At 40.4% G+C, this 72,089-nt stretch overlaps 1 protein-coding gene across 3 annotated transcripts; it reads left to right on the top strand.

Annotated features, from left to right (window-relative positions):
• The first annotated feature begins 24,218 nt into the window (after window positions 1-24,218).
• On the top strand, window positions 24,219-39,154 carry LOC145086218 (putative cyclic nucleotide-gated ion channel 20, chloroplastic). Of its 3 annotated transcripts, none has more exons than XM_079023963.1 (13): window positions 24,219-24,491; window positions 25,308-25,720; window positions 26,508-26,699; window positions 27,199-27,297; window positions 34,065-34,202; window positions 34,286-34,528; window positions 35,371-35,637; window positions 36,131-36,276; window positions 36,387-36,464; window positions 36,767-36,896; window positions 37,319-37,565; window positions 37,911-38,073; window positions 38,704-39,154. In XM_079023963.1, exons 2-13 carry the CDS (start codon window positions 25,331-25,333, stop codon window positions 38,858-38,860), a joined length of 2,250 nt encoding a protein of 749 aa, XP_078880089.1. In that variant the 5' UTR covers window positions 24,219-24,491; window positions 25,308-25,330; the 3' UTR covers window positions 38,861-39,154. The 3 variants fall into 3 exon arrangements, with proteins under 3 accessions (XP_078880089.1, XP_078880091.1, XP_078880090.1); XM_079023964.1 differs by lacking the exon at window positions 24,219-24,491 and adding an exon at window positions 24,554-24,690; XM_079023965.1 differs by lacking the exons at window positions 34,065-34,202; window positions 34,286-34,528 and having other exon boundaries at window positions 24,220-24,491.
• Window positions 39,155-72,089: the final 32,935 nt, after the last annotated feature.

Raw genomic sequence — 72,089 nt, 5'->3', positions numbered from 1 at the left:
TAGATGTAAAAGTACAATTTGTAAAACTCGGTATGTAACTCGTAAGTGTATTGATTGAAAACCCTAGGAAAACCGATGTTTTCCTAATACTTTGCATCAAATGTTTTATATTTTGTTATTTCGTTGTGACGTGTGTATTCGTTGAGTCCCGGTGACATTGGATTAATTATAGATTGTGAATTGTTATAAACACACATTAATGAAAATGACTAGTTTACAACTATACAAACGATCCCTTAGGCGTTGTTCGCACTATTCACTTAATCCAATCACCCGGACTTCTCATAGCCCCACAACCGAGGAGGAAAAGAGGGTGCGAAGCCCACGATATTTCCATAAGTCGTTCAAGGCTATCGTGAATGCGAAGGGCCCTTAGCCCGACTCGCATTTGGTGCATTCTCGACTTTACTAGCAGCACCGGAGGACCCTTGGGGTCTAACAGCACAAAGCCTGTAAAAGTCCTTTTACACATAATTAGGTCATATAAGACCCAACTACATGTAAGCGAGTTTCCTTCGGGCCTACAGATCATGTCATTGGGCTAGCTAGGCCCAATAAGCACGATTTGAAACTTTCGGGCCCAAAGACGGTGTATCGACGTCTGGTGTATTCCCACGTGTGTATTGACTCCCCGAAATTTCCGCGTGTGTATTGAATTCCCGAGGTTTCCGCGTGTGTATTGAAGTATCGTCGTGTTAGTAATTTCGGATTCATTATTGATTCGAGACCGAATCAATTCGTTTGATAATGATTTTTGGTGTTGAAGGTGTATTATATTTCGCCGATAGTCGAGGTACTAGTATTTCATCATGTCGGATTTATTGTTTAAAATATTAGAATTTTACATTTTTGCAGCCCCTTTCTTTTGAATAAATTTACACTTTTGACCCTTTGTATAAAAGAATTTCTATTTTAGTCCTTAAACCATTTTTCTTGACACTTTAGTATCAAAACTTGTAGAAAAGGTATTTTTCAGCTCAAAGTTATTTGAAAAACAGTTTTAGTCCCTAAAAATGAAATTTTCTCGGCTGAAACCTTCATTTTCGCAGTTTTTACACTTTTGGCCCAAAATAGAAATTTTTTGCATCTTTGGTCCCTTTTAAATATGAAAAGCATTTTTAACCCTTGAAATGGACTTGGAGCACTAGTAGTCCCCTATTTTACAGAAAAATACAGTTTCAACCCCTCTAATTTGAAAATCTCGCAATTTGGGCTTTATTGGGCCGAAAAGTGCATTTTTGGCCCATTATACTTAAAATTTCACATTTAATCCTTCAAAAGAGAATATTTCCAGAAAAATACATTGTTGAAACTGTTTTGACTCATTTCATCCATCAGAATTTGTATTTTGTCATTTTGGGCCCTTTAACCTTATATTTTTAACATTTTGAGTCCAAAAATTGGATTTTTAGCCCAAGGAGTTCATATTAACCAACTTGGTTATTTTTCTATAAATGATTTGTGTGTAATAATATGTTTTATACTTGTTTCATACATCCTAATGCAAATCTCAGTTTTAAGGACTTTATGACTAGATTCAACACTATAATCACATAAGAACATGTAAATAAACATAGAAATCATACAAAGCATACATATACTCATAGATCTACACATTTGCTTGTATTCCCCCCCCCCCCCACAAAACTTATAAAAACCAAAAAATAGGGGGTATGAAGCTCACCTTTGGGTGTGGTTTCGGTTTTTGGAAGAAAATGAGAAGAAATTCGGCCTTAGCAACCTTCCTTGGAAGATTTCGAACTTGAATGCTTCTTAGGTGCTAGATCATGAGTTTGAATGAATTAAGAGGTGATTTTTGGATGAAATGAAGTAGCTAGTTTAAGGATCTAAGAGATTTCTTACCTTAGATGATGATTTTTGTGTAAAAATCCCCTTGATTCCTTCTTAGATCTCGAAATATGGATGAGTTATGAGAGAGTTTCCTTGAGAGAAAAGTGAGTGAAATGTGTATGTGTGTGTGCTTGAACTCGGCCGAGAATCAAGAAAAAAGGAGAGAAGAGAGAAGTGTGAAAGGATGGTGCATGGAAGTATGAGTCCTCTTGCATGGAAGTCCTTTGAATAATTGTGAGGTGGCACATACAAAGTCAACTCTTCCTTCCCTTAGGCTAGGGCCAAGAATGGGAGGGAAAGAGAAGATTTTTGGGCTTTTTGCCCTTAAGCCCATGTTATAGCTAGGTTGGATGATTTTTGGCCTAAAAAAAATATAAATATGATTTTTATGACCCATTAGGTTAGATTAGGTTAATTATGGTCCAAAATGGTTCATATAATTAATCTATCTCATTCTAGGCCCAATATGGCCCAAAATATTGAATTAAATGGAATTGGGTCCAATTAGAACCCATTTAAAGGTTCTAATCCCATGATAGTCAAATTGGAAGCTTATTGGTCCATTGAGTCCAATAAGGAAGTCCTAGTCCAAAATGGACCTAAACAAGAACTTCTAGGGTTTCTAATTGCTTGTTGACTATTTGTAGTACTTGTATGGTGTATTGGATTGAAATTTTTGTTGTCATAGAGTAAGCATCATATATGCTCTTAAGTTTTTGATTCTACATTTTACTTGAGTGTAGTGATTACAAGACACAAAATTTCTAGTTGTGACATCATCCCCCCGTTAGAGGGAATTTCGTCCCGAAATTCTGTTTGAAAGCTAGATTTGAGAATGCTAGAATAGGTGAGGGTACTTTTGCTTCATTTGGTCTTCGCGTTCCCACGTGAATTCTGGCCCACGCTTCGCGTTCCACCGTACTTTCACGATCGGGATGCGACTTTGCTTAGTACGCTTCACCTCCATGTCCATGATTTTAACCGGTTCTTCAACGAATAGGAGATTCTCGTTGATTTCGATCTCGTCAAGGGGAATGACGAGTGTTTCATCCGATAGACACTTCTTTAGATTAGAGACATGGAACACGGGGTGTACACTGTTTAGCTCTACGGGTAGTTGCAGTTTATACGCCACTGGACCTATTCAGGCGACGATCTCGAAAGGTCCAATGTATCGTGGGTTCAGTTTTCCCCATTTTCCAAAACGAATAACTCCTTTCCAGGGTGAGACTTTTAACAGTACTCGATCCCCGACCTGAAATTCTAAGGGCTTTCGCCGTTTATTGGCGTAGCTCTTTTGTCGGTCGCGCGATGCTTGTAATCGAGCTCTGATTTGAGCGATATTTTCCGTGGTTTCACGAATGATCTCCGGTCCCGTTAGCGCCTTGTCCGACGTATGTGCTTTTGCTAGTTGGGTATCACCCACCTCAGCCCAACATAACGGTGATCTACACTTACGCCCGTATAGTGCTTCGAAAGGAGCGACCTTGATGCTCGAACGGTAACTGTTGTTATACGAGAATTCGACTAAGGGTAAGTGGGTATCCCAAGACTTCCCAAAGTCGATCACACATGCGCGGAGCATGTCTTCGAGCGTTTGAATGGTTCGTTCACTTTCACCATCCGTTTGTGGATGATAGGCGGTGCTCATGTCGAGATGAGTTCCCAGTGCTTTCTGGAGTGATTGCCAAAAACGTGAAGTGAACCTACTGTCCCTATCCGAGATAATAGACACTGGTACTCTGTGGAGTCTCATGATTTCTCGAATGTATAAATGTGTCAATCTCTCCATCTTGTAGGATTCTTTTATTGGCAGGAAATGGGCAGATTTCGTCAGTCGATCGACTATTACCCATATGGTGTCTAGTCCATCCGACGTCTTGGGTAGCTTGGTCACGAAATCCATAGAAATCCCCTCCCATTTCCACTTAGGGATTACCGGTTGCTGTAATAACCCCGAGGGCTTCTGGTACTCCACCTTTACCTTGGCACACGTAAGGCACTTACTAACATAGGTGGCAATTTCCGCCTTCATGTTAGGCCACCAATAGTGTTGTTTAATATCCAAATACATCTTGTCTGAGCCGGGATGAATGGAGTATTGCGTCTTGTGGGCTTCCTTCATAACTACCTCCCTAAATCCTCTGAGTTTAGGGACCCAAATACGGTTCATGAAATAGTATACTCCATTCTCCTTTGCCTCTAGGTTCTTCTCCATTCCGCGCAATGCTTCGCTTGCTCTATTTTCCATCTTCATGGCCTCTGACTGGGCTACTGCAATTTGAGTGGCTAGGTGAGATTGAATGGTTATTGAGAGAGTTTTCATACGACGATTAGAGTACTCCTTCTGACTTAATGCGTCAGCTACCACGTTGGCCTTGCCTGGGTGGTACTTGATCTCACACACGTAATCGTTTAATAATTCAACCCATCTTCATTGCCTCATGTTCAACTCTTTATGGTTCAAGATGTGCTGGAGACTCTTGTGGTCCGTGAAGATGGTGCACTTCGTACCGTAAAGGTAATGCCTCCAAATTTTCAGGGCAAAGTCCATGGCTCCCAATTCTAGGTCATGGGTCGTATAATTCACATCGTGCGTCTTTAGTTGGCGGGATGCGTAAGCTATCACCCTTCCACGCTGCATGAGAACGCAACCTAAGCCCTGATTTGACGCGTCACAGTAGACCACGAAGTCTTCCATTCCCTCCGGTAGTGATAGTACCGAGGCACTACAGAGAGCTTGTTTCAGGGTTCGGAATGCGACTTCTTGTTTGTCCGTCCATTTGAATGGTACGCCCTTTTGTGTAAGCGAGGTAAGTGGCTTGGCGATCTTAGAGAAGTTTTGAATGAATCTCCTATAGTAGCCTGCTAGACCCAAGAATTGACGGATTTCCATAGGTGTTATCGGGACTGCCCATCCTTCAACAGCTTTGACCTTAGAGGGATCCACATGAATTCCATCTTGGCTAACTACATGACCTAGGAAGTTCACACTCCGGAGCCAGAACTCACACTTGGAGAGTTTTACGTATAGCTTTTCCGATCGCAGAGTTTCTAGGATTTGTCGGAGATGTTGGCCATCCTCTTCTTTGCTTCGGGAATAGACGAGAATGTCGTCGATGAAGACAATGACAAAGTTGTCGAGGAATGGTCGACAGATCCGGTTCATCAGATCCATAAATGCGGCAGGGGCATTTGTTAGACCGAAGGGCATTACGAAAAATTCATAATGTCCGTAACGGGTTCGGAAAGAGGTTTTTGGAATACCCTCTTCCCGGAATTTGAGTTGGTGGTATCCGAACCGTAGATCTATCTTAGAAAAATAACTAGCTCCTTGGAGCTGGTCGAATAGATCGTCGATTCGTGGGAGTGGGTAGCGATTTTTAACAGTGAGTTTATTTAACTCTCTGTAATCGATGCACATTCTAAAAGATCTGTCCTTCTTTTTGACAAAGAGAACTGGAGCTCCCCATGTCGAGTAACTAGGTCGGATGAATCCCTTGTCCAAGAGTTCACTGAGTTGGCTGGACAATTCCTGCATTTCAGCAGGGGCTAGCCGGTAGGGTGATTTAGCGAGAGGAGTTGCTCCTGGAACGAGGTCAATTCAAAACTCCACTTGTCTCTCTGGGGGTACTCCAGGAAGATCTTCAGGAAACACGTCTGGGAACTCACATGCTATGGGAATGTCTTGAACGTTAACCTCTTCCTTGGTTTTATCCACTATGTGAGCCAGGAACGCCAAATTGTTCTTTTGTAGATGTTTCCGTGCCTGGATGCACGAGATGAGGCGAAGGTTCATTCTAGGTTTGTCTCCGTAAATTACTAGGGTTTCGTGATTGGGAAGGTGAAGGCGAACGGCCTTCTCGTAACACATAATTTCAGCATGGTGGGGGCTTAACCAGTCCATGCCAATAATCACGTCGAAACTCATAATGGACACATGCATTAAATCTATTTGAAAGACGTGTTGGTTTAGGGTTAGGGTACATCCGATGTAGATTTCCCCGGTGGATTCGGTTTTCCCATTGGCCATTTCCACCGTAAAGGTTTCATTGAGCTTCTGGGGTTGTTGTTTTAATAAATGCTTAAATCTATTGCTCACGAAACTTCGCTCTGCTCCGGTGTCAAATAGGATGCATGCATAAGTGTGGTTTAAGAGAAACGTACCGGTAACAACAACGGGGTCCTGAATCGCCTCTCCCTAACCCATGGTCAGCATCCTTCCTGTTCCTCCATTTCTGGGATTGTTGTTGTTAGGGCAATCTCGGCGGAAATGCCCAGTCCTCCCACACCCATAGTAGGTGTAGCTAGGCCATGCATTCTTGCCGTCGGTGGTGATGTTGTTGTTGTTGCGATTGTTGTTGTTGTTGTTGCTGTTTCCTTGTTGTTGGTTCTGGGGAGGGTAGGTCCTGCAGTACCTCGTCGAGTGTCCCCTTCGATTACAACTGGTGCACTGCAACTCCTTGCATTCTCCGTTGTGATGGAAACCGCACTTTTTGCACTTGGGAAGATTACCAGAATAAGGTCTGGGAGCATTTGAAGCAGCTGAGGCTGGAGCATGTGGTGTGACTGGAACCGGTGCGGTGGCAGCATTAACTGCCACTGTCTGCTGCTTCTTAGAGGTCTCGGGGCCCTGACGCCCCTTCCTTTTGTTATTCTTCCCCTTCTTGCCATCACCTTCCTTCTTACCCTCATTCTCCACTGGCTTCTCACCCTTTTTGTTGTTATGGTCATACAGCTTTTTCGCCAATCTTTTTGCACTGTCAAATGTTTCAGGGTTTGCAGCTATCACATTTCCTTGGATTGGTGATGTTAGTCCCCAGATGAATCACTCAATCTTCTTTCCTTCCGAGGTGATCATACCCGGGCATAACAGAGATAGTTCACTAAATCTCGATATGTAGGCATCGATATTCGCATTTTGCACAGTGAGGTTCCACAGCTCTTGCTCCATTTTCTGAATCTCACCTCGTGGGTAGTATTCAGCCATCAACATTTCTTTCATTTCCGACCACGGCATGGAGTTGGCTACAGGGAGTGTCATGGCTTCCACGTGTCCGTTCCACCAAGTGAGCGCTTGATCAACAAAAGTGCAAGCTGCGAACTTCACTTTCATCTCCTCAGGACAATCGCATATCTCGAATACCGATTCCACCTTCTCGATCCATCGCTTCAGAGTGATCACTCCTCCAGTGTCGTTAAAAGTTCATGATTTGGCGTTTGTGAAGTCCTTGTAGGTACATGTTTTGGTGGGTCCTTGATTCATCCCGTTGTTCGAACTCCCGGCCCCTTGCCCGTTGCCTCCTCCGTTGTTCCCTTGGTGAATTTGTGCCATAGCTGCGGTGACAGCAGCAGACACGGCCGCCTGGAATGCAGTGGAGTCAACTTCGGGTGGGGTTGGTCCAGGGTTTCCGCGAGTAGGTCGGCGAGGCATCTTTCGCGATGAGCTGCGTCCGGAGGTGGTGCCGAGGATGTGGATGCTCCCTGAAGACAAGCCACCAGTCGTTCTGTGTCCTGGAGTCGAGACTCCCACCTTACCTGCCTCATATGGAATTCACGAAGGACGTCACGTGTCTCCTGTTCCGCACGCTCGACCCTAGTCCACAACTGGCGTACCTGATCAGCAGTGCCCTGAGCAAGATTGCCAGTGTTCCGTAATCGTCTCACCATGACCGGTAGGGCTCGGTCAGCCGGTCCTCCGTCCCTCAGGTCAAAGAACTCGCGCGACATACCGGACAGGGGTCGCTGTCCCTGCTGTCTGCTCCATCTGCAAAGATCAATACCCTAGGGAGGGGTAGGACCAGTGGGGCCCACACGGTAAGCAGGCACCCTGATCGGGTAAGGGGGGTTGATGACTTCGGACTCCGTGTCCGAATCACCCCCTTCACTGTCATCGGGTTCCTCCTCGAAGTTCCCTTCGTCTTCTTCTGGTTCGGCAGGCTCGCCCTCGACTCCTGCCTCTGGTTCCCCTCAGATTCCTCTTCGGGGTCTTCCTCAGGCTCTTCCTCTAACCATCCGTTATTCCCCTGATTAGGGAAATAAGGGTCTCCAGGGTGATGAAAACCAGCCATGCTGTCTGTGTGAGTATGTAAATATGCTAACATTATTCCTAGGATGCTACAGACTAAGTAGGCGTTCTCTTTTAGGTGATAAAGGGCTATAGTTTTAGGTTCCCTAGCTATCACGATCTCATCGGAACGTGTGTTAGTTATACTTTGGAGAGAATGTAGTTGATCAGGCTACATCCACTCCTTGGTACCACTAAGAACAGTCCTGAATTAACCGAGATACTAGCATTATCTTGTTTGGATCGGCGTTATGTTCCTTATTCCTAATGCAAGCAAAAGTATTTTATTGTTGTATTTTACTTGTTTTGTTCAGAGTTGTGTTAGTCCCTCTTTTGGTTTATAGTTTCATATCAATGTATGGTTAGATATGCTAGTTCACTATAAACAGAGCTCTGATACCAACCTGTTGATGGGTTTTAGCCATAAGAACTTTCCTATGTGCGCATGCAAAACCCTAATGCTTGGATCTAGGCTTTCTAATTAAACATGCTTTGAATCCAAGACTTCTAATGGCTAATTAGGTTAAATAACAACATTGAAACAGATCTAGAACCATACCTTTGAATTCCTTGTTGATCTTGTAGTCTTGGAACTTCTAGAGTCACAATTGTCACTCCTCTAATGGCTTACAAACACCAATAGCAAGGAAGATGATTTAGGAGAGAGGAGAGGGGAGGAAATTGGCCAGGGTTCTCTTACTTTAGGTGAGATGCCGATTTCCCTTAGCCATGGGGTCTATTTATACTTGTAGACTCCTTAAGGGTTACAATCTAAACCCTAATTGGATAATCTTCTCTTAAGGCTATCCAAATCATTTCCATATATAAGTCATGGACGATTTTGAAGCTATCCTAGCTTCTAGAATCCGTCCACTATATATCTATAAGGATTTATAGTCTAAAGCTTAACTATCAAACAATTGACAGTTTATACCCCTTTATTTAATTAACCTCTTTAAGTCACCAAATTAATTCTAATTAATTCTATGACTTATATTAATCAAATAACAATATATTATTCTTTATATTATTCTCTTAATATATTAATAATATTTACTCTCTGTTAATAAATCATCCTATCAAGTTGCTATGGTGAAGGCAACCCAAAAGGACCATGCACAACCGGGTCAAATACTTGCCTAATATAGTTGCAGCCTTAGACACTATTCCAACAGTCTCCCACTTGGATAAGTCTAGTAACTATATGCACAAGTACAATTCGGTTTGCAATCGTAGCTCTTCAAAAACGCTGGCAAACTCTGATCTAATCAATCTTGTCATTTAGATAAGGTATCGTACATTCCTCTGTTAGATATCATGCTGACAATCCTATGGAATGGTTAGTCAAGCATTTAGGTTTCTCGATCTCTGATTTATTTGACAAAGAACTTAATCGAACACATCAATTCAGTTCTGACCGGGCCCGGCACATAAGTCAAATCAAATCATCGAGCGGCCGAGATATCGCTTTTACCTTCTTAGATAAAAGTTACAGATAAACTTCGACTTATATGGATTTACTTATTCATTAACCAACTATACACAACAATGCGTTTTATAACACCGAGTTACTGATGCGTTTTCGCATTATCAATGTACAATCAATTAACAAATAACAAACCATATATCTAGGTTTTAAGACTATATGATATTATCATCTTGCGATCACCCTTTTATACCATATTCCATAAGGTGATTCCAGCAAGCGCGGGTTTGTTCCAATGCTCAAAACTAGTTCATAAGCACTCATGAACGTTGCAGCAACCCTTTGCTATGTCTAACACTATTTAGACAATCTACACACCAATTCATGACAATCTTCATTCATATCTACTCCCAACATATGAACGATTGTGGATAATTTGAATAATTCGATTATTCCTAATAAACTCAATTATTCTGGAAGTCAAAACTTGCAAAGTGAAACAATAGTTAAACAATTAACATAAGATAGTAACATTACTCATAAATAAAACTCCTTTATTTAATCATCAAATGTTAATTACATTTATCTATTACACGTTTCTAATACTATCTAATCTATGCTAATATCATCCTTCAGCCCAATACTCCTAGCATGCTGCAAGTGCTTAACCCTACTCAGTCCCTTCGTAAGTGAATCTGTTGGGTTATCTTCTGATGATATCCTCTTCACTACGAGTTGTCCTTCTTCTACACGATGTCTAATGAAGTGATATTTTCTGTCGATATGTCTTGATCTACCATGATCCCTCGGTTCCTTGGTCAAGGCAACCGCTCCTTCGTTATCACAGAAAATCTCCATGGGCTCCTTTATGGCGGGTACAACTCCAAGATCACCGATGAAGTTCTTTAGCCATATTGCCTCCTTCGACGCTTCGCTCGCTGCAATGTACTCTGATTCGCACGTTGAATCAGCTACGGTCTCCTGCTTGGAACTCTTCCATGTTACTGCTCCTCCATTTAGGGTAAAGACCCAGCCCGACTGCGAACGGTAGTTGTCCCTGTCGGTCTAAAAACTGGCGTCACTATACCCTCGCACCTTCAAGTCATCACTCCCTCCAAGGACTAAGAACCATTCCTTCGTCCTCCAAAGGTACTTAAGGATGTTCTTCACTGCAATCCAATGTGCTCTGCCAGGATTCCCTTGATATCTGCTAACCATGCTCAAAGCGAAGGCTACATCAGGGCGAGTACAAGTCATAGCATACATGATTGAGCCAACTGCGGAAGTGTATGGTACTCGGCTCATTTCGGCTATTTCGGCTTCGGTACTCGGACTTTGAGTCTTACTCAACTTGGCATTACTTTGTATCGGTAATTCTCCCTTCTTTGAGTTTTCCATACTAAAACGTTTTAGTACCTTCTCTAAGTAAGTATTCTGACTAAGTCCAATTAGTCTCTTACTTCTTTCTCTTACTATCCTTATTCCCAAAATGTAAGAAGCCTCTCTGAGGTCCTTCATAGAGAAGCACTTCCCGAGCCAGGACTTAACCTCCTGCAGAGTCGGGATGTCGTTTCCTATGAGTAATATGTCATCGACATATAGAACGAGGAAGCTTACTATACTCCTACTGGCTTTGACATATACACAAGATTCGTCTTCGCTTCGTACAAATCCAAACTCTTTGACTTTCTCATCGAAGCAAAGATTCCATCTGTGAGACGCTTGCTTAAGTCCATAAATGGACTTCTCAAGCTTACACACTCTATTCGGATGCTTCGGATCCACAAACCCCTCTGGCTTAGTCATGTAAACATCCTCAGCCAACTTTCCGTTAAGGAAAGCGGTCTTGACATCCATTTGCCAAATCTCATAATCATGAAATGCGGCAATTGCTAGCATCACTCTAATAGATTTAATCTTCGCAACTGGTGAGAAGGTCTCATCATAGTCAACTCCAGGAGTTTGAGTAAAGCCCTTCGCAACCAATCACGCTTTATATGTGTGCACGTTTCCATCCACGTCGGTCTTCTTCTTGAAGATCCATTTGCACCCAACGGTCTTACATCCGGGCACATAATCAACCAAATTCCAAACTTGGTTATCATACATGGATTGGATCTCGCTATCCATTGCCTCTTTCCATTTTGCAAACTCCGGGCCTGCCATGGCTTCCTTATAGTTATTAGGTTCATCAAAATTTACTATTGTACCATCACTAATATACGTGTCCCCTTTGGTAGTAATATGAAAACCATAAAACTGGGGATGAACTCTAACTCTATCGGAACGTCTAAGAGGTAAGGACTCGTCAATCGGTTCAACCGGAGTTTCCTCCTCGGGTTGAGTGCCAGCGGTAGAGGTTCCTTCATCTATCGACTCTTGAATTTCTTCAAGTTCGATTTGCCTCCCACTGTCTCCTTGGCTTATGAGTTCTCGCTCTCGGAAAACTCCTCTCCTCGCAACGAAGACAACATTGTCCTTCGGTCTATAGAAGAGATATCCAAAGGATGTCTTCGGGTAGCCGATGAAAATACATCGCTCACTTCGAGGTTCAAGCTTGTCGTGAGTATCTCGTCTTACGAAAGCCTCGCAACCCCAAACCTTGATATGTGCCAACGAGGGAGCTTTCCCTGTCCACATCTCATGAGGTGTTTTGGCAAGCTTCTTAGTAGGGACTCGGTTAAGAATATGGGCGGCAGTCTCTAAGGCATACCCCCAAAAAGAGATAGGTAGTGAAGCACGACTCATCATAGAGCGAACCATATCCAATAAGGTTCGATTATGCCTTTCTGCCACACCATTCAGCTGTGGTGTCCTAGGAGGCGTTAATTGTGAAACTATTCCACACTCCTTGAGATAATCGTGGAATTCAAGACTTAGGTACTCTCCTCCTCGATCGGATCGAAGCATCTTGATTTTCCTGCCCAATTGATTCTCCACTTCATTCTTGAACTCTTTGAACTTTTCAAAGGTTTCTGACTTTTGCTTGATCAAATAGATATTCCCATATCTACTATAATCATCGGTAAAAGTTACGTAGAAGCGGTTCCCATCCTTCGTGGTTGATCTAAACGGTCCACATACATCGGTATGTATTAGGTCCAATAGACCCTCACCCCTTTCACATGTACTCGTGAAGGGTGATTTAGTCATCTTTCCAAGTAAACAAGACTCGCATGTGTCATCTTCCCTAAGGTCGAATGACTCCAACACTCCATCCTTTTGGAGTTGGGCTATGCGTTTCTTGTTGACATGTCCAAGACGACAATGCCACAAGGATGCTTTATCCATACTAGTGGAAGAATCTATATTCAAAACATCATTTCCTAAGTTATCAACAATCATAACAGTTTCATATATTCCATTACATGGTATAGCTTCAAAGTAAAAGACACCATTCAGATAAGCCAAAATAGAACCATTCTCATTATTAAAAGAAAATCTAAATCCTTGTCTATATAAACCATGAAATGAAATGATGTTTCTAGCCATTTCTGGCGAATAGCAACAATTGCTCAAATCTAAACACAAATTATTCCTAAGCACTAAAGAATACACTCCAATCTTGGTCACAGGCGACGATCTTCTGTTCCCCATGATTAGATTGATCCTTCCTTGCTCCACATCCCTACTTCTTCTTAGTCCCTGCACATTAGAACAAATGTGATAACCACAACCGGTATCAAGAACCCAAGAAATAGCATGATTAGAATCGTTAGATTTAATTGTGTATATACCTGCGAAAGATGGCTTGATCTTTCCTTCTTTGATTGCTTGCAGGTACTCTGGGCAGCTTCTCTTCTAATGTCCTATCTTGTGGCAGTGGTGGCACTCTGCCTCCTTTAGGTTAGGACAGGGCTTAGCGGGATCAACTTTGGTCCCACTAGAAGAGGCACCATCGCGGTCTTTGACCTTGCAATAGTTCTTCGATGAATCCTTCCTCTTCTTTCCCTTTCCTTGACCAATAGCCAAGACAGGAGCAGCGGGTGGATTGGGAGTTGGTGCAACAGACTTGTCTTTGAAGTTGCTCTTAGCGACCCTCAAAAGACCTTGGAGTTTTCTTAGGGTGACCTCTTCTTTGTTCATGTGGTAGGTCATCCTAGATTGGTTGTACATCGGAGGCAAAGAGTGAAGCACCATGTCGATCGCCAAGTCTTCCCCAAAGTCAACATTTAACTTGCAAAGGCGGTCGACATACCGTTGCATCTTTTGCAGGTGCACGGTAAGAGATTCTCCATGACCCATCTTAGCGGAAATCATGTTGGTGAAAATCTCATAACGCTCTTGTCTCGCGTTCTGGTGGTATCTCTCCAATAAGTCTTGGTGCATCTCGTACGGGTACATGTCCTTGTAGGACTTTTGGAATTCGGAGTTCATGGTGGCAATCATGATGCAATGTACCTTCGTTGCATCTCGCTCATGAGTCTCAAAAGCGGTGATTTCAGCCGGAGTAGCGATTTCAGGGTTGATTTTCTCGAGCTTCTCATCGAGGACATACTCCTTATCCTCATAGCGAGCAATGGTGCGAATGTATCTTATCCATTCGCTAAAGTTCGTTCCATCGAAGGTGACTTTTTGGCAAAGGCTCATCAACGTGAAAGAACTAGCAGCAGCGTTGTTTGCGTTCGACATCTACAAAAGAAAAGGACAAAGATAGATTAGAACAAGAATCCCTAATTATCACCCAATAAGAAAAATTAGGGCTAGGATCCAACAATAACATTTACATACTAGAAAAGGGATGTCGTAATCTAACATGCAAATAAATTGAAGGTAAGTGAATGACGATTCACTAATTCTCCATCACAAAAACTTAACTATTAGTCCTAAGTGTATTGAGAATTCCTAGGTTTGGATGAGATTCATTGAAACTATTCAATGGCATGTTTAAATCTCGATATGCCCCTCTTGTTTGTGACTGGGATACCGAGGATCACAAAGCGGGTGTGAATTACCATGCAAATTCACATGGTGCCTTCATTGTAACGATCACCTATTCGATGTGCCGGTAAACCACACACGCTCCATCGAACTATGATAAACAATGAATCACCCTTTGCCACCTTTGCTTAGAACCAATTAGTGTGCCGGTAAACCACACACGCTCCACTAACTTCTTAGCAAGGGTGCAAAGTGTAATTTCATGGGATTGCATCAATTCACTTTTCCTGAAGTAACTAAGATTGGGAAATTTTAAAAATGTGTAGTTACTTTGTATTACTTATTATACTTTTAATGAGAGGATGAGGTTGCCCTATCCTACCCGATCGGCTAACGACCCTCCACCAATCAAGCAAGCGGTGGGTGTGAGTGTACACCCATTAAGTGCCATTTTATAGGCCGCAACCTTATACCCACCTTATAGATCGGCTTCGTGAATGAGGCCTACTAACGGTAAGACTAGCATTTAGTTATACATACATACATATATATATATATATATATTATTCTAGTAATATCATATTAGTATAGGGTTGTATTTTAAACCTTTTAAAATCTAGGGTTTGAAATTTAAGTTGTCTAAATTAAAACTTTTAATCACAAATATAAATTTCAAAACTTGAGGGCAAGTTTTAAACATTTAAAACATGGAGGATCAAATAAAAAATAATTCCAATTAACAATTAATATCCTAATTATCTATATTTGATTTTATTCAAGATTTCTTTGAAAGATAATTACCAAAATAGTTAAAATAATTAATTAATTATCATATAAGGAAATTAAATATTTTATTAGTTGATAAATACCTTTAACTAGATCAAGATAATAGTCATATATATCAAAAAATAGGATTTAGGTTGATCTATTATGATTAAGGTAAGTTTCCATAAGATAATTATGAAAAAAATCCCGAATCTGGCCATTCCTGACGCCTGGACTCGCCGAGTGCACAAAGGGACTCGCCGAGTCCACTTCGGAACTCGCCGAGTCCATGACTCAGAAACCAAAAAAAATGAATTTTGCAGGTTTGTTTCAGTTAATCAAGCAACAATTTAAAGAAAACCAAACCAGGCTCTGATACCACTGATGGGTTTTAGCCATAAGAACTTTCCTATGTGCCCATGCAAAACCCTAATGCTTGGGTCTAGGCTTTCTAATTAAACATGCTTTGAATCCAAGACTTCTAATGCCTAATTAGGTTAAATAACAACATTGAAACAGATCTAGAACCATACCTTTGAATTCCTTGTTGATCTTGTAGTCTTGGAGCTTCTAGAGTCACGATTGTCACTCCTCTAATGGCTTACAAACACCAATAGCAAGGAAGATGATTTAGGAGAGAGGAGAGGGGAGGAAATCAACCAGGGTTCTCTTACTTTAGGTGAGATGCCGATTTCCCTTAGCCATGGGGTCTATTTATACTTGTAGACTCCTTAAGGGTTACAATCTAAACCCTAATTGGATAATCTTCTCTTAAGGCTATCTAAATCCTTTCCTTAGATAAGTCATGGACGATTTTGAAGCTATCCTAGCTTCTAGAATCCGTCCACTATATATCTATAAGGATTTATAGTCTAAAGCTTAACTATCAAACAATTGACAGTTTATACCCCTTTATTTAATTAACCTCTTTAAGTCACCAAATTAATTCTAATTAATTCTATGACTTATATTAATCAAATACCAATATATTATTCTTTATATTATTCTCCTAATATATTAATAATATTTACTCTCTCTTAATAAATCATCCTATCAAGTTGCTATGGTGAAGGCAACCCAAAAGGACCATGCACAACCGGGTCAAATACTTGCCTAATATAGTTGCAGCCTTAGACACTATTCCAACACCTGTCACACCCCCGAACCAGACGGCCGAAACGCCCGAGGGCTATTGTGACTCAATTGAATACCATCACAATGAATATACATGAAACATAACATCATACATTACCATGCATTGAAATATTACAACTGGTAGCGTTTACATTCAGTACATTGATCCATAATATTACATACCCAAAATTAAATTGTTCGATACTAATTAAAACAACAGCAAGACGTTACTGAGTACATTTTTCCTTTTTCGAATTACCTGTTACCTGAGAATACAAGTATTTTGAAAAACGTCAACATATGAAATGTTGGTGAGTTCATAAGTAATGTTTGAAATATAGCGGATTGTATTGTTTTGAAAATCACCAGAAAATCCGATATTTTCTGAAAAGGGCATAGTATAAAAAGGGTGAAGATCCGTAAGTATGCTTGTTTGTTTCTATAGATGTAAAAGTACAATTTGTAAAACTCGGTATGTAACTCGTAGGTGTATTGATTGAAAACCCTAGGAAAACCGATGTTTTCCTAATACTTTGCATCAAATGTTTTATATTTTGTTATTTCGTTGTGACGTGTGTATTCGTTGAGTCCCGGTGACATTGGATTAATTATAGATTGTGAATTGTTATAAACACACATTAATGAAAATGACTAGTTTACAACTATACAAACGATCCCTTAGGCGTTGTTCGCACTATTCACTTAATCCAATCACCCGGACTTCTCATAGCCCCACAACCGAGGAGGAAAAGAGGGTGCGAAGCCCACGATATTTCCATAAGTCGTTCAAGGCTATCGTGAATGCGAAGGGCCCTTAGCCCGACTCGCATTTGGTGAATTCTCGACTTTACTAGCAGCACCGGAGGACCCTTGGGGTCTAACAGCACAAAGCCTGTAAAAGTCCTTTTACACAGAATTAGGTCATATAAGACCCAACTACATGTAAGCGAGTTTCCTTCGGGCCTACAGATCATGTCATTGGGCTAGCTAGGCCCAATAAGCACGATTTGAAACTTTTGGGCCCAAAGACGGTGTATCGACGTCTGGTGTATTCCCACGTGTGTATTGACTCCCCGAAATTTCCGCGTGTGTATTGAATTCCCGAGGTTTCCGCGTGTGTATTGAAGTATCGTCGTGTTAGTAATTTCGGATTCGTTATTGATTCGAGACCGAATCAATTCGTTTGATAATGATTTTTGGTGTTGAAGGTGTATTATATTTCGCCGATAGTCGAGGTACTAGTATTTCATCATGTCGGATTTATTGTTTAAAATATTAGAATTTTACATTTTTGCAGCCCCTTTCTTTTGAATAAATTTACACTTTTGACCCTTTGTATAAAAGAATTTCTATTTTAGTCCTTAAACCATTTTTCTTGACACTTTAGTATCAAAACTTGTAGAAAAGGTATTTTTCAGCTCAAAGTTATTTGAAAAACAGTTTTAGTCCCTAAAAATGAAATTTTCTCGGCTGAAACCTTCATTTTCGCAGTTTTTACACTTTTGGCCCAAAATAGAAATTTTTTGCATCTTTGGTCCCTTTTAAATATGAAAAGCATTTTTAACCCTTGAAATGGACTTGGAGCACTAGTAGTCCCCTGTTTTACAGAAAAATACAGTTTCAGCCCTCTAATTTGAAAATCTCGCAATTTGGGCTTTATTGGGCCGAAAAGTGCATTTTTGGCCCATTATACTTAAAATTTCACATTTAATCCTTCAAAAGAGAATATTTCCAGAAAAATACATTGTTGAAACTGTTTTGACTCATTTCATCCATCAGAATTTGTATTTTGTCATTTTGGGCCCTTTAACCTTATATTTTTAACATTTTGAGTCCAAAAATTGGATTTTTAGCCCAAGGAGTTCATATTAACCAACTTGGTTATTTTTCTATAAATGATTTGTGTGTAATAATATGTTTTATACTTGTTTCATACATCCTAATGCAAATCTCGGTTTTAAGGACTTTATGACTAGATTCAACACCATAATCACATAAGAACATGTAAATAAACATAGAAATCATACAAAGCATACATATACTCATAGATCTACACATTTGATTGTATTCCCCCCCCCCCCCCCCCCCACAAAACTTATAAAAACCAAAAAATAGGGGGTATGAAGCTCACCTTTGGGTGTGGTTTCGGTTTTTGGAAGAAATGAGAAGAAATTCGGCCTTAGCAACCTTCCTTGGAAGATTTCGAACTTGAATGCTTCTTAGGTGCTAGATCATGAGTTTGAATGAATTAAGAGGTGATTTTTGGATGAAATGAAGTAGCTAGTTTAAGGATCTAAGAGATTTCTTACCTTAGATGATGATTTTTGTGTAAAAATCCCCTTGATTCCTTCTTAGATCTCGAAATATGGATGAGTTATGAGAGAGTTTCCTTGAGAGAAAAGTGAGTGAAATGTGTATGTGTGTGTGCTTGAACTTGGCCGAGAATCAAGAAAAAAGGAGAGAAGAGAGAAGTGTGAAAGGATGGTGCATGGAAGTATGAGTCCTCTTGCATGGAAGTCCTTTGAATAATTGTGAGGTGGCACATACAAAGTCAACTCTTCCTTCCCTTGGGCTTGGGCCGAGAATGGGAGGGAAAGAGAAGATTTTTGGGCTTTTTGCCCTTAAGCCCATGTTATAGCTAGGTTGGATGATTTTTGGCCTAAAAAAAATATAAATATGATTTTTATGACCCATTAGGTTAGATTAGGTTAATTATGGTCCAAAATGGTTCATATAATTAATCTATCTCATTCTAGGCCCAATATGGCCCAAAATATTGAATTAAATGGAATTGGGTCCAATTAGAGCCCATTTAAAGGTTCTAATCCCATGATAGTCAAATTGGAAGCTTATTGGTCCATTGAGTCCAATAAGGAAGTCCTAGTCCAAAATGGACCTAAACAAGAACTTCTAGGGTTTCCAATTGCTTGTTGACTATTTGTAGTACTTGTATGGTGTATTGGATTGAAATTTTTGTTGTCATAGAGTAAGCATCATACATGCTCTTAAGTTTTTGATTCTACATTTTACTTGAGTGTAGTGATTACAAGACACAAAATTTCTAGTTGTGACAGCACCCTTCCGGGTCAACTTGGTGAGTAGCACGGCAATCTTGGAGAAATCCTTAATAAATCTCCGATAATAGCCGGCCAAACCCAGAAAGCTCCTGATCTCGGTGGGTGATCTCGGCACCTCCCACCTCATAATCGCCTCAATCTTGGCCGAATCAACCAATATCCCATCCTGGTTAATGAGATGCCCCAAAAATTGAACCTCTCGTAGCCAGAACTCACATTTGGAGAACTTGGCATAAAGCCTCTCCGCTCTCAGAACTCCGAGGATCTCCCTCAAATGCTCCTCATGCTGCTCTCTGGATCTCGAATACACCAATATGTCGTCAATGAACACGATCACTGAGCGATCCAACATCGGTCTCCATACCCTGTTCATGAGATCCATGAACACCATCGGTGCGTTGGTGAGTCCGAAAGGCATCACCACGAACTCGTAATGCCCATAACGAGTCCAGAATGCTGCCTTCTGGACGTCCTCCTCCCGTATCCTCACCTGACGGTACCCAGAACTCAAATCGATCTTGGAGAACCAAGATGCTCCCTGCAACTGATCGAACAAATCGTGGATCCTCGGCAACGGGTAACGGTTCTTGACCGTTAGCTTGTTTAACTACCGGTAATCAATGCACATCCGGTATGAACCATCATTCTTCTTGACAAAAACAATAGGCGCCCCCCATGGCGAACTGCTCGGCCGAATAAACCCCTTCCCCAGCAGCTCCTGGAGCTGCGAGGATAACTCATGCATCTTGGGAGGCACAAGGCGATAGGTGCAGCTCCCGGAACCAATTCAATACCGAACTCCACTTGCCTCTCCGGAGGCACACCCGGCAACTCCTCTGGAAACACATCTGGAAACTCACGCACTATTAGGACCTCATCAACTGACCTCGGTCCCTCTGAATCAACCCTCACATCCATCACATATGCCACAAATCCCCTACAGCCCTGTTGTAGACTCTGTCTCGCTCTGGCGGCCGAACAAAATGCTGACCCAGCACGTGTACCCTCGCCGTACACCGTAAGAACTCCCCCACTAGGGTCTCAAATCATCACCAATTGACGCTCGCAGTCTATCACAGCTCCATATCGGCTCAACCAATCCATACCCACTATAACACACACGTCCCCCATCGCGATCGGAACCAAATCTATCGGAAACTCCACACCGAAGATCTCAAGGACGCATCCTCAAATCACATCTGAAGCATACACTGCTCGCTCATCAGCTATAGAAACTCGCAGAGGTCGATCCAACGCCTCTCAACGGAGACTAATGTGCTGACTAAAAGCTACCGAAACGAACGACCGACTCGCACCCGAGTCAAATAATACCAAAGCAGGCACAGAACTCACAAGAAAAGTACCTATGCACATCATCATATAAGCATAAAAACCCAACTCAAATAATAGATGAAAAGAAAATACATACCAGCCACAACATAGGGCGCCGCGCGGACCTCCTCCGCAGTCAACTGAGATGCTCTCCCATGAGCCTTCGGGGCCTCGGCCTTCACCGGCCGAACCTCGGTAGCCCTAGCAGCAGGCCCAGATCCCTGTGTTGATCCCTGAAGTAGCTAAGGGAACTCGGCCTTCCGATGGCCGATTTGGTTGCAATGAAAGCAAACCGAAAATCCCTTGGGGCAATCCCTCGCGATATTCCCCTCTTTCCCACACTTGTAGCACACTCCAGCCCTACACGATCCCTCATGACTCTTACCGCACTTCCCATAAGTGCGGCCCTTCGCACCCCCAGATCTCGAATCAGGGGGTCTAGCCCACTTGGCTGCCGGCTGAGACTGAGCCGGTCGCCGATCCGCCCTCTGTGACTCGGCCTCCTCCCTGGCCTGAGTCTCCAACTCAATCTCCCTCTTCCGAGTATTTTCCTGGAGCTCAGCAAATGTCTGGTAAGTCGAGTTCGCCACGAACTCCCGAATGTCTCTCCTCAGCACACTCAGATAACAGCTTATACGAGCCTGCTCAGATGACACCTGCTCTGATACCAACTTGTAACACTCTAAAAATTTCAACCAATTTAAACTTTTCAAAAACAACCCAGTTTCATAAAGTTATTACAAAGAGGTTTTCAATACAATTATTATCAAAGTCTTCCCAGAACCACATCATAAAACATAATCATGAGGAGCGGTACGATCACGCCTTTGCCTTGCCACGGTCTCCTGAAGAACCTGAAAAACATTAAACCACAACTGTAAGCCCTAAAGCTTAGTGAGATACCCCCAAAATACCAACCACATACAAACATAACCATATCATATAACCGATACAGAACAGCCATGCACTGTGTGACTAGTCCGCCGCACCGGCCAACAGTCCACCTGGTCCACCCTCCGAGTCTAGCCATATACATCGAGTCTACAATGTGATTGGTCCGCCTGCACCGGGCCTTCAATCCACCTGGTACACTCTCTGAGTCTACAGTATGACTGGTCCGCCCGCGCTGGGCCTTCAGTCGGCCTGGTCCACTCTCCGAGCCTCGGCACGTCTGGTCCGCCCTCTTGGGGCCTGCAACCTATCCGGACCGCTCGTTGGGCCTTCGGGATAACCGGTCCACCCTGGGTATGTTGGCCTACAGCACAAAGTAGGACCCGCCTCAACCCAACACCAGTCCAAAACCATGTGCACATAAACATTCAAACATATAACAATTCACATTCAAACAAGCCGATCTAGCAGATCACATAACATAACATCATCCTAACCAGGATACTGACCTAACCGGTCTCTAGCATAGCATCATCCTATATACCAGGATACCGACCTTAACCAGGTCAAGGGAGGACTCAGTGAGTTGAGTGCGAGGAGACTCAGAGTTGTGGGACTCGGCGAGTCTCGGGGTGACTCGGCGACTTGAGTCGCGGATTGGGAAAGTTCTGAACATGGGGACTCAACGAGTCATCGGGTTGACTCGGCGAGTAGAGTCAGTCAGGAGGTTGACATTGACTTTGACTTTGACCAAGGGTTGACCGGTTGACTTCCAGGGGCATTTTGGTAATTGTTGGCATTTGTTTTGAGCTTAGTGTTTAGGTGTTTGGCTAGTGGTGGAGATCGTGTCAATGGTCGGAGCAGCTTGGTATTATCTCTTCAGTCAGTAGTTGCAGGTGAGTTATCCTCACTATATCAACAGAGTCTAAGGCACCAAGGTCGGCCCTTTATCGGATTGTAATCCAGGTATCGTTGTTATGTTGTTGCTTTGCTATGTTTGCATCCTGGTAGTTAGGATGGTATATGTTAGAGACCTGGTTAAGGTCGGTATCTTGATATATAGGATGATGCTATGCTAGTGACCGATTAGGTTGGTATCCTGGTTAGGATGATGTTACATTATGTGATCTGCTAGATCGGCTTGTTTGAATGTGAATTGTTATATGATTGAATGTTTATGTGCACATGGTTGTTGGACTGGGGTTGGGTGGAGTCGGGTCCTGCTTTGTGTTGTAGGCCAACATACCCAGGGCGGACCGGTTATCCCGAAGGCCCAACAAGCGGTCCGAATAGGCTGCAGGCCCCAAGAGGGCGGACCAGACGTGCCGAGGCTCGGAGAGTGGACCAGGCCGACTGAAGGCCCAGTGCGGGCGGACCAGTCATACTGTAGACTCAGAGAGTGGACCAGGTGGATTGAAGGCCCGGTGCGGGCGGACCAATCACATTGTAGACTTGATGTATATGGCTAGACTCGGAGGGTGGACTAGGTGGACTGTTGGTCGGTGTGGCGGACCAGTCACACAGTAGACCCGAAGTGCATGGCTGTTCTGTATCGGTTATATGATATGGTTATGTTTGTATGTGGTTGGTATTTTGGGGGGTATCTCACTAAGCTTTCGGGCTTACAGTTGTGGTTTAATGTTTTTCAGGTTCTTCAGGAGACCGTTGCAAGGCAAAGGCATGATCGTACCGCTCCTCATGATTATGTGTTATGATGTGGTTCTGGGAAGACTCTGATAATAATTGTATTGAAAACCTTTTTGTAATAACTTTATGAAACTGGGTTGTTTTTGAAAAGTTTAAATTTGTTGAAATTTTTAGAGTGTTACATCTATAACAGAAAATATCGGATTTTCTGGGAAAACGTAATACCTTCTACTTACAACAGAAAATATAGGATTTTCTGGAATACTCTCCTTATACCCATTCAAAACAAAAACACACATGCTTAATACAAGATTTGATACAAAAAACTTTCAAACCATTTTTACAGAAAATATCGGATTTTCTGGTGTTTATAATGTGATACAAAACTTTCATACAAACATGCTTATGAACTCACGAACATTATATATGTTGACGTTTTCAAAATAACTTGTATTCTCAGGGAATTGTTAAGCAAGTTGATCATCAAGAACTCGTGGATTTTGTTATCATCATACACTTATTATTTTGGAATGTAACTTGTAACCCAACACACTTATGTAAACTATGGCGGTTGTTATATTGTATGTGTGATGATGATGATGTTTTATTTCAATTATATACACTGTGATGATATTACAAGATGAAGTCACCCAACTCACCCCGGGGATGTGGCAGATTGGTATCAGATCAATGTTTAGATCAATGTTTATAGTGAACTGACATATCTAAGCATACAAGATATGCAACTATAAATACATTGGGACTAAAATACTCTAAACAAAAATAAAATACATACCTATGTGTGCATTCTAGCCCAGCGGTATCCGGTGTTGTCTTCCCTCTTTGAGGTTGAAGGTTCAAGTCTCGTTGTCGACATATGTGGATTTAAGGAGTAATTTAGGAGTATGTTAGATTTGTCGTTTCAAATAATAATAATAATAATAATAATAATAATAATAATAATAATTTTGATGGAAAAAAAAAAGTTGAGATAACCGAAAAGTAATCCAATCTAGTTTGTTGTCATTTGACCATATTAAAAAGACTCGGGATGCAAGAAGATACCCTCTAATCAAAAGGTGAAGGAGATAGTGACCTCTTGCTCCTTTATAATCAAAAGTATACATACATTCCGCAAAGAAAAAAAATATATGGTGTGTGTACATGGTGATTGAAAAGATGTGGGAGAGTAATCGTTCCACTGCTTTCTACCGCTTTTTGTCGCGTTTGTTTCTAGTCATTGCCTCACTGGGTCTTGGTCTTCGTCTACGCTCAATCAATGCATTTCATGTCAAAACCCTTGTGCGCCCTTTTGATTTTGATATTCCTTATTATCCTCTTTTTCAAACACATAATCTCATAACTATTTGTGGCTTCCTCATTGTTCGTTTCTTGGAGCTTAAATACACTTCTTAATAAGGTTTGTCTAAATTTCTTCTGGCTTCTCATGTATTTTTGTTTTTTGTACTGAAAATACTGAATACGCTTCACTTTGATATTGAAGTAACTTCACTTTTACTTGAAGAATGTAAAAAAGTGGCGATTGATTGCTTCTAAAATGTGGTGGAGTACAATTGAATGTGTTACCACCAAACAAATAATATACGGTTAATATTAATGTATTATATCAACTGTTATTTCTGTTTGAGAATGTGTTTTGGTTTTGATATTAACTTGTTGAGGCTATTCTATTTCAGAGACTGTTTTTTAGGGTTGTTTGAAATTGGTTATTTGATTATTTGATTATTGCTATCTCAAGAAACGATTCTATTACAGATTTTTTTTTTTTTTTTAAATTACTGTTGAAGTTGAATTATGCTGTGAAGAAGCAGTATTATGACTCGAAATTAACAGTTATATCTTTGTAAGTTCAAATGGTACTTCCTTTAAGGTAAAATACATTCCAATTTTTTTAATAATAAACTCATAATACATACTTTAAGTTTGCTTAGCTTAGTCATATGATTTCTTGGTTTCATCCACACATTTAGAATATTTCTATTTCTTATTTAGTATGCCACGATTATTTATTTATTTAAGAATCAAATGATAAATTTTAAGTAATTCGTTGTAATAAAATTTATTACCAAAGGGTAAAACAAAATCACTATAAACCCTTATGACACATACTTACATACTTTATGTAACCTCAATTTAATCATAATTGATTTGGCTCCTTATGGGCACTTGTTCATCTAGTGGGTCATTGTATACCTGATTTACATCTCTCATGCAGATATTACACTTGGTGCTTGATAGATGGACTCTATTGAAAAAGACGATGTACCAATGTTAACAACTACAAATTGGTCAACCGATAGCTACGATCACAATATAAATCGAAGAAATTTACAGAGGAGCAGAACTGCTGTTTCAATATCCATTCCTTCTAGCTCCATTGAAATGAATCCTGGTGCAACAAATCGTGTTGGCTTTACAGGTCCCTTGCGTAGTGAAAGAAAAACTCGTGATGTACAGAGACAAGAGAGGGAGCTTGTGGAACGAGTACGCACTAAAAATTATAGCCATCAAAGTGAGCACTTAATGAAGTCTGGACAATTGGGGATGTGTGATGATCCTTACTGTACAACATGCCCAGCTGCTTACAAAGCACGGTCGATGTCAAGATCCGAGGGGTTTCGCCACCGTGTATTACTCTTTTCTTTCTAAAATATTTAAATTTTGATCTGTTAAAATCTTGTGTCTTGATGGTGGTTTGACTTTTGAGAAGATTTTGACCTTTAGTCCCTGTTTCGTAGAACGGAACAGTTTTACTGTGTTTGTGGACTAGGAGTGATGTCGATGACAAAATTGCAATTTTTTGTCGGATCCAGATAGGTGGAGTAAGGTGGGGTAGGGACTTGTTTTTTTATCTATAGTTTGTGTAAAAGACGTAAATACCCTCCATATCCTCATCAATGAATAGGGTCTTAAAAAGCTTGTCAGGTCCCATCCTCCCGTCCACTCCAATCTTGTCCCATGTAACAAATGCAGGATTTAGTTGTATCTTATCTAACCTGTTTTAGATATATATTGATTGAGGGCATGTAAAATGAAATTAAATGTTAATATAAGTAGCAACATACTTTCACTTCATACCTAATTTGGTCATTCGGTTTTGATAAACATTACTAAAAGCACTACATTTTTCAATTTTGCTTATTCAGGGTAATGTATGTTGATCGCATACCTGTAAAATGTTGACATCATTCATTGGATTTCATAACGAATGATAGTTTTTTATTGTTTTGAAAATTAAATGATCATATAATGGCTTTTGAAACTTGAATGATTTTAGTAACGATTTTGAATTACTCGAAAAATGTAAAACATTGTTCTTATGTACTTATAGCGTCCTTCAAATTGAATTGCTTACTTTGTACATGCAGTTATTATGTTTTTTTTCTGTTTTTTTATTTTTTTATTTTTTTTGCAGTTTGATGGTGTTTGGTATGAAGGCGCAAAGCTGTGGGCAAAAGACAAATTATTGTTAATTAAAAGCTTTGCATTCGGGGTCATGAATCCACATGCCAAAGCAGTTCAACAGTGGAACCAGTTCATTGTCATATCGTGCTTATTTGCCATTTTCATAGACCCCTTATTCTTTTACTTGCTGTCAGTCAAGAAGGTAACATTGCTCATATAAAAGGATTCATGTTTTTTGCACAAAGAAGAGATTGAGAGCATGTTTTTGTCCTACCTTCTTCCACCGTTTGAGTTTGACAAATAATTGTAATTTTTATCCCATTGACATCGGTCCCAATCCTAAGTCCTAGTTCGAGTTCGAGTCTGAGTCACACTTGTTCTCTATTGTACTTGGTAACAAAAGTGGCCTTGTTAGGCAGTTTTTTGCTACAATGAAAATTTGATCTGTTAGGAATAATAACCGTTTATATTTATTAGGTGTATGTATTTGAATGACACAAAATCAACTTCTATGCCAGTAAAAGTCAGTTTGTGATTTATCTGAGTCAAACTTAAAACTATTTCTTCACCTAACTATGAAACACAATTCAAAGCCATTTTTCCTGCTTCTACCTTAAACACACATTTAACATAGATAATCTTTTTTTATTGTTTAAACTGTGACTAATTTCCTTCTACATGTTTTACTTTTTTTGGAGCAGGACTGTAAGTGCATAATAATTAATTGGCCAATGACGAAAACCATCGTGGTTTTCAGAAGCGTGACAGACCTTATATACTTCATGCATATTCTTGTTCAGGTAAACGGCTTAATCACCTCTTAGTCTTCATTTTGGCCATGGGGCTTATTGGTATGGATGGCATTTACCCTATGTCCTCCCTAAAGAATACCAATATATTTTTATTTTTTGTTCCTAACCTAGTAGTCTAGTACATAGCAAATGAAAATGTTACATTAATTATAACTTCTAACAAGGGTTAAGGCGTTAAGCAACTATATCAATGTAGTAAACAAAGAGGATAAAGATGCACAAATATGGAAAAAAAAAAACCCTAATTCATCAAACAACCCACAAATCCGAATCACAAGAACAATATTAATTTAAGCGGAATAGGAGTAATATATCAAACAACAATCAATCAAATGCAATTACCAAGCAAAATAGTAAATCAGAGAGACACAAAAATTTATGTGGAAAACCCAAATTGGGAAAAAACCACGGGCGGAGTAAGCCAAGAACCAATCCACTAAAATATTGCAGTGTTTACAAAGCTCGATCAAATAGATTACGATGAACTATAATGGTGATTTGGTGAAAAAGGGTTGAAACCCTAGAAATGTCGATCCAAAATGGGGAAGAAGAAGAAATCTTGATTTTTTGTTTAATATCTCTCTTCTAGAAAATAACATTCAATTTAAGCTACAAAGGAATAAAGATTTTCCAAAATTGGCAAATATGGACCTTCAACAATGAAGCAATTGCATTTCTAGAACAAGTCCATTTTAGACCTGATACACCTATTTTAGACATGGTGTCATTTTTTGACCTAATACACCCATTTTAGACCCAATGTCATTTTTAGACTTGATGCAACCAAGTTAGACCTAGATTGCTAGAAAGACAATATATCCCTTGAACTAAGCAGAAATTGTCAATTTTGGAAGGCATATTTCCACAATCTCCATCTTGACTTCAAAATAGACCATTCAAAATTTCAACTTGTCCAAAAATCACCCGAAAACATAAAACGTCAATAGCTTATCAAACTCTAAAACTCCATAAGAACTTGTAATCACCATTTAGTGAAAAACTGATTCCGAAAAGAAAAATACCTCCTCCACCAAACCATTCAGGCTCAATTGTGATCAGAAACTCTCATCAAGTCCAAACATAGTTTGAACTTAGCTATAGGAAGATCTTAGTGAACATATCAGCAGGATTATAATCTGTATGAATCTTGTCCATGACAAAATCACCTTTTTTCAATGATATTCGACACAAAATGGAAAGGCATATCAATGTGCTTAGTTTGGGCATGAAACATTTGATCTTTTCTCAAAGAAGATAGCACTTTTATTGTTATATAATACTATGGTAACCTTCAATCTATCGTTGAGTTCAATAAATAGACCCCTCAACCAGATATCTTCCTTAATTGCTTTTGTAATCAACATATACTCTGCCTTGGTAGATAACAAAGCAATTGTAGACTGTAACTGGGCATTCTAACTAATAGCATAATCGTTCAAAGTAAACTCATACCCTGTAATAGATCTCCATTTATCCAGATCTTTAGCATGATCTGAATCAACATATCCAAGCACCCCAATGGTAGACTTACCAAAATGCAGGCACATAGAAGATGTACCTCGTAAATAATGAAAGATCCATTGCTTTGCTTTCCAATGTTCTTTCCGTGGGTTCGCAATATATATATATATATATATATATATATATATATATATATATATATATATATATATATATACTAATACTAATCATGCTAACAACATAAATCAAATCAACGTGCGTGAAAATCATATAATACATTAAAGATCTGACAGTAGTAGAGTATGTAACACGTGCCATATAGTCCATATCAATCTTAGTAGTTCTTAGTAGTAGGACTCATACGAGATAACTTCAATTAAGCTGCAAAAGGTGTGTTTATAGGTTTTGCTTCATGCATATTGAAGTGTCTTCGGACTCTCTCAATGTAAATTTTTAGCAAGATACAAGACATTAAACTTCCTATCATGAACAATTTCCATACCTAATATATTTTTGGCAACTCGTAAGTCATGCATTTCAAAACCAATTTTCAACTGGTCTTTTAATTTCTGAATCTGCTTTATATCTTTCGCTACGATCAACATGTCATCCACGTATAAGAAGTAGATCTTCAAACCATCACCACAGTTTTTGTAATAAACGCAACTATCACGGGCACACTTCTTGAATTCGTGATTAGCCATAAATGAATAATACCTCTTATACCATTGTCTAAGAGATTTCTTGAGGCCATAAAGAGGTTTATTCAATTTATAAACATAATTCTCCTTACCAGGAACTACAAAACCCTGAGGTTGTTGCATAATAATATCTTCCTCAAGAACACCATTTTAGAAAGTTATAGTAACATCGAGTTGCTCTAACTCATAGTCATTAGAAACAACCAATCTCAACAATACACAGACAGTACTACGTTTGACAACTGAGGAATAAATTTAAGTTTATTCAGTACCAGGAATTTGATTGTAGCCTTTAGCTAATAGCCTAGCGTTGTAACTTGGTTTCTCATCTGGGTTGACAAGTTCCTTGAGCTTATAAACCCACTAGAATTTAACCGGTAATTTTCCTTTTGGAATAGAAACTAAATCTCAATTATCAGTTCTTTGTGAGGACTCCATCTCACTTTGCATTGCAATCATCCAATCACTTGAATCTTTAGACTTAACAGCCTCATCATAATTCATAGGCTCCATTCCAGACTAAATATCATCATCTAAATAAAAGCATAAGAAACAAGTTTAGCTTCAACATAGCTCTTTGGAGGTACAATATCTCTTCTCGATCTATCTCTTCCAATGCGTGGACTAATAGCTTGTGGTGGCGAAGATGTTGACTCTTCAAAAACAATGGGCTTATCAGACGAGGAAGACTCTTGATTTTCTACTGAACTTGGAATAGAAGTGGAAGATGAAGTAGGAATCTACACCTCCATTTGAGCTTTCTCTTTACTTGCTTGGGATGATGCATCTGCACTTCTAAAAGAGTTGGCAACAAGCTCAATTATAGCGGAATCATCAAAAGTAACATATCTTTCTATAATAACTTTCTTTAGATTTGAGCACTGTAACTTCTATCCTTTTACACCCGGATTATACCCCAAAAAACACATTTTATTGTTCTCAGTTCTAACTTCCCATTTTCAGCTCATGCATAAGCTGGACATCCAAAAGGTTTTAAATTTGTACAATCGACAAGTATCCCATACCATAACTCAAATGGATTTTTCTTCTTAATTGCTCTTAGCGGTGATTGTTTTATTACATGGAAAGCAGTAGAAACAACCTCCACCCAAATGGAATTTAGCAATTTGGAATTGGAAAGCATAAAATAGACCTCCATAATGGTGTGATTCACCCTTTCGGCTGCACCCTTTTGTTGAGGTGTATGGACTACCATGTGATGTCGATTGATGCCTTCCTTTTAGCAATAGGCATTAAACTCTTTTGAGCAAAACTAAAGTCCATAATCCATTAGAAGATACTTTACTAACAATCCAGATTGCTTTTCAACTTGTACTTTCCAATTTCTAAAGGTGAGAAAAATCTCCGTTATGTTTCAAGAAGAAAGACCATGCCTTTCTGGAGAAATCATCAATGATAGTGACCATATAAATAGCTCCACATTTCGAAGCAACTCGAGTCAGTCCCTACAAATATGCTTGGACATAGTCGAGTGGTCCTTTTGCTGTATGAACATCACTCATAAATCTCACCCACTTTCTCTTTCTATATACACAATCTTTATAGAACTCTAAACCAATAACCTTTTATTTACAAAGTAATCCTCTTCGAATCAATTCAGACATGCCTTGAAAACTCATATGGTAGAGTCGAAGGTGCCAAATACGACACTTCTCTAGATCAGAAAGTAACTTTGAAACAATAACATCACTTGAAATTATTTTCCACTCAAGAAAGTAGAGGTATGAAGTCTTTCATTTGGATCTCAGTTTGTTAGAATCATCTTTGAATACCTTGAGAACTCTACCTTTACCAGCAAACTCATATCCCTTTCTATCAATGGAACTAAGGTCCCGTTTGATAGTTGATGTCCGGGAAAATACTGTCTTGGAAAGTTTTCTGACTGAGAAAGAAACCACGATGTTTGATAATACATTTGATTGACTATGTTGAATGATGAAAAATGACCATATTATCCTGTTGTTTTATACTGCGATGGACTGGGCAGTTAATAGCGCCGAGATCTCAGTGGGATACCATTTCGCGGGTGTTGGCAAAATAGCGGTTTCAAATAGCGCTCAGAATAGCGGAACTGCTAATATCTCCGGGATTAGCCGAGATTGGCCGCTATTTTCCGCTATTTCGACTCCGAGATCTCGGTTTTTGACCGCTATTTCACAAAATTGATTTTAGCTATGCCGATTGCTTTTTCTTTCTGTTTCCATCACTTTTTTCCTTCTTCTATGGATTAATTTTATATAAGGAAACGATTAACTTATCTATAAGGAAGATTTAATTGATTGATTTTACTTAATTCAATGAATTAATTGGATTTAGATTTTGGAATAGAGGAGTTGCGTATTTCTATTTTATTAATTAATTAATGAGATATATATATATATATATATATATATATATATATATATATATATATATATATATTACATGATTTTTCAAAAACCGCTATCTCACCGCGAGAACCGCTATTTTAAATCACAGCAAGTGACCGTGATTAGATTTTGGACCGCGATAACTGCATAGGCGATGGATGAAGTTGCTGAATAGTTATAAAAACATACAAAATCAAAATTACACAATAATCATTTAAAAATACAAATACAAATTATCATACAAAGTAATTAAACATAAATCAATTAAAATCCAAGTAGAATATCGATTAGGTTGTTTTAGTTTATTGTTTTTCAAGTAGATGTCACGTTGTTATTCTTTCTAGTTATTTTAGTTTTTTTATAACCCAACATGTGATTCTTGACCCGATTTATGTTCGGTAGTAGTAGGATGGATGAGATTTTTTTAAAATAAATTAGGATGATGGTGTTATAAAAAAAAAAAGAATTAATCCAATAAAAATGAAGTAAAAAAATTAACTACAACAAATTAATAATTCAATAAAGTAATATTTATTAATATATAAATGATAAATATTATAAATAATATTTATTAATATATAATCCAATAAAAAATTAAAAAAAATTATAAAAAAAAAGAATTATTTAAAAGAAATTAATATTACAATAAAATAATATTTATTAATACATAAATATTATATATGAAAAATAATACTTATCAATATTTAATAATCCAGTAAAAAAATTAATAATCCAATAAAAATGAAATTTAAAGAAATTAATAATCCAAGAAAGAAAGATGCGAGGTTTGGAGTACAACTGTCTTTCCGGCCCATTCAACCAGAAATATATGGTTTCCGGGCTTTCTTGGAAATACATCTTATCGGAAAATACACTTTTTTTTGTGCAAATCAAACAGTCTTACATATCCATTCAGCCAGAAAGATTTGTTTGGACCTGAAAATGTTTATCAAATGGGGCCTATGATATAACAAGTTTCTTCTAAGGCCTGGAACGTATTTAACATCCTCTATTATTTGGATAATTCCATCAAACATACAGATTCTGATTGAACCATACCCAACGATTAGACATGTAGAATTGTTATCCATAAAAACATAGCCATGGCTAACCATCTCAAACGTATAAAAGTAACTTCTATTATGACACATATGAAAAGTACAAACGGAATTGAGTATCCATTCACTAATAGAATCTAGTTCATCCGAATAAACTGTAAGTTCTCCAATACAATCAACCTCAGCAACATTGGCTTCACCATAAGAACTAGCTTGTTTATCATTTGTTTTTTTTCTCTTCATTATTCAACTTGAAGCATTGATCAATCAAATTTCCTTCTTGTGATAGTAATTGTAAAACTTTCTTTCGCCTTTAGACTTGGATCTAGCCTTGTTGGAAGATTAAGACGTTTTACCTCTATCTGTTGTTCTTCCTCTAGCATTTAAACCTTCGACTTTAACATCATTTGAACCACCACAAGTAATATGCTTCATATTCTCATTTGAATCCAAATCTATAAAACTTCATCTAAAACAAGAGTTTCACGGCTGTAGATGATAGTATAATGAATATGGTTGTAGGATTCAGGCAACGATGACAACAAGAATAAGGCCAAGTCTTCATCTTCATACTGAACATCCATATTCTCCATGTTAATGATCAACTCTTTTAATTTGGAAATATGTTAAGCTAAAGAAACTCCTTCAATCATCTTGAGATTGAACAATTGTTGCTTTAGATGCAACTTGTATGGTTGGATCTTAGTCATCAATAGTTGCTCCAACTTTAACCATAAAGTAGCCACTGAAGTTTCTTTCAAAAGATCTTGCATATTCATTTGGAAAATGCAAATGAAGTTTCTTTCAAAACATCTTGCATATTCATTTAAGTCAATTTGTTAAAAGTTAATTGAGTTAGCTTTTGCATTATGAGCTTTTTGATCACTAGACCAGATGTCCTGATCTCTCATTTGCGGTTTACAAGATTTGTCTATATATGTCAAATCCGCACAAACTGCATATGAATGCCCACATCTACAAAATGCCAAGCTACGGTCTGCCGGTCTAGCCCAATAGATATAGCCCATGTTGTATACTTTGTATAGCTACCGACCATCTAATTGTTTTGGTGTATATTTACCTAGCTTGAATGAAAGAATCATTATGGAGAATATGGTAGCGTAATAGTAATTTTGTCTTTGCAGTTCAGGTTAGCATTTGTTTCACCTGAATCAAGGGTTGTAGGAGCTGGAGACTTGGTTGATCAACCTAGAAAAATCGCATTACATTATCTTTCTGGATTTTTCTTCCTTGACTTATTTATTGTATTACCGGTTCCTCAGGTGAGATTTTCTTTCAATCATAATATCTTATTTTTACCCTCATTAGTTGTAATTCCTCATAAGTTAATTTACTATGCAAGCAGATAATTGTATTACTTTTCTTACCAAGTGCGACATCCGGAGCTACTTATGCAAAGAATCTCTTGCGATCAGGTGTTCTTAGTCAGTACATCCCCAGGTTATACCGATTTCTGCCTCTTCTTGCTGGCCAGTCTCCAAGTGGTTTTATATTTGAGTCAGCATGGGCCAACTTTGTCATCAATCTTCTGACCTATTTCTTGGCTGGTCATGTTGTTGGATCATCCTGGTATCTGTTAGGGTTACAGGTGAGTGAGATCATGAAATATTGAGTTATTGACCATGTTTTATCTTATATGTTTTATATTCATTTTTTAAAATAAAAAAAAAAAACACAAAATAGAGTATATATATTTTAATCACAATGCTAATCTTAGACAAGGTGAATATGTTATTTACTATAAAACAAGTTTACACATTTCGGCCTTGTACTTTGTCAAAGTTTATGGCTATAGTAGTTTGCCTTATTTCATGGTCCATAAAACATAGTTTGGCCACTCTTTCAGTACCTGGGTCGTTAAACATAACTGTTCAGCAGTGAAAATCTGTAAAATGACCATTTTTATTTTCTTTATCTCCTTCATTTTGCTCTGTAATAAACCCTAATATCAAACGAAACTCATCCAGAACCCCCAAAACAATGCTAAATTAAAACAAAACAAAAAATGAAACTAAAAGAAAATTCCAAAATAAAACATAAATCTGGAGGACATTGATGTCGTCTGTTATAGAGTTTTAAGGAAGAGAGAAAGAAGATGAGAACAAAAAGATCATTTACATTGACGTAACACCCATTTATAAACAACGTGAATTATAGGGACGAGCGTCTCCAAACATCGTATTGGGGATGAAAAAAGCAAAAGGACAAACTATTGAACAATACCCATAACTTTTGATTAAGGACAGGGCTGAAACTTGTAACTTAGTCTAAAACTATTGCACAATCGCCATAAGTTTTGATAAAGCGCATTTTTTAAACAGCTTCAAAGTTATAATTTCGTCTCCAGATATTTATATGCTATTATTCATGTCATAGTGTATTAAAGTTTACAGGCCAGTACTAATTGTTTTTTCCTTTAATTCTTTCAAGAGGGTGAGTGAATGCCTTCGACAAGCTTGTCGTCAATCTACATTGTTCCCAAACTGTTTGAAGTTTATAGATTGCGGGCGTGGGGATGATTTTCAATACTTAGCACGTGATCGACAATGGAATAACTGGAAACAAGATGAACGTTCGAGTTCTTGTTTTACAGATCAGGCCAGTTTCCCCTATGGAATTTACGAGAAAGCTGTCAATCTCATTGCCGAGGATAACATAATCAGAAGATATGTATATTCCTTTTTTTGGGGGTTTCAGGTATATATTCAATTTTTTTGGATAAACTTTGTTCGCTTTTGTTTTTTGTGAGGGCTCTTTCAGTATTTCATTCCATTTCTTATATTATTACCTTGTGTTAATAAGTAACTGTTATGGAAATATCTAAATAAATTGAAAACTTTTTGGCATGTAAATAAATCTTAATAAATTAGTTTGTGGTGTTTGCATGTTATTAGTTTTACTAAGGAGAGGGTTGTTATGCCAAAATAAGGGATTTGATATTTTATTGTTGCTAGAGTTATGGGATTTAAGCTAGTGATTGATTTAATAGGTAAAAAAATGAAATGAACAATGATGTAATCTAAAGAAATAAATTAAAACACAAATAAATGAAAGTGAGTTGCTCATTTTTGTATTTTGCCTCAAACTTTTTGATGTTAAGTTCTATTTCTATCTTGTAAATGAAATTATTTATGTCAAAGGTAATAACAAAATTCCTCCTAATTCTTTATTTGCTGATGATTGTGAGAAGCAAATCAGTACACTGGCGGGCAATCAATCTCCAAGTTACTATGTTGGGGAAGTCCTTTTTACGATGGGTATAATTGGCCTAGGGCTTCTACTTTTTGCACTTCTGATCGGGAACATGCAGAACTTCCTTCAAGGTCTTGGACGCAGGTGAACCATTTAATGCGGTTAATTATTATGGTAGTTATAACCACTCATTGAATTATGATATAAATAATTCTTCCATGTGCATGATCTATGGAATTTTAATATTATCTTAGACGGCTGGAAATGTCACTTAGACGACGTGATATTGAGCATTGGATGGGACACCGACATTTGCCAGAAGACTTACGAAGGTATATATCTCATGCCTCATTACTTTAATTTCTTTGTGTAGAGTGATTAATTATAAATCCACTGCCCTCTTTTCCATAGAAAAATAAAATTTAGCCGTAACCTCAAGTGATCATAAGATTTTTTTGGGAAAATGGTCTCAGAGATTCCCAACAGCCTGCCAAGTGAAAAAAATTGGAAAATAAGAACATAAGGATAGGAGTGGAGAACTCAAACAATTGGTGAAAAACCACAGCCTCAAAAGAGGAAAAAAGACATTGTATTAAAACATGAGAGAAAAACCATTTAACGTTTTGATGTGCAGAAAAGTTCGAGAGTCGGAGCATTATAATTGGGCAGCTACCCGAGGGGTTAATGAGGAGATGCTAATGGAGAATTTGCCTGAAGACTTGCAAAGAGATGTACGCCGGCACCTCTTTAGTTTTGTCAAGAAAGTGAGAGTCAACCCTCCCTCTATGTTCCTTTTTGGTTACTATTATATGATTACATATCATTAAAACTAAGGGTAAATCCAAGAAATAACAACGTACCTTCATTTATTTATGTATTATAGCATTCTGCTTTCATTCTTTTCTATTACAAGTGTACTTCCATTTTGTTTTCTTATTATCTGAAACTTCTACTCAAGTATATATTTGTTTTCATTTTAGGACATTATACTTCAAAAATTCTACCCGATTACAATGAAAATCGTTTTGTATTTCGATGACGATGCTATAATCGGGTAGTTTTTTTAAAAGTATTATAATGCAATATAGAAAAAGTGAAAGTAAAATGGTATATATAATAAACAAAATAATGTAAGTATGTTGTTTCTTGCAGTTACAAATTATAATCACAACTTTTTAAATCATAGGTCAGGATTTTAGCAATGATGGATGAACCGATTTTAGATGCAATATGTGAAAGGTTAAGGCAAAAGATATATGTCCAAGGAGGCACACCTTTATATCAAGGAGGGGTTGTGACGAACATGGTTTTTATTGTAAGAGGAAAGATGGAAAGCATAGGAGAAGATGAGAATCATGTTCCATTGTCGGAGGGTGATGTATGCGGTGAAGAACTTCTCAGATGGTCCCTTGAACATTCATCAGTTAATGGAGGTATAAACTAGATGGGATGGACAAATGGCAATAATAACAACATAATATTAATTCATTAATAGTTTGGTCATGGGACTATAAAATTCATTATTAACCATTGTACTTTCTAAAATTGATTAATTTGGGTAATTTTGATTAAAAAAAAAATCTGTAAAATGGTAACATGGAGAACGGGTTCTATAACAAGTTTCAAAACGTGACTGGTTTCAGTAACATTTTCTAAAGTCCAGCGGGAAAATTAGGAATGAAGTGAAAGTTTGTTGATATTTATTTCAATTTCTTGTTAGTTTAAGAACATGAACCTTTAGATTTTGATTCCTTTTCACAATCAAATGTTACTTCCAGATACAAGAAACGACAGAAAACAAGGAGGCAGATTGCTTAGCGACAGGACAGTGAAATGCATAACGAATGTGGAGGCATTTGTTCTACGGGCTGCAGATCTTGAGGAAGTAACAACTCTTTTTTCTGTATTCTTAATGAATCAGCGTGTTCAGTTTGCCATAAGGTAATGCATCTTTTACTTACACAATATTTTCATTGTGGGACCAGTTAAACACTTATATTTACCACAAACGTTCCACATTTTACAAATTTGTCCAACCTACACACATCATGCAACTATGTTTCAACCGGTGTAACATGCTCAAGCAAAATCTTTCTTATTTCAATCACAAAATGAAATGTGACCGCTTTATATTTCGTCATAAAAACAAGTTTGTTGCAGAAATAGCAATTTTTTATTATGGGTTTGCATGCTTTGGGCAGGGACATGGACTTAGACGGATGTGAATGGGACAAAAATTACAATTTTTTTTTTCACACCCACAAAGTGGGACACTGACTTGTCCTTGATCTTTTGTCTGTGTAAAAGCGTTATCGCCATCCTAATCTCATCACATAGCCCTAGAAAGCTTTTCGAGTCCTTTGTAACAAAGACAATCTTATAAATTTCCACATCCTTATGCAAGGACAAGCATGTTGGGACACATTGTAGTCCTTTGCATTTCCAAATGGGATGCACAGCTAGTTTTCACATGTACTATATAGTAATTTTGCATTTATTTAGAATAGCATATCATAGTTTCTGTTTCGTTTTTTATAACTACATGGTCTGCACATTTTTTGCTATCTCCAGGTACGAATCTCCATACTGGCGGTCCCAGGCGGCAACCACCATCCAGGTGGCATGGAGATACTATAAGAAGCGGAAAAACCGTGCAAAAACCTCACATGGTCGTACCACTCTTCCCTCCAAGTGGTCTGCTTTGCAGCAACGGGTAGCGTCTCGTTAGTTTTCATGTATGTGCCTACAATTTGGTGATACCGTTGCCTAAACTAATGCCTATTTTGTAAACCCTAAACCCTGCATTTATGAGTTGTGGGAAGCTAGGAACTGAAGACGTGGGTGTTTACAAGGTGTTTTTGCATGTTTTCTTGTAGTATTATGTTTAAAGCATGACATAGTATTGTAAAGGGTTCACGTGTGAGTGTGCAACATGTTATTGATGTTTTGTGAGGTTGTAACACTAGAAGTACGTTTGCTCTTATGTTCAAAAACAAAATGTATATATTTTCTTTTCACTAAAGTTCGGATTGTATTTGGATTTTATTTCTTTTCAAAAGACCTAAAAAATCATATTTAAGAGTGAAATTTCACTAAATTTAGAGATAAAGATAAAAAAGTAGTTTCATCTTTTTTTTCCCATTTTGAATGTTGCAGAGCCATACATATTCTTTATAGAAAGAAAATATGTAGAATGTTCTTCTATACTACGCTAATATCCCTATCAATCTGGATGATACTACCATTGAGTAGCGTCCTGCTGAAATCGAAGGATAGAAGGCTCTTTTGTAAGAATGTATATAACTTGAGCAATAGTAACACTACAAGAAAAATGGTTATTTGCATCACCGCTAAGGTAATTGGTAGCCATCCGTGTGAGTTCTAATCTCGTAACTCTAACCCTTGATTGGTGTTTACATCGAACGGCTGGAAATGCTTGTCGTTGAATAGCAGTATCGGGGACATTAATAGCGGTGACATGTGTCACCGCTAATGCTCGAAAAAAAGAACCGTGAATAAGTTTCCTCCAAGCCGTCGCTGTAATTGCTTATATGTCGTCACTATTGCAATGGCGTTGATGCTAAAAGCCATTGCAGATAAACACTTCAACTTTCTTTCTTCCCTCTTCTGCTTCCATTTCTCTCATTCTGCAACGATCCCATCGACTAACGATTTCGATCTGCGACGAATTCGACTAACTATTTCGACCACCGGCTTCCATCTCCACTATCGACGACCTCTCGGTGACCACCACATCTTCATTTTCTCCCTTTGTTCTCTTTCTTTTTTCTTTCTCTTTCTCCTATGACCTTGATAATTTTTTAATCAAAACAATTTTGGGTTTGATATGTACTATCTTTCACCTCTTTCTCATTTGTTAAAGTCGATTGCATCTCACCCTACCACCACCAATGATCACAAGTTCTTTTATACATAATACATGATATGTAATATATGTGTGTATTGTTGGTTGTTCTTAGTGAAATATGAGATACATACAAAATTTATGAAAGTTTGGTGTTGTGTTAGGTTAATGTGATATACAAAATATGTGATATATGTGTGTATTTGGTTTATGCGATATACAAAATTTGTGAAAGTTTTTATGTGGGTGAAATTTGTGATATATGTGTTGAATTGTATAGGATTGGTATTATGTTTGGTTTGTATATGTGTATGTGTAATCGGCTTACAACATTATGTGGATTGTATGTGTATAATGAATGTATATGTGTATAATGTGTATTTGTATGTATGAACACAAGAAAATGTGTATGTATATGTGTATTTGTATGAAATGTTGATGGTATGTGTATATAATGTATGTATATGGGTATTTCTTGCCATGTTCTATTTATAATAGAAACTTTATTTGGATTCCTAGATTAAATAAAATGTTTATTCCTATGTGATGTGTATTTGTAATAGAAATTATATCTGTATATCTTATAATTTTCCAGGTAATGGCGTCGATTTGCATCTTGTTTCTTTACACCATGGTTGTTGTTATGGGTCGTGGATATGGGGGCGATGGAGCTGGAGATCCACAACACCTAGGTAGGACCTCAGGTGGTAGAGGTCCTAGTCAGCATGAGTAGGATGATAAGTGTAACATCCTAAAAACCATATAAAATTTTTCATTTTTATAAAACATTTTCACAAAAACCATAAGATAATCAACCATTGTTTTCAAATCAAATCCATCCAATCAAAGTATCAAATAATCTCTAAAACATAAATCAGCAGGAGGATGTGTACAATCATGCCTTTATATTGTCTTGATCATCTGAAGTACCTGAAAAACATTGAAATCCACAACTGTAAGCCAAATCTTAGTGAGATCCCCTAAAAGAGCCCCACACACTAATATATATACAATGCATGCATCCCAACCCAACAACAAAAGACTAGATTGACCCCGAGCCCACATCATAAGACTAGATTTCCCCTCCCAGTCCTCAGCTTATGATTGGATTTCTCTCGATCCCACAACATAAGACTAGATTGCCCTCCTAACCCTCAGCTTTTACACTGCATTGCTCTCAGGTTTGTTGGCTTACAAAAAAAAATCAGTATTGCCTTAACCTAACCGCACCATGCCGACATATGCAAACCATAATCAATAAACAAAAAGTACAGGTAATCATACAAATCTACCAAATCTAACAGATCACTACAATATACACACATCCTAAACACAAGGACATATACTGCAGTATAAAGTATAGTGAGAAAACTCACCTCGCAATCTAAAAGATAACAACACTGATCACAAATCCAATAACCACCACTACAGGTCACCTATACAGAAAACAAAGACCAAATATCAAACTACACCCCAAACCCTAAATTTGACCTAAAGTCAAAATTGGTCAAAAATTCAACGACCAAAGTCAAAGTCAGCACCCAAGAGTCATTCGGTTGGTTTCGACATCATGACCACCCGATTGTCACATCGTAGCAGAAGGAAGACAAAATAGTCATGGTCATAAATAGTCATGAAACGACCAACCCATCACGTTGTGAAGAACACTATGAACAACTTAATGCCTTAAGCTTTTAATCCTTCAAGCCAAGTAACCAACTTTCCAAAAGGCTTTCTCCATCTCAAAAATACCATAAAAATCATAGATTTTTAGACATGCATGTCTAATTCATGTTTTAAACACCAACTAGATTAAAATGAAAGGAAAATGAGATCAAACCCCATGCATGGAACCCAAACTCACTAATATTCCAGATCAGAGACAAAGAGATACAAAGGAGTCACAAGAACTCATAAAGCTGCCAACTTTATGAGTTTCCAAGACTCAAACTCCCTTAAAAAGTGAGCAAAGTGAAGCAAACCTTAAATCTAACATGCTTGAGCTAAAAGGCGGGAACTTGAGGACTTATAAGGGTCGTAATGCAGCTCAAGATGATGAAGGAGTGGCTTGCTAGCTAAGATGATAAACCAAAATGCCTTCTCTTCTTCTTCAAGGCTTCAAATCACCAAAAGGGCTAAAGATCAAATATGGTGGATTAGGGTTTCTTGAGGGGAGAAAGGAGGTGATGGAGGTTGAGGGTATGCAAACCCTAGCCCCTCATTTCCCTTAAATAGAGCCCCAACCTCAAAATTAGGTTTTTTCACGCAAAGGTTGTTAACACATTACCAACATATGTGTCACATCATGACAACCAATGAGATGTGTGTTCCTCACCTGGCACCGTCACTTCGTGACACAAATGTGCCCATGTCGTGACCGAAGCTCCTTTCCTTAAAACTTAAATAATTATTCAGAAGAGTCAGAGGAAAATTATTACGAATTCTGCTTACAATTTTTATTTAGATATTATTAAATACCATTTCTAATAATTTTTAATTATATTTGTAGCTGATCCACTGATAAGAGTCAGAGGAAAATACAAAAATATTAAGCTCGAAAAGGCACTCTTAAATAATAAGGGTAAACCAATAGACTTGGATTATGATAGGCATATTACATTTGATCCTATTGGAAAACCAAAAGACATGTTTGCACATGAGATTGGGGAAACAATGCGAAAGATAGTCCCTTTTAATAGAAGAAGTTGGAAAGAAGTTTCCTTCGCATTAAAGATGTAGTGATACAAGATATAAGGGTAAATTATATAAGAATATTTTATATGTTTAATTATGACTGGTTTTTACTTAGCTAATTTTTTTGTTTTTGTTGACAAGTTTTGATTTGGATCGGGTTTCGCTGGATCCAGAGTGTATTAGGCTGTTAGAGAGTTTTGATGCGACTTTATTAAAACGTTTTAGAGATTGTATAGCTGACGCTAAAGAATATTTTTTTTTACAGTCGGTGGGCATAAGGATATCGCGAGAGCATTAGCCACCCTCTGGATGATGTGAGTATTGATAATCGGAGGAAACCAGTTGAGTATTTCCAAACGGATGAACACATAACTGCTTTTAAAAGAAACAAAAAAGTCTGTGAACTACAAAAGTACACAAACTATGGGTGGTCGAGCTCGTATAGCGGTACTTTCTATAAAAAAAAGAACCGTACAATATATGTAACTATTTATTTAAAATATAATCTAATTTTTAATGTTAAACAGAACCTGAAGAGAGTTGAAACATTCCATATTTCTCATACTGACAAAAAGGGTATTTTTGTTAGTGATATAGCCAAGGAGCAATATGTAAGTATATAATTATAATTTTATCATATAATTAATTGTTTATTTATACTTAATTCTTAATCATTTTTGGAAAACATATAATCAGTTAGTGCATGAACTTTTGGAACAAACGTAAGGGCTAAATGGAGAAAGAGTTTTAACACCTCCTGCCATCCGTCGGTTACACAGCCATCACAACCACGACCACTGTCACAGTCATCGCAAGTAAAACAAGACTATTTAATTTCGATGTCTCATATATATATATATATATATATATATATATATATATATATATATATATATATATATATATATATATATATATATGTAACGCCTGGGTTTTAGGGCTAAGCATTTTTAGACAATGTAATAGTCTAGGTCAACTATTGTAAATCTTTTTGAAGTAATAAAGATGAAATATTTGAATTCTATGTGAATTATGTGTATTTGTGTGCTTATTACTTAATTATAAAAATAAAATTAATAAAGGATAAAAATAAGCGTCAAAATTAAAGTGTGTGATAAGCCCGATATCTTTACATAAAGTTGTAGTGGTCGAAACAAGGGTTCCGTACATATAAAGAACACCGAAATCTGAGTTATAACAAAGAAGTTTTTCAGCAAAACCGACACGGCACCGGGAGACGTAAATAGTGAATTTACGATGGAGGACTTTTTAGTCTGAGTGATCTAAACCAAAGTTGTAGTACATGTTAAACCGAGAACATCCATAAAAATAACGCCCAAATCTGACTTCGTATGAGGAAGTTATGATTTTTCTAAGATTCGGCTTAGCAGTGTACAGCCCGAAACTCGAATTTTAGTTCGATGTGGTTTTCAGCTTACGCAACCTAAATGAGAGTTGAAGATCTCATTAATAGGAACTCAACAGTAAAAAGACAGACGAAAACGGAGTCCGTATGAAAGAGTTACGAATTCTTCGCGGTCATTTAGCAGTCTAATCTCTTCCTACTGTCAAATTTAAGATCGGTCGAGAATTAACTGACGGAGTCTAAATGAAAGTTGTAGATCTTGTTTTTACCTACGCGTGGAAAAAAAAAAGAATGTAACAAACGGAGCTCGTATTCGAAAGTTACGGGGTTTAGAAGTCGGTTGGGTGCTGCTGCAAAAGGGGTGACGTGGCTGAATATGGGCCAAGGCTTTCTCCCCAAGGAAAGCCATCAGGTGATGACACGTGGCACCGACTCGGCGAGTTCGTCAAGATTTCACCCTATAAATAGAAGTGTCGGGTTCTCTCATTTCTCACACCTTTCCCCACTTCTTTCTCTCTCTACACTCTCTCTCTAGCCTATCCTAACCCCCCTAAAGTCTAGGTAAACCCCCTATCACCCGAAGGAAGCCCCGAGGCTCCCGAATCCTTGAGAAAAGAGCCTTTCGGCTCGGAAACGCTGCTCCAACGAAGCCCGGTTTTGAGAAAACCCGTTGTAAGTGAGCTACGCTTAGCCTATCTTTAGTATACATTATGTTTTAATATAGTAATGTTACTAGGACCTTATAATAAGTACTTGGGATATTATTATGGGTTATATAAGTATCATTTAACGCTTATATAATAATAATAATAGCTAGACTATTAATTAGTCTCGGTGAATATTAGACTAAACCCTAGTGGCAATGATACTAGGTTTTGACGAAGGAAAATTGTGTTAAGAGTAACGAAGTGTTGTCCAATCGCAGAGTCACCACCTACTCAGGTGAGTGCATAGTTACTTTCAGCTTACACATAGATATGAAGTATTTTATATAAATTACATGCTATGTGTGCATATTATCTGAATACTTGCTATCTATGCTGGATGAACGTTTTTATACATGTTTTCAATGATTTAAACTGTATATGTAATCTTATATCTACGAAAATGTTGGGTTAAAACATGGGTAGATGTAATAGGTGATGTGTGATAAAATGATGAGAGGCCTCGATGTTGATGTTGTTGATTCTTTCATCTAGTGGAGTATGGATGACGACCACGGACTCTTCTAGACAGTCCAGTGGAACGCTAGCAGGCTCGCAACCTGTAGGTGTTTGTGAACGATGTGTTCACCGGTGTACTCCATCCCCCACATGGTTGCCTTAAGGACATTTATTGTTGAGGAATCCCCTTAGCAGTAGTGTCCATCCCGATGATGATCCTTAGGCTAGGTCCCTAATGATAGGTGTTTAGGGACGTAAAGTGAGGATAACGGGAACGGGTAATCGGGTTATTGTTGATTGATGAAATTAATAAACTTATTTATTGTGGGTTGAAAACCCTATGTGCTCACCAGGCTCCCAAGCCTGACCCACTCAGTTTCTTGTATTACAGGTAGTGGCGCATGAGCATAGATGTGATTTTTTGGATGAGGGATTACGGATATTGGCCTGTAGATATGAAATAATGTAGTAAGGCTTATATTGTAATGTGTATGCTTTAGACGTGTATCGAACATGACATCCCAAGTCTTTTAATGAAATACATTTCTTTGGAAATGCTTTTCATAAATCTTTATCATATTTTTTTAGGACAAATTCCGCATCACTTTTATTTAAAATGTTACTCTAATTTTTAAACAAAGCATAAACAAAATCGGTCTTTTCTGGCCGTGAAAATGGGGATGTCACAATTGGTATCAGAGCATTAGTTTAAGCGAACTAGGAATTTGTAGGATTTCTAGACTTAAACTTAGAATGCTAAGCGATGATTGTGAGGTGTGAGCACTAGCTTATTTTAGGAATTGTGCCTAAAATGCTTTTATGTGCTAAATGCTTTGTGCATGATATGCTGTTATTTGTTCGGATCTATGGTCTGTTGCCAACCGGATCTAGAAATCTTATGTGTTTAGGATTCTAAACGTACGAGTACGATATTAGAATTAGCATATAAACGTTTCAGAGTGATAAGGATGATTTAAACGTCTAACCTAAATAAAGATCTAAATTCACCTTATTCGGTGTATAAATCAAAATGACAAGAACCCGCAGTGGAGTTGGGAATGCGAATGGGAATAGGAATCAACCCCCAGTGATTCATCAAATACTTGTTGTAGTAGCAGCCGCACCTGAGCCAGTCACCATGGATGGAGTTCAAGCCATGATTCGGGCTATGCTAGTTGGACAAAGGGAAGAAATGAGACAGATGTTCCACGAAAATAGGGACGAACCTACCATACACGTTAAGCCGACCAAGCCAATTCCCGAGCAATCTGAGGAAGGGAACTACAGCCGCCAAGGGAGTCAAGTAGGGACTCAAGGTGAGCAAAGGGATGGCCCAGAGAGGAGAAACAAAAAGGATGGACGGATGTACAAGAATTTCTTGGGTGCGAAACCACCAAGTCTCTCAGGAAGCCCAAAGCCTGTGGAGATAATGGATTGGACCTCCGAGATGGAGATGGTGTTTGAAAGCTGCGACTGCAGCGAGAAGCAGAAGACCGTCTTCGCTGTGAGACAACTGAAAACTGGAGTCTTGAGCTGGTGGAAACTATTGGCGGAATCAATGCCGCAAGGAGAAGCATTGAAAATGTCATGGGATGAGTTCTTGGAACAGCTGAAGATGCAATATTGTTCAGAGATAGATCTGATCGACCTGAACAATGAGTTCCAAAATTTGAGGAAGGGAAGAATGAGCGTTGACGACTACGCTACTGCTTTCACGGAGAAGATGAAGCTGTTTCCGTACCTAGTGCCAATCGAACTCTCCAAAATTGAGAGGTTCGCGAACGGATTGCCCGCTGACTTTGGCCCAACAGTCAAGATGGAAACTACACTGAAATAAGTTGTTCGAGTAGCTAAAAATGTGGAGACCCAGCAGAAAGAAAGGGGTCTGGAAAGGGTCGAGGTTGGTGAAAAACGAAAGTTTGATGGATCCTCAAAGTCCAATAAGAAGAGTAGATTCTCGAAGTCTGGTTCGAGAGGAGGACGATCAGAAGCGAAGTGGTGCGACAAGTGCAAGAAGAAGCACATTAGGAAATGTGACGGGGGAGTCACTTGTTACAAGTGTGGAAAACTAGGGCACTATGCCAACGAATGTAACCTCACCTAGAAGGCATGTTATTGGTGTAACGAGGAGGGGCACGTTTTGAAGGACTGCTCGAAGAAGAAGGAGGCAGGGAGACCCAACATACCACTGAAGCCGAAGGCGAGAGCCTTCCAAATGACACTTGAGGCTATGAAGGAGGTAGTAGACGTCGCTTCAGGTACCTTTCTTGTAAATGGTTTACCTGCCAACATACTATTTGATTCAGGAGCAAATTACTCATTTGTATCCCATAAGTTTGGTGGAATATTAGCATTGCCTATAGAAAAACTTGATGATGCCCTAATTGTGGAAGTTGCCAGTAGCAAGTTCATATCTGTTAGTAACCGTATTAGGAACATTGTCATCGACCTGAACAGAAACAAATTCCATGAGGAGCTATTACCCATAGAGTTAAACGGTTTCGACATCGTTTTGGGAATGGATTGGCTTAGCGCCAATGACGTTGAGATTCTTTGCAGGAAGAAGATAGTAAGGGTGAATCCACCCAGAAAAGAATCATTTATGGTGTACGGGGACAAACACATAGTGAATTCTGGAATCATCTCCCTGATGAAAGCCATAAAATGTTTGTCCAAGGGATGTGCATCATACTTGGCATTCGTAATCGATGATAAGAAAGAAAAAAGAGGTGCTTAATATACCGGTTGTGTGTGATTATCCAGAAGTCTTTCCCAAAGATCTCCCCGGATTACCACCTGATAGACAAGTGGAGTTTCAGATAGACTTGTTACCAGGTACAACACCGATCGCAAAGGCACCTTACTGATTAGCACCAACGGAGATGAAGGAGCTTATGACACAACTTTAGGAGTTGTTGGACAACGGTTTCATTCGACCGAGTTCATCACCCTGGGGAGCACTGGTGCTATTCATGAAAAAGAAGGACGGAAGCATCAGAATGTGTATAGACTACCGAGAGCTGAATAAGGCAACGGTGAAGAACAAGTATCCATTGCCGAGGATTGATGACCTATTCGATCAGTTGGAAGGTTCGAGCTACTTTTCAAAGATCAATCTTAGGTCAGGATATCATCAACTGAAGGTAAGAGAGTAGGATATCGAGAAGACTGCATTTAGAATGAGATATGGACACTACGAGTTCTTGGTTATGTCATTCGGACTAACCAATGCTCCAGCAACATTCATTGATTTGATGAATAGGGTTTGTAAACCATTCCTCGATAAATCTGTGATAGTGTTCATCGACGACATTCTGATCTACTCAAAAAGCCAAGAGGAGCATGGCAAGCATCTACGGGAAGTGTTGGAAGTATTAAAAAAGGAGAAGCTTTACGCTAAGTTCTCCAAGTGTGATTTTTGGATCCAAGAAGTCCAATTCTTGGGTCATGTGGTTAACCAAGAAGGAATAATGGTTGACCCCGCAAAAATCAAAGCTGTGATAAAGTGGGAATGACCAAAAAGTCCCACGGAGATCCGAAGCTTTCTAGGACTAGCTGGATACTACCGACGATTTATCCAAGGCTTTTCTTCGATAGCATCTCCATTGACAGCTTTGACCCATAAAGGAGCTACATATACGTGGAATGAGAAGTATGAAGAAGCGTTCGAGAATCTGAAGAAGAAGCTATGTGAAGCACTGTAACACCCCGTTCTTTAAGTGTTTAATTATGAGTCCCTGAGAATTAAGAGGAAGGTTAATTCTGGTCCTTTTTCGAGAAATGAGTTTCATCCGAGAAGGTTTCGGGCTGGCGTATGTGTTAGAAGCATTGGGCTTCTCGTCACCTCGTATGAATGTAAAGTTATTTGGGAGCGGGTTTAGATTAGAAGAGTTGCGGTGTTTCGAAGATGATTATTGTTTATGGTTCTTTGTGGAATAAGTGGGAAAAGGTCCCATGCATGCATGGCATGCATGTTTGTAATTTGAAGTTTGGTTGGGTACGCCCAGCGTAAGCTGGACGTACGCCCAGCGTAATAGAGAGAAAGATGGCGGGGTGGCCGGGTGAGTACGCCCAGCGTAATAGAGGTACGACCAACGTACTCTCAGAAACTCCAAACCCTAATTTAGGGTCAGCCACTATATAAGGAACATGTTGGTTCACCCCTTAGCCTCCTTATGCTCATCCTTAACCTCAGAAAAACCCTAGATCTCGTGTTCTCTCCATTTTTAGGTGTGCTTGACCTTGGAAAGCTCTTTTTGGCAAAAGAAAGGCTTGAAGGAGAAAAGAGAAGTTGTCAAAGAAGAAGAAGAACGTGTGGAGCTTGTAGATCTGAAGAGATACCATCCTTTGGAGCTTGTTTGAGGTATAAAGCTTCTTGCTTGACCTTCATATTGTGTAGATCTTTGTATTTTGAAGCTTTGTCATCATTCTTGTCCCAAAAGTCCTCACCTTGTTGTATGTTTCGAATTAGTCAAGATTATCTGTCCTTTCAGACCTTTTGAGAGATCTTGAGTGAGAAAAATAAGGTCCCAAGGGTTGTAGTTGTTCCATGTGTGAGATATATGGGTCTTAATGGATTAAGACTTTGGATTAAGAGCTTAAGGACGTCCCAAGTGATAAATTCTGAGACTTTATGATTTCTAATCATATTTGGCCTATGGATCTGAAGTTTGGGCTTAAGAGCTTAAGCCATTAAGATGTTAAAAGGACTTATTGGATCTTGCAGTTACGCCCCACGTAGCGGGCCAAAGCCCCGATCCTCATTTGCGTTCATTGCAGTACGCCCAGCGTACCAAGAAGGGTACGCCCAGCGTACTCCTCCTGTTGGACTTTCATTTTTGGGGTTTGAGTTTGGGCCGTTGGTGGGCAGTTGATTATCGGGCCAAGTCTGGGAATTTATGGATAGAGAATGTTGGGCCCAATTATGGTTATGGACATTGGATCTAGGCCCATTTGGTGAGGTGCGCCCAATTTGGTAAATTGGGCCAATGTTGGACTTTGTATGAGATTTGGACTTTGGTCTTGTTCCGATATGTGGAAGTATGTTTGACCAATGTTTATTTTTGTTATGATGGTTAGTTCGGGATTTTCGGTGAGTTGGTGATTCGAGAGTCTGCTTCTTCAGTTCAGAGTTTCGGCATTCGTGAGGTGAGTTATCCTCACTATATCAACAGGGTTTAAGGCACCAAGGCCGACCCATTATCAGAAGGAAATCCGGGTAGTTGTCTGTTGTTATGGCATTATGTTATGGGCCGGAAGGCATTGTGATGTGGACCGGAAGGTCATGGCCTGGAAAGGCGTATGTGCGTAATTAGTATGTTGGCTGAGACGTAGGGTGATGTTATGCTAGTGATCGGCTAGGTCGGTATCCTGGTTAGGGTGATGATATGTTATGTGATCTGTTTGATCGATTTGCTGACTGTGAACTGTTATATGATTATATGTTATCTGCACATGGTTGCTTGGACTGGAGTTTGACCCGATATGCATGGCTATTCTATGTTCTGTTGCGTTATGTATGCTATTTATGTTATGGGCCGGAAGGCAATATGTTACGGGCCGGACGGCAATAAGTTATGGGCCGGAAGGCGATATGTCTTGGACCGGAAGGTCATTGCCTGGAAGGGCGTATATGTGGTTGGTATTTTGGGGGTATCTCACTAAGCTTTCGGGCTTACAGTTGTGGTTTAAATGTTTTTCAGGTTCTTCAGGAGACCGTGGCAAGGCGAAGGCATGATCGTACCGCTCCTCGTGTTTATGTTTATGACATGGTTCTGGAAATGCTCTGATAATAAATGTATTGAAAACCTTTTTGTAATAACATTACTAAAATGGGTTGTTTTTGAAAAGTTTTAATTGTGTGGAAATTTCTGGTCGTTACAAGTTGGTATCAGAGCCATGGTTTGAGTGAATTGGAGGAACACTCGTGTGACTCCAGTCTCAAATCGAGGAGAGTTTTCAAAAGAGGATTTAAAATAGTTTTCAAAATGAGTAAAGGAGGACGTGGAGGTACGATCAGCCGGAGCCAGTGAGTAACCCCAAAATGCCATGCATGTTATTTGTCTTTGAGCTTTGATAGAACAGCATGCTAGTGATAGGCTAGGGATCTTCAGGATTTCATGATAATATTGCCTGATTTGTGATGCCTGTAGCCTAGGGTTCCTTATGGGAGATTTTCAGTGTTCCTCTAGTGGTGAGGGTTGAGCGTTGTTATGCATGTTTTTCTAGGGTGTTGTGGTAGTACTTCATACAAATATGGGTAGGTGTGGAAGGTAGTATGGGCCCGTACTACTGAAAGCACAGGACCCATACGCATATCAGGGAAACCATGATCTCTAGGGTTGGGTTGAGAGAGTTGGATCCCAGGATTGTGGGAAGTGTCTGAGATTTTGTGGTGTTTTTCAGTATGGAGATCCCGAGACCTGCTGGGAGTGGATCTGGGTCACGATCGGGAGCAGGAGAGGGAGTTCCGGGCGGGTCTGTGCCGCCCGAGGTTGTTGCTCTGATGAGCTCGTGCGAGTTGGATGCGAGGATCCGTGAGATCCTGCATGATGAGGTTGCTGCGTTGTTCCGGGCCGAGTTGCCGGAACTGTTCGGGTCGATCAAGACCGCCATGGTTGAGTATTTTGATGAGCGCTATGCAGCTCTCACAGAGACGGCTGCCGCCGTGGCTACAGCAGCTGTAGCAGCGGCAGGGGGAGGAGTTAGTCGGGGTTTTCAGTATCGGGACTTCGATAATATGAAGCCTCCCACCTTTGACGGAGTTCAGGACCCGATTGTTGCTATGAGATGGTTATCTGACATGGAGGGGTGTTTCTTCATGTGTTCATGCCCTGCTGATCAGAGGGTGAGGTGTGCTCTGAACCTGTTAAGGCTCGGGGCAAAGGATTGGTGGAGATTGACCACGGGGTCATACTCGGATGCGCGGAGGCCTGCAGTTTCATGGGATCAGTTTAGAGAGATGTTCAGCGCTCGTTATGTTCCGCGGGTTGAGAGATAAAGATTGGCTCAGGAGTTCCTCGAGCTAAAGCAGGGTTCGGAGTCGATGACGGAGATCACCAGAATGTTCACGGAGAGGGCGATGTTTTGCCCTGAGTATGCTTTGGAGCAGGCTCAGATGTCCCGATATCTAAGTATGCTCAAGAGGGATATCAGACAGTTGGTGTCTACGCAGAGGTGTGAGACCTTATTGGAATTGCAGGAGGCCGCCAGGCGGCGTGAGTTAGAGATTGAGTTGCGGTTACGTGAGTTGAGGCAAGCTCCGGTGCAGTCGCAGCCGGCGCCGAAACGGTCCAAGACCGTTGATTCTAGGGTAGGAGATCAGAGCAGCCACGCTGGTGGGAAGTGTGGGAGGGGTCACACCGGAGTTTGTAGGTCCGGTGGTGCATGCCGCAAGTGCAGAAAGGAGGGGCACTATGCGAGGGATTGTCGGCAGTCAGCGTCGGTTCGGGATTTGAGGATTTGTTATCATTGTCATTAGGTTGGACATTTGAGGGTCAACTGTCCACAGCTTGCTGCAGGACCGGTACAGACTCCAGCACCGGCCACTTTAGGGATCACGGGTGGAGGTCAGGGTGGAGCGGAGCCCCCAAGGGGTCAGGGTCGTGCTTTTCAGCTTACAGCAGAGGAGGTTAGAGCAGTGTCGGATACAGCTGTGGGTATGTTTCTTTCTTGATGTCTTGTTATCTTGTGATTATTGTGGAATATTGTTTATGTGCTAGTATCTTTCTGTGGTTTTCGGTGTGGTATTCGTCGTTTTTGAGGGTGGTGTTTTGGTTATGGGTTATTGTATGAAAATTTCGTTGGTTATTATGTATGAGGGTGATTAGTGGAAATTGGCTTTTGGGTCTGAATGTCGGAAGCATCTGCTTCCTAAGAAGTGTTAGCTGCAGATTGAGTTTCTTTCGAGCGGGATGATCAATGTGGGAATGTGATTTCTGTGAAGGTTGTTTGAGCTAGTGGGAATCAGCCCGCGTATAAGTGTTGGTTTTGTGCAGAGTTGTTTTGGGAGGTCGGTGATGGCGACCGATAGTTGATAGTCAGTACCATAAGTGGGGGAGAATTGGAAAATTCTCCGGAAGATCATTGAGCATGTGAGGTTGCTTAGCTGTTTGGGATTCAGCAGTGTTCTGTCAGCCCAAAGTGTAGGCTGGTATGAGTAAGTGCCGGGGATGCAGGGCGAAATACAGACCTAGGGCATTTGAGTGTGGAGGGCCTGGAATCAGGCCGGGATTGAGTATGTATGATGAAGATAGAGTTCAGAACCCCTGGAGGGCTAGAACAGTATGCATGGGAGGATTCCCGGAGGGATGGATCGGAATGATGAATGCTGCTTGAGTGGTCTGGATAGACTGATGGCCGGAAGGCGTATCAGTCAGGGCGAAGGCTCAGGAGGACGGTCCAGCCAGAATGAAGATCTGGTGAGGTGGACTAGTCATGCTAAAGACTCTGTAGGTATTATCGGATCGGTTCGAGGATATGGGTTGGTTATGTTGTGATGTGTTAGCACTAGAAGGTCTGGCCCCAGGTATTGATCTTGATTAGTAGAGATGGTGCATGGACTCGAGAGTCCTTGCGAGCAAATTCAGAGCATATGTGTTGCATGGATAGCGGTTATGCAATAAAGGGGTGGTGCAGCGTTAGGTGAGCACCGTGGCACTTGTCGTGGTGACAAGGCAGCCAAGTGGATTTCTTTGGTAAGGAAAGAGGGAGAGGAGTGTAACTCCGAGAGGAAGAGTAAATTCACGGAAGTGAAAGCGGTAGTGTAGAGTTATGGTCGGAGTGGTCCGACGGTGGTCATTGAGCAGTGTGATTGCGGTGGGGGTATGGGATGACATCATGATGGGATGTCTGCTGATGACGCGAGAGGGATTTCCGCGGGTGTAAAGCCAAGAGTGTCAGGCGGGATACAGGGATGGAGTCTGGGAGTCCCAGCTTGATTCTGATCAAGGAGTTGTGTACGTAGAGTTGATTCCTCCTGGGGATGTTGGAGATGTCGTCAGTGTGACGGGTTTTCCCAACCCGAGGGTGCCAGGGCTGGTTCAGCATGTGCATGTGATTGCAAGAAGAGAACTCGTTGGAGTTCCTCTGTGACTGAAGATTGTGTCTTTCTGTCGGCATAGAGTGGATATAGTTGGATTCGGGTCGGGGATCCGGCGGTTCATGGTTATTTCAAGCACATATGAGTCGAGTGATTATTGCGACCTGGAGCAGTAGTGCATCATGGGTGGTACCTGATTGTTGAGTGCGATTATCAGAGGGTACAGCCGGTGCCCGGCTTGAGATGGTGGTCAGGACACTGCAAGAAAGAAGGAAGTGAGTTTCGGGTTTTGATGGTTGTACCTTGAGGGACCTGGTTTGGTTAGTGCCAGGTAGTGCGTTGTAGGGGAAGTTCTGAAGTAAAGTTGTCGCAGGCTTCGAGGACGAAGCCTAATTTAAGTGGGGGAGAATTGTAACACCCCGTTCTTTAAATGTTTAATTATGAGTCCCTGAGAATTAAGAGGAAGGTTAATTCTGGTCCTTTTTCGAGAAATGAGTTTCATCCGAGAAGGTTTCGGGCTGGCGTATGTGTTACAAGCATTGGGCTTCTCGTCACCCCGTATGAATGTAAAGTTATTTGGGAGCGGGTTTAGATTAGAAGAGTTGCGGTGTTTCGAAGATGATTATTGTTTATGGTTCTTTGTGGAATAAGTGGGAAAAGGTCCCATGCATGCATGCATGCATGTTTGTAATTTGAAGTTTGGTTGGGTACGCCCATCGTAAGCTAGACGTACGCCCAGCGTAATAGAGAGAAAGATGGCGGGGTGGCCGGGTGAGTACGCCCAGCGTACTAGAGGTACGGCCAACGTACTCTCAGAAACTCCAAACCCTAATTTAGGGTCAGCCACTATATAAGGAACATGTTGGTTCACCCCTCAGCCTCCTTATGCTCATCCTTAACCTCAGAAAAACCCTAGATCTCGTGTTCTCTCCATTTTTGGGTGTGCTTGACCTTGGAAAGCTCTTTTTGGCAAAAGAAAGGCTTGAAGGAGAAAAGAGAAGTTGTCAAAGAAGAAGAAGAACGTGTGGAGCTTGTAGATCTGAAGAGATACCATCCTTTGGAGCTTGTTTGAGGTATAAAGCTTCTTGCTTGACCTTCATATTGTGTAGATCTTTGTATTTTGAAGCTTTGTCATCATTCTTGTCCCAAAAGTCCTCACCTTGTTGTATGTTTCGAATTAGTCAAGATTATCTGTCCTTTCAGACCTTTGGAGAGGTCTTGAGTGCGAAAAATGAGGTCCCAAGGGCTGTAGTTGTTCCATGTGTGAGATATATGAGTCTTAATGGATTAAGACCTTGGATTAAGAGCTTAAGGATGTCCTAAGTGATAAAGTCTGAGACTTTATGATTTCTAATCATATTTGGCCTATGGATCAGAAGTTTGGGCTTAAGAGCTTAAGCCATTAAGATGTTAAAACGACTTATTGGATCTCGCAGTTACGCCCCGCGTAGCGGGCCAAAGCCCCGATCCTCATTTGTGTTCATTGCAGTACGCCCAGCGTACCAAGGAGGGTACGCCCAACGTACTCCTCCTGTTGGACTTTCATTTTTGGGCTTTGAGTTTGAGCCGTTGTTGGGCAGTTGATTATCGGGCCAAGTCTGGGAATTTATGGATAGAGAATGTTGGGCCCAATTATGGTTATGGACATTGGATCTAGGCCCATTTGGTGAGGTGGGCCCAATTTGGTAAATTGGGCCAATGTTGGACTTTGTATGAGATTTGGACTTTGGTCATGTTCCGATATGTGGAAGTACGTTTGACCAATGTTTATTTTTGTTATGATGGTTAGTTCGGGATTTTTGGTGAGTTGGTGATTCGAGAGTCTGCTTCTTCAGTTCAGAGTTTCAGCATTCGCGAGGTGAGTTATCCTCACTATATCAACGGGGTTTAAGGCACCAAGGCCGACCCTTTATCGGAAGGAAATTCGGGTAGTTGTCTGTTGTTATGGCATTATGTTATGGGCCGGAAGGCATTATATGTTATGGGCCGGAAGGCATTGTGATGTGGACCGGAAGGTCATGGCCTGGAAAGGCGTATGTGCATAATTAGTATGTTAGCTGAGACGTAGGGTGATGTTATGCTAGTGATTGGCTAGGTCGGTATCCTGGTTAGGGTGATGATATGTTATGTGATCTGTTTGATCGATTTGCTGACTGTGAACTGTTATATGATTATATGTTATGTGCACACGGTTGCTTGGACTGGAGTTTGACCCGATATGCATGGCTGTTCTATGTTCTGTTGCGTTATGTATGCTATTTATGTTATGGGCCGGAAGGCAATATGTTACGGGCCGGAAGGCAATAAGTTATGGGCCGGAAGGCGATATGTCTTGGACCGGAAGGTCGTTGCCTGGAAGGGCGTATATGTGGTTGGTATTTTGGGGGTATCTCACTAAGCTTTCGGGCTTACAGTTGTGGTTTAAATGTTTTTCAGGTTCTTCAGGAGACCATGGCAAGGCGAAGGCGTGATCGTACCGCTCCTCGTGTTTATGTTTATGACATGGTTCTAGAAATGCTCTGATAATAAATGTATTGAAAACCTTTTTGTAATAACATTATTAAAATGGGTTGTTTTTGAAAAGTTTTAATTGTGTGGAAATTTCTGGTCGTTACAACCACCGATACTTTCTCTACCCGATGGAGTTCAAGACTTCGCGGTCTATACTGACGCATCTGGAATCGGGTTGGGTTGTGTTCTGACCCAAAGAGAAAAGGTGATAGCATACGCATCTCGACAATTGAAAGAGCACGAAAAGAACTACCCCGCTCACTATTTGGAGTTGGCGGCGGTAGTATTTTCTCTAAAGATATGGAGGCATTATCTCTACGGCACGAAGTGCAAGTTGTTCACTGATCATAAGAGTCTCAAGTATCTCTTTAATCAGAAGGAGTTGAACATGAGGCAACGACGCTGGCTAGAACTACTCAAGGACTACAACTGTGAGATACTTTACCACCCAGGTAAAGCAAATGTTGTTGCTGATGCTCTTAGTCGGAAAGTCAATCTTGAAAGGAAAAGGCCAAAAGCGTTGAGAATTGAAGTCGTCTCGACGATTGTGGAAAGTATCAGGAAATCTCAGGAAGAAGCTTTAGAGAAGAATGACCGAAAGGAAGAACGTTTGGGCAAAACGTTAATGTTCGGTACAAACAATCAAGGACTGAAGGTATTCCAAGATCGGATTTGGGTACGTAAGATGGGAGGAATAAGAGTCCTTCTGATGGATGAAGCACACAAGACCATGTACTCAATTCATCCCGGTAGCACTAAAATGTATAGGGACCTAAAACCCTACTACTGGTGGCCGACGATGAAGCTCGATGTTGCGAAGTATGTGGCCGAGTGTGTGACATGTGCGAGAGTTAAGGCACAACATCAGAAACTGTATGGGAGTTTAGAACCCTTACCTGTACCCATGGGTAAATGGGAAGACATCACCATGGATTTTGTGACTAAACTGCCCAGGACGAAGAACGGACACGACATGATTTGGGTATTCGTGGATCATTTCACCAAGAGTGCACACTTCATAGCAGCCAACGAGAACTGGTCTATGGATAAGATCGAAAATGCTTACGTGAAAGAAATTGTAAGACTTCACGGTGTTCCTCTTACAATTGTATCAGATCGTGATAGTCGTTTCACGTCGAGGTTTTGGAGGAGTCTACAAGAGGAATTGGGTACGAAATTATGTTTGAGTACGGCTTACCATCCGCAGACTGATGGTCAGAGCGAAAGAACGATTCAGACACTGGAAGATATGTTGAGAGCATGTACCCTCGAGTTCCAAGGGAATTGGGACGAGCACTTACCTCTAGTAGAATTTTCCTACAACAACAGTTTCCATTCGAGCATCAAGATGGCACCTTATTAAGCTTTGTACGGACAAAAGTGTCGTACGCCGTCTTGTTGGCTTGAAGCCGGAGAGAAGCAGTTTATGGGCCCCGAGATAGTCCATGAGACTGCTGAGAAGTTGAAAGTGATTAGGGAAAGGATGTTAGCAGCTCAGGATCGTCAGAAGAGCTATGCTGACAAGAAAAGACGACGAATGACTTTTGAAGTTGGGGATTCCGTTTTGCTTAAAGTCTCACCGTGGAAGGAGTTTATAAGATTCGGAAAGCGAGGAAAGTTGAGTCCAAGGTTCATTGGACCCTTCAAAGTTCTTAAGAAGATTGGGAACCTAGCTTACAAGCTCGAATTACCCGAAGAACTAGATGGTATTCATAACACCTTCCATGTGTGTTATTTGAGGAAGTTCACGGGAGAAGTTCCCGACATAATCCCGATCTCAAAGTTAAGAATGGATGAGAATAAAAGCCTGATCGAAGAGCCTGAGGCAATTCTTGACCGTAAGACTAAGAAGTTACGACGCAAGATGGTCTACTTAGTGCTAGTCGGATGGAAACATTCGACTGGGCCGAATCTCACTTGGGAAACAGAAAGTGACATGATGAGTCGCTACCCACATCTGTTTGTTGATGCATGATTCCAGGATGGAATCATCCTAAGGGGGAGATAATTATAACGCCTGGGTTTCGGGGCTAAGCAGTTTTAGACAATGTAATAGTCTAGGTCAACTATTGTAAATCTTTTTGAAGTAATAAAGATGAAATATTTGAATTCTATGTTAATTATGTGTATTTGTGTGCTTATTACTTAATTATAAAAATATAATTAATAAAGGATAAAAATAAGCATCAAAATTAAAGTGTGAGATAAGCCTGATATCTTTACATAACATTGTAGTGGTCGAAACAAGGGTTCTGTACATATAAAGAACACCGAAATCCGAGCTATAACGAAGAAGTTATGGCCCGCCGAAGTTTTTTGGCAAAACCGACACGGCACCGGGAGACGTAAATAATGAATTTTCGATGGAGGACTTTTTAGCCTGAGTGATCTAAACCAAAGTTGTAGTATATGTTAAACCGAGAACATCCATAAAAAGAACGCCCAAATCTGACTTCGTATGAGGAATTTATGATTTTTCTAAGATTCAGCGTAACAGTGTATAGCCCGAAACTCGAATTTTAGTTCGAGTGGTTTTCGGCTTACGCAACCTAAATGAGATTTGAAGATCTCATTAATAGGAACTCAACAGTAAAAAGACAGACGAAAACGGAGTCCGTATGAAGGAGTTACGAATTCTTCGCGGTCATTTAGCAGTCTAATCTCCTCCTACTGTTAAATTTACGATCGGTCGAGAATTAGCTGACGGAGTCTAAATGAAAGTTGTAGATCTTGTTTTTACCTACACGTGGAAAAAAAAGAACGTAAAAAACGGAGCTCATATGCGAAAGTTACGGGGTTTAGAAGTCGGCAGGGTGCTGCTGCAAAAGGGGTGACGTGGCTGAATATGGGCCAAGGCTTTCTCCCCAAGGAAAGCCATCAGGTGATGACACGTGGCACTGACTCGGCGATTCCGTGAACCGACTCGGTTAGTCCGTCAGGATTTCACCCTATAAATAAAAGTTTCAGGTTCTCTCATTTCTCACACCTATAAATAGAAGCCATCAGGTGAGTGCATAGTTACTTTCAGCTTACATACAGATATGAAGTATTTTATATAAATTACATGCTATGTGTGCATATTATCTGAATACTTGCTATCTATGCTGGATGAACGTTTTTATACATGTTTTCAATGATTTAAACTGTATATGTAATCTTATATCTACGAAAATGTTGGGTTAAAACATGGGTAGATGTAATAGGTGATGTGTGATAAAATGATGAGAGGCCTCGATGTTGATGTTGTTGATTCTGTCATCTAGCAGAGTATGGATGACGACCACGGACTCTTCTAGACAATCCAGTGGAACGCTAGCAGACTTGCAACCTGTAGGTGTTTGTGAACGATGTGTTCACCGGTGTACTCCATCCCCCACATGGTTGACTTAAGGACATTTATTGTTGAGGAATCCCCTTAGCGGTAGTTTCCATCCCGATGATGATCCTTAGGCTAGGTCCCGTATTATAGGTCTTTAGGGACGTAAAGTGAGGATAACGGGAACGGGTAATTGGGTTATTGTTGATTGATGAAATTAATAAACTTATTTATTGTGGGTTGAAAACCCTATGTGCTCACCAGGCTCCCAAGCCTGACGCACTCAGTTTCTTGTATTACAGGTAGTGGCGCATGAGCATAGATATGATGTTTTGGATGAGGGATTACGGATATAGGCCTGTAGATATGAAATAATGTAGTAAGGCTTATATTGTATTGTTTATGATTTTGATTTGTATCGAACATGACATCCCAAGTCTTTTAATGAAATACATTTCTTTGGAAACGCTTTTGATAAATCTTTATCATATTTTGTATTGGGACAAATTCTGCAACACTTTTATTTAAAATGTTACTCTGGTCTTTTCTGATTTTATATATATATATATATATATATATATATATATATATATATATATATATATATATATAAAATCAGAAAAGACCAGAGTAACATTTTAAATAAAAGTGTTGCAATAAATGCATGTTGATTTGGTAATTTTGGTTTGTGATGATTATTTGCTATAAGCTTTAATAATTGGTTTTTTGTCCCAAGTGCAAGAAATAGCAATGTAGTTTGGTATCAATAAATGCATGTTGATTTGGTAAATAAGTTTATGTTCTAAGTGCAAGAAATCACAATGTACTTTTGGTATTTCTTATATTTAAGTGCAAAAAATATTAATGTACTTTGGTATTTCTTATATTTAAGGTTCTTTAGCACAAAATAAGTAGAAATTAAGCTACCATTTCTAGTCAAACAAGACTATTGAATTTTAAAGTGTCACATATCTATATAATGATCAATAAATGCATGTTGATTTGGTAATTGTGTTTGTAATTGTGTTTTATGTTCAAAGTGCAAGAAATAGCAATGTACTTTTGGTTTTTGTCTATAATCTATAAATTAGCAATGTACTTTGGCATCAATAAGTGCATATTAATTTGGTAAATGTGTTTATATCCCAAGTTCAAGAAATAGCAATGTACTTTTGCCATTTCTTGTATTTAAGTGCAAAAGATAGTAATGTACTTTGATAGTTTTTGTTTATGTTGATAGTTTAACTTTTAACTTGATATATGTTGTTATTTATTATGTAGTTAGAAAATCTTTGTGGAATGCTAAACAACCCGGTGTACAGGGAGGAACTTTATGTATTTATTCATCGGGGGAAACCACCGATCGATGATCAAGGAAGAAACGATGGGAGTGAAGATGACGGTTCGTCGGATTAGTTTGTGTTTTTTTCCACTTGTTATGACATAACTTTATGACACTTTTTTTGTTTATTTTGTTATTTGTATGGAATTATAACACTTTGGTACTTAATTGGATGTTGTTATATATCTTTTTCTGCATTTAATGTTTTTTGTGTTTTCAACGATTAATGTCTTTACGTATCGGTCTGTGATAGTCTTTATTGGTGACATTTTGGTGTACTCCACGACGTAGAAGCAGCATAAGGAGCACTTTCTAGAGGTGTTGGATACCCTAAGGATGGAGAGCTTGCATGCCAAGTTGTCCAAGTGCAAGTTCTGGTTGCACGAGGTGCAGTTTTTGGGGCACCTTGTCAACCAGAATGGTATTTTGGTCGACCCGGCCAAAGTGGAGGTCGTGATGAGATGGGTGGTTCCGAAGTCTCCATCTAAGATTTGTAATTTCCTCGGGTTAGTAGGCTATTACCGGAGATTCATACATGATTTCTCCAAGATAGCGGTACCCCTGACCCGGCTGACGAAGAAGGTCGTTGTATTTCGCAGGGGTCCTGATCAATGATTGTTTTTGAAAGATTTGGTGGGAGACCGGATTGAAGCCCTATAGGTAGCAATCATTTCATGAGGATGTGATGATCGTGAGCCTTCAACCCAACCAAATTTGATTTAGTATCATTAACCTTCTTCCTAAATTTCGATCCAAAACCATCAGGTAGTCTCACTCCTTTAATGAATTGACAGAAACGTTGTCGATCAATTGGTTTGAATTGACAAAAACGATGTCGATCAATGTCCTTTGCGGGTGATCTAGGGCTAGCAATTAGCAAAGTTATCATGAAAGAAGACTCTTTCATGCATATCCATGGTGGTGTATTGTAGGTAGTCATTATAACTGGCCAAATACTATAAGTATTATTAAAGTTTTCGAACGGATTAAAGCCATCAACAGCTAAACCTAGACAAACATTTCTAGGTTCTTTAGCAAACTCTGGATATCTCGTATCAAATTCATGCATGACTTCTCATTAACCGGATGATGAATTATACAATCCACTGAGCGTCCAGTATTATAACAACTCATATCTTTAGTTGTGAATATGGAACTATGCATGCATTGAAGCTTGGAGTCAAAGGAAAGTACCACAACACTTTTTGTGATACTCTCTACCAGTTTATGGTTGTGTCCACCCATCTACTCTCGTTACAAATCGAGCAATTATGCATGGAATCATTATCTTTTCAAAACAAAGAACAAACATATTTACAAGCATGGATAGATTTATATCCTAACCCTGTCTTTCTCAACTTCGTCTTAGCTTCATAGTGTGAGGTTGGAATCTTGCTCTTCGGGAAAGCAACTCTTAGTAATTCTACAAGTTGGTCAAACAAACTATCTGTCCATTTATTGAACACTTTAATATGCAAAAAATTTGCTAGAAAGTTTAGGGAAGACATTTCACAATCAGGGTATAACTCAATATTGAGCTCCTCAAACAAAGTATCAAATTCTGGGTCTATGCCTTGTCGCCCCTCATCTGTATTTTCTTCATTTGTATTTTGTTTCTCCATAGCATCATAAATTACATCAAACATCTCAATGGTTGTTGGAATGTTTATTCATGGAGTCGAATAGTAGCCTAAATCCGAAGCAGTACATTTCTTACCGTGATGATGTAATATAGTATATGATTGTAGAAACCCATGGCCATATATATGGGCATAAACCGTAATCAACAACCGTCGATAGATATTCACCCACTTTATGCACAAGCAATGCACTTTGTCTTCAGAGTCGACATGTTTCCAAGCAATCTTTATAGAGCTTTTAAGACCTTCTAAGAATTTTGGAGACATTTATTTCTCACCAATCTAACTCTTATCGATCATTGTTATGGTTTCATTATTAAAAATTACATTGTATACATAGTTATTGAAAGTTAGATTGTATTTTAGCTATAGGCGCATAAGTTAGAGTTTAAAGTTTACTCTACAAGAAATAAAAATTGGACGGAACCAATAATGAAACATCCCAAAAACACGACCCAAAAATTTTTGTTTTTACATATAATAAACGTCATAACACTAAGTGTCATATAATAAAAACCATATGTCGGGTGTCTCAAAAGACATAATAAAATGTCATGTCAAAAACTGTATCAAATCATGTCTAAGTATCTGAACAAAACTCCCAGGAATAAAGCTGAAGTTGTGGTGTGTGCGATGCCATCATCCCGAGCTCTTCCCTTTACTTGCGGAAATACCTGAAACCAAAACTGAAACTATAAGCACGAAGCTTAGTGAGCTCCCCTAAACTACCTCATATCAAACAATCATATAAACAACTACTGGGCCCCCGCCCACTGCATCGGACTGAAGCCCGAAAACTACATCGGACCGAAGTCCGGAACTAACCAAGGCCCTGCCCTCTGCATCAGACCGAAGTCTGGAACTAACTGCCTCGGACCGAGTCCGGAACCAACTGCATCGGACCGAAGTCCGGAACTAACTGCATCAGGCCTAAGCCCGGAACTGACTGCATCGGACCGAAGTCCAGAACTACTGAACATAACATAGCATGCACATACCAACTAGCAAAACAACATAGACTGTGTACTGAGTCGGGCCATACCCGAAACACATAACACGCAAAACCTGTCTGAGCCACGAAGGCATCAAACATTCTAACTACTGCAACGGACCGAAGTCCGGAAACTACTACTAACTAAACGGGTCGGTATTGTGGCCTTAGACCCGTTCCTACTGGAAGGAAACTCACCTCGTAGCCTAGCTGCTGAAAGAACTGCTCCAGAATCTGTCTATTGCGGCTCCCGCTTCACCCCGGCTACAATTTCCATAAGTACCCTCAATTAAATACTGATAATAATACTGAGGGTAAAAAGACTATCTTACCCTTGGTCAAAGTCAACCTATCTATCAAAGTCAGCATTCAGTTGACATGAATCGTCGAGTTGGGTCACCAACTCGTCGAGTCCTTACTCTCACTTTCTTGCTTCAACCCGATACTACTCGTCGAGTTCGGAATAGACTCGACGAGTTCCTCTTCGAACTAACACTCAGTCAATCTGCATCCGACTCGCTGAGTTGTATGAACAACTCATCGAGTTCTCCTTTAACATATGAACACTCTGACTGAGACTCGTCGAGTTGTATGAACAACTCGTCGAGTCTGTTCTTGAGGCATGAAGACTACCTTGGACTCGCCGAGTCAGGGCATTGACTCGTCGAGTTCTTCCACGAATGAGTCTAACCTCTAGCTCACTGAGTCCATCTCTCACTTACTGGTTCCACTCGTCATAACTCGAAAAGGGGAAAACAGGGGACTCGCGACTCGACTCGCCGAGTCGTATACATGCAATCACTATATACTCGATTCTGCTTGAAACCAATTCATTCCATTCATAGATCTGGGTTCTTGGGGCTTGATTAACACGTGAAGTTTCCAACTTTTTATGTAAATAACATCAAATGAAGGTTTTAAGGCTCAAAGCACACTATAAGAGTAGATCTAGAGCTTTCATGCAAAATGGCTCCATAAAGGTACTAGATCTAACCTTCTAGAACTCAAACCTAGTTAGATCCGAAGGCTATTCATCTCAATGAGTCCTCTATGCTACTACCAAGCCAAGAAATGGTTCAACAATAGCTTTAATGGCTTTCCAAAGGGGATTAAAGCATAGAGACAGAAAAGAGTAGAGTTATACCTCACTGTATTCTGAAATGCCACAAAGATCTTGGATCTCCTTCTTCTCCCCTTGATCTACCTTCCTTCTTCTCACAAGATCTTCAAAGAATCACACCAAAAAACACAAAAAGCTAAGATAGTTCTAGGGTTTCGAGAAGGATGCTCTGGGGGTGATGAGGGCTGACTTGGGGTCCCAAAAAGTTGTTTAAATAGAGTGCAAACCCTTGAAATTAGGGTTTCATCCAGACTGGCGGACTCGCCGAGTAGCCAACTTAAACGTGCTCAAAATCCCGACTTTACTCGATGAGTCTGGCTACTGACTCATCAAGTTCCTCTTGAAAACTTAAAAAAAATAAATATTTAAATAACATACCAGAATTTGGGGTGTTACAACTCTCCCCTACTTGACTCAGACTTCGTCCTCGAAGTCTGCTGCCGCTGAATCTGGAAACAACTCTGGGTAATGCTCCCGCATCTCCTCCTCGGACTCCCATGTCTACTCTGAACCCTTCCGGTGCTGCCATTGCACCTTCACTAACTGAATTACCTTGTTCCTCAAGGTTTTTACCTTCCGATCTAAGATCGCAACTGGTCTCTCAACATAATTAAGGCTGCTATCAACCTGAATATCCTCCATGGGTACTACTGCCGACTCGTCCACCAAACACTTCCTCAGTTGAGAAACATGAAAAGTGTTGTGGATCTGGCTAAGCTCTACTAGAAGATCTAATCGGTAGGCGACTCGACCCACTCGGGCCAAGACCCTAAAAGGACCAATGAACCTGGGGCCCAGCTTTCCCCTCTTTTGGAATCTGATGACACCCTTCCAGGGTGATACCTTCAGGAGGAACATGTCACCCACCTGAAACTCCAAGTCTGAACGCCTCCTATCGGCGTAACTCTTTTGCCGACTCTGCGCAGTCTGCAATCTACTACGAACCTGCTGGATCAACTCCGTCGTCTTGAGCACCACTTTGGTGCTCCCAATTACACGCTGACCTACCTCGCCCCAACAGATCAGGGTCCTGCACCTCCTCCCGTATAACATCTCAAAGGCAGGGTGGTCAATACTCGCATGGTAGCTATTGTTATACAAAAATTCCGCTAACGGAAGATATGTATCCCAACTGCCACCGAAATCTAGAACACATGCCCAGAGCATGTCCTCGAGAGTCTGGATCGTCCTCTCGCTCTGCCCGTCCGTCCGAGGGTGGAAAGCGGTGCTGAAAAGGAGACAAGTCCTCATCTCGTCGTGAAACTGCTTCCAGAATCTGGAAGTAAAACGGACGTCTCGGTCTGACACCACCGAGACAGGCACTCCATGTCGTGCCACCACCTCTCGCACATAAATATCGGCTTGCTTCTCCGCCGATATACTCTCCTGAATTGGTATAAAATGAGCACTCTTCGTCAACCGATCCACAACAACCCAAATCGAATCCACTCCACGTGCAGTCCTGGGAAGCTTTGTGATGAAATCCATGGTTATGTCTTCCCATTTCCACACTGGAATGTCTTACAGCTGCATCTTGCCATGAGGCCTTTGGTGTTCTGCCTTGACCTTCCTACAGGTCAGGCACCTCTCCACATACCAGGCGACATCCTGCTTCATGCAGAGCCACCAAAAATAGGGTCGAAGATCTCTATACATCTTCGTCGCCCCTGGATGGATAGAAAATCGAGACTTATGGGCCTCATCTATCAGCACCTGACGTACCCCTCTCCAGTACGACACCCAAACTCGTCCATGAAGGGTCAATAATCCTCGACTGTCATAGTCGAAGGAAGCTAATCGACCCACGATCCTTTCACACTTCTGCCTCTGCTCCTTGAGGCCCTCGACCTGTGCCTCTCTGATCTGCTCCAATAATGGAGTAATCACTGTCATTCTCAGACATATATCCCTGATCGGGGCTGCTGCCGCCTTGCGGCTTAGGGCGTCGGCCACCACATTAGCCTTCCCTGGGAGATAAAGGATCTCATAATCGTAATCCTTCAATACATCTAACCATCGCCTCTGCCTCATGTTCAGATTCGGCTGATCCATGAGGTACCTCAAACTCTTGTGATCCGTGTAAATGGTACAACGGATCCCATAAAGGTAATGTTTCCAAATCTTGAGGTCAAACACCACTGCATCCCAACTCTAAATCATGCGTAGGATAGTTAGCCTCGTGAGGCTTCAACTGTCTCGAGGTGTAAGCTACCACATGGCCTCGCTGCATCAACACTGCTCCCATACCTGTGATCGAAGCATCACAGTAGACCACAAAATCCTCTACTCCCTCTGGCAGGGCAAGAATCGGTTCCTCGCACAATCTCTATCTAAGGGTATCGAATGTTGCCTGCTGCTCAGGCCCCCAGCGAAACACCACTGGCTTCCTAGTCAGTCGGGTGAGAGGTACAGCTATCTTGGAGAAATCCTGGATGAATCTCCTGTAATACCCTGCCAAACCTAGGAAGCTCCGAATCTCAGATGGAGACTTCGGGACCTCCACTGCATCACGGCCTCTATCTTGGCCGGATCTACCAGAATACCCTTCTGGTTGACGAGGTTACCAAGGAATTGCACCTCACGCAACCAGAACTCGCATTTGGAGAACTTCGCAAAAAGTCTCTCCCTCCTCAAGATCTCTAGCACCTCCAACAGGTGCTCCTCGTGCTGCTCATGGGTCTTGGAATAAACCAAGATATCATCAATGAACACTATCACAGACTGATCCAGCATCGGTCTGCACACGCGATTCATGAGATCCATGAATGCGGCTGGAGCTTTGGTGAGCCCAAACGGCATCACCACAAACTCATATTGACCATAACGGGTCCTGAAAGCAGTCTTCTGCACATCCTCATCCCTGACTCGCATCTGATGATACCCGGAGCGTAAATCAATTTTGGAAAACCAAGACGCTCCCTGAAGCTGATCAAACAAATCATCTATCCTTGGAAGTGGGTAACGGTTCTTCACCGTTACCTTGTTCAACTCCCGATAATCTATACACATACGATGTGACCCGTCCTTCTTCTTCACAAACAAAATCGGTGCTCCCCAGGGCAAACTGCTCGATCTGATAAAACCCTTGTCTAGCAACTCTTGCAGCTGCGTAGACAACTCCTGCATCTCTGGGGGGAGCCAACCGATACGGTGCCTTGGCTATCGGAGCCGCACCAGGGATCAGGTCAATCCTGAACTCGACCTGCCTCTCGGGAGGTATTCCAGGCAAATCCTCTGGAAATACATCCGGGTAGTCTCGCACAACCGGAACATCATCAACTGATAACTTGCCCTTCTCCCGGGCATCTACAACATAGGCAATATAATCGGCGCAACCCTGCTGGAAGTAGTGCCTCGCTCTCGCTGCTGAACACAGAACTAGTCCGCGCTGTGGCTTCTCGCCCTGAATCACTAACTCTCCCCCACCGGGAGTGCGAACCCTCACCAACTGTAGCTCACAATCTATCACCGCCCCATTGGGGCTCAGCCAATCCATGCCTACTATAACCTTATTCCCTCGCAGGGGAATAGGGACCAAGTCCACCGGAAACTGCTCATCGAATAACTGCAGGGAACAACCTCTGTGTACCCTTGCAACCCTAATGGTCCTATCAGCTGCTATCTCAACCTCAAGTGGACAATCTAGCTCCCCTAGAGCTCTGCTAAACCTCTTGCTAAGCGCAAGAGAGACGAATGATCGGGTAGCCCTCGAATCAAACAATACTGTAGCCGAAATGTCATTCACTGAGAACGACCCTATACAAAACATATAACCATAAGAAACAATCAATAATAAATGCATAGATAAGGGAGAAATATATACCCGTCACCACATCAGGAGTCGCTCGCGCTTCCTCTGCCGTCAGCTGAAAAGCCCTACTCTTCGCCACCGGCATCTCAACTCCACCCTGACGGCCATCCGCAATCCTCAAGGTAGCAGGAGCAGGTGCTGACACCTTCCCTGCAGCGGCTAAACTCGGACACTGGGACTTTTTATGTCCCCTCTTATTGCACTGAAAGCAAATCAGATATGATGCCGCAACAGCGGTAGTAGTGGATGTACAATCTCTGCTCATATGCCCAGTCCGATCGCACTTGTAGCAACCGGCACTCCCTGCTTTGCACGCCCCATCGTGCAATCTCCCACATTTGCCACACCGACCGTGGCTCTGCTGACTCCTAGTTCTGTGATCTGAACCCTTGGGTTTTTTGCCCGAACTCCCTGAACCTGGAGCCGCCTCCGAATTCCTTTTTCTCTCCATATCAAGGTCAATATCTCTCTCTCTCGAGCCCTAGCAATCATGTCATCCAGCGTTTTACAGCTAGACTGGCTCACAAACTGGCAGATATCATTCCCCAACATCTCATGATACCGAGCCTTCTTCATTTCCTCATCAGCTGCGTACTGAGGAACGAGAAGTGCTCTCTCCCTGAACTTGGCGGTGATCTCCGCCTCTGTCTCTGTCGTCTGGGTGAGGTCCTGAAACTCTCTGGCCAACTGCTGCACCTCAATAACCGGTGCAAACTCAGCCCTGAACCTGGCAGTAAAGTCATCCCAGGTCATAGCATCCAAAGCTGTGTCATCTCCAATGGCATGTCCGACCTCCTCCCACCAATCCCGTGCCCTGTCCTTCAGAAGACAGGACGCCAATCTGACCTTTTCCCTCTCGGGACATCTGTTCGTGCGGAAAGTGTTGGCCACATCCACCAACCATCTAGTACTCGCTATGGGGTCCCGTGCCCCGTGGTAATCTGGAGCTCCACATGCACGGAACTCCCTGAAGGTAAGCGTGCGCGACCCCATCATGGCCGCTAACTCAGCACAGAAAGTGCTTAATCTCTCGTCCATCAACTCTAAGATACCCTCCTTGCTCAAACCAAAGATCACAGGAGTCTGCTCAAGTATGGTGTGAGTAATCTCTGAAGAGAGAAACTCCCTGGTCTGCTCATCCAACTGCCCGACCTCCGGGCCTGATCCTGATCCCCCTCGGGCCTCTGAACTGCCGACGGCTGGCCTAGGTCATAGCACCACCATTCTGAAGACACATCATAGATATATCTCGAGGGATCACTACTACCACAAGTTTCCTGATCTCATCTCAGCTTTCCTTGATTCAAGTACAGATCCTCTGCTTTTAGTAGTACGGGCCTATACTACCTTCCACATCTATCCGTACTTTCCTCAAGTATCGCCTTGACTCCACCAAGTCACTACTACTGCTACTAATCTTTGCTACTCCCATCCTAGGCTTGCCATAGGAAAATCTCTGACTCTACCCAAACCAGTCCTCAGCTGCTGAAAGGCCCCCTTGTAATGCCAATTAGCCATCACCTGATTACCATCACATGTGGCGAGGCTCAGATAATCCTTCGAGAAAAAGTCTCGTCCCCACAATGGTTAAACTCATACAAGAGCTGCGCAATAGGGCGAGGTCTAGCACTCTGAGATTATTAAACCCTGTTCGCATGTGATGTGACGTAATCACCTAATGGCTAACTCACGTCACTCAGAGCCCCACAAAGCACATAGCAAGCAGCATTCAGACACAGGAAACTACTAAAGCAATTCTATCCTCATTACAAGGAACTATACTGGCATACAATGCTAAGCTCATACTATCAGGCATAACCTAAACAAGTTATCCTACTGCTGTCTACTCAAAACTAGCATGCAATTCTCATAAAGCTGAAACACATATAGCAGTCACATAAGGCATCCTCCTAGATCCTCAGTCCTAATCTAGCATGTTGTTCTACTGAAACTGAAACTGATAGTCATAGCATAAACTTGTATGGGTAATTTGGGAGTACTTACTTGAGCTCGGCTGATCGCATGCACCAAACCCTTTTCCTTTTCTCAAAACTCTTTCTCTTTTTAGGTTTTTCTTTTCAAAATCTTTTTTTTTTTTAAAATCTTTCTACCATTTCCTTAGTTTGAGTCCAGTCACACCCGAGAGTGTACCGGAATCCCTCAAACCAAGGCTCTGATACCAACTTGAAACATCCCAAAAACATGACCCAAAATTTTTTTCTTTTTACATATAATAAACGTCATAACACTAAGTGTCATATAATAAAAACCATACGTCGGCTGTCTCAAAAGACATAATAAAATGTCATGTCAAAAACTGTATCAAATCATGTCTAAGTATCTGAACAAAACTCCCAGGAATAAAGTTGAAGCTGTGGTGTGTGCGACGCCATCATCCCGAGCTCTTCCCTTTACTTGCGGAAATACCTGAAACCAAAACTGAAACTGTAAGCACGAAGCTTAGTGAGCTCCCCCAAACTACCTCATATCAAACAATCATATAAACAACTACTGGGCCCCCGCCCACTGCATCGGACCGAAGTCCGGAACTAACCAAGGCCCTGCCCTCTTCATTAGACCGAAGTCCGGAACTAACTGCCTCGGACTGAGTCCGGAACTAACTGCATTAGGCCTAAGCCCGGAACTGACTGCATCGGACCGAAGTCCGGAACTACTGACCATCACATAGCATGCACATATCAACTAGCATAACAACATAGACTGCATACTGAGTCGGGCCATACCCGAAACACATAACACGCAAAACCTATCTGAGCCATGAAGGCATCAAACATTCTAACTACTGCAATGGACCGAAGTCCGGAAACTACTACTAATTAAACGGGCCGACATTGTGGCCTTAGACCCATTCCTATTGGAGGGAAACTCACCTCGTAGCCTAGCTGCTGAAAGAACTGCTCCGGAATCTGGGTGTTGCGGCTCCGGCTTCACCCCGGCTACAATTTCCATAAGTACCCTCAATTAAATACTGATAATAATACTGAGGGTAAAAAGACTATCTTACCCTTGGTCAAAGTCAACCTATCGGTCAAAGTCAACCTATCGGTCAAAGTCAACATTCAGTTGACCTGACTCGT

The sequence above is a fragment of the Lactuca serriola genome, chromosome 2, assembly GCF_051521515.1.
Source record: "Lactuca serriola cultivar US96UC23 chromosome 2, Lser_US96UC23_V15, whole genome shotgun sequence".
In the NCBI taxonomy this organism is placed as follows: domain Eukaryota; kingdom Viridiplantae; phylum Streptophyta; class Magnoliopsida; order Asterales; family Asteraceae; genus Lactuca; species Lactuca serriola.
This window is presented reverse-complemented; position numbering and strand designations above follow the sequence as displayed.

Bases quoted from the DNA above. Each gene is read 5' to 3' on its own strand.
- LOC145086218 (XM_079023963.1), top strand. From the start codon at position 25,331: ATGGACTCTATTGAAAAAGACGATGTACCAATGTTAACAACTACAAAT. The intron at 26,700-27,198 runs GTAACATTGCTC...TTTTTGGAGCAG, and splicing joins ACTTGCTGTCAGTCAAGAAG to GACTGTAAGTGCATAATAAT. The intron at 36,465-36,766 runs GTATATATCTCA...TTTGATGTGCAG, and splicing joins TTGCCAGAAGACTTACGAAG to AAAAGTTCGAGAGTCGGAGC.